This window comes from Neopelma chrysocephalum, unplaced genomic scaffold (assembly GCF_003984885.1).
Source record: "Neopelma chrysocephalum unplaced genomic scaffold, ASM398488v2 Primary Assembly neopelma1_97027, whole genome shotgun sequence".
In the NCBI taxonomy this organism is placed as follows: domain Eukaryota; kingdom Metazoa; phylum Chordata; class Aves; order Passeriformes; family Pipridae; genus Neopelma; species Neopelma chrysocephalum.
Window position 1 is genome coordinate 1,253,295 of NW_020925669.1, and position 72,089 is coordinate 1,325,383.

A 72,089-nucleotide genomic window follows, 5' to 3' on the forward strand; every position below is an offset into this window, starting at 1 on the left:
AGTATTTATTACAAGTCACAGAATGCTTGGGGCTAGAAGGAACCTCTACAGATCAATTTTTTCAACCCTAAAGCAGGTTGGCTGAAAGCAGGTTGCACAGGATCGTGTCCAGTTGGGTTTTGAATATCTCCATAGGAGGAGGCTCCACAACCTCTTTGGGCAGCCTGTTCCAATGGTCTGTTCTCCTCACAGTAAGTTCTTCATACTCAGATGGAACTTTCTCTGTTTCAGTTTGTTCCTGCTGCACCTGGTCCCGGACTCTTGCTCCAACCTTTAGATACCTCCCTTCAGATACTGACACACATTCATGAGGTCCCCACTCAGCTGTCTCTCCTTGAGGCTAAACAGGCCCAACTCCCTCTACCTTCCCTCATAAGAGAGATGCTGCAGATCCATCACCATCTTGTAGCTCTCTGTCAGACCCACTCCAGTAGTTCCTTGTCTTTCTCAAACTAGGGAGCCCACAATTGGACACAGCTTTCCAGATGGGTCTCACTGGTGCAGAATAAGAGGCAGGATCATCTCCCTCGACCTACTGGCAACACTCTTTCTAACGTACTTCAGGATACCATTGGCATTCTTGGCCACAACAGCACAGTGCAGGGTCATGTACAGCTTGTTGTCCACCAGGACCCCCCTGTTCCTTCTCCACAGAAGGACCTGCTTTCCAGAAGGTCAACCCCCAGTCTGTACTGGTTACTCCTCCCCATGTGCAGGACCTGCACTTGTCTTTGCTGAGCTTCATTAGGTCCCTCTCTGCCCAGCTCTCCATCTGGTCCAGATCTTGCTGTTCCAAGTCATATGAGATGCTTTAAAGAAATAAATCTGTATCATTTTTACCTTGTCAAATGATTTGTTCTGCTCCTAAGACGTTAAAAAAAAAATTAAAAACAATGAAAGCTTTAAAACTCATGTGTTTAAATTAATAAAATATCCAACTAGTGCACAGCTGATAGACTTAGAATTTACAAACCTGAGGCATTGCCACAGCAGTGCCTAATTCAATTAAAAATGTGTCAAAAATGCAGGACAAAAAATCCTATAATCCAAACAAGGATGTATTGTAAAACATTTCAGTGACTCTGGCCTCTGGAGTTTGAAATGGACACTAAGAAATAAATGAATAAACTAATGCACTCGTCTGAGAATTATCTAAAATATGCTCATACCTCATGTTATGTGTTACCTGTAGTGAAATCAAACACTTTACTGGGAGACAGTGTAGTTGCAGTGACAGCATACTGCTTGGTACTTGGAAAAAAGGGGATATATTTCCGAGTTCCAATTTGTGCCTTAGGTTTATAACCTGTAAAATATATTAGTTTTATTTAGCCATACATTTTAAAGGGCTTTGAGAACTATTGGTGTAAAAAAAAAAGGGCATTATTATTGATTACTGACCACAGAGTTTCTTACCCCCCTGAATAATCTGTGATCTTACATTTACTGATTTTTTTCACATTATATATGAAAATGCAAATGCAAGTTAAAGTAAAATCAAAGTTCAAAGTAAAAATCTCTTTTGTTTGTTCAAAACCCACATTGACCTGAGTCAATGAAACAACAGGGCTTTATACAACATATATATTACACACGTACATGGTAAAATAGACATAGTTTATTAGATTAGCAAGCAAGTTAGTCTCCTACTGTCCATCTCCATATTCTTACCTGACAGTACATATGAAGTAACAACCTCCACCTCCCAAGAACATAAAACTATTATGAGTTATAGCTGGTCCTAACGTGTGAATGCAAGCACTTATTGAAATGATTATCCTAACTAACATTTGTCATTTGGGCTAAGTCTTCTATCATCCAAAATCTAACTATATACTACTAAGTTTTGCTTCTTGTTTGTTTCTTCACTAGATTTCTTTGTGTGGGCTTCTTTATCCCACATTTTTGCTAGATAAATGGAAGTTGAGTATATTGTGGGATGTAGATATATTGTCATAGAACCTACTACTTATTACTTGTTATCACAGTTATGGGTTTTTTGCTCTCTTTTTACTCTACTATCTTAAAGCACGGTAATATGTGCCTTTAATTGCTGACTCACATGACATGCAGTGAAGAAAATGGCCACAACGTTAGTTGTCACCAAGTCTGAGCTTCAGACCTATACCTTAAATGTTGAACACCCACAATACTCAGTTTCTCTATGCATTATTGCTCAGATCTTCTGAAATTAGGGAAGAGACAGACACTGCTAAGCACAGTCAAAACAGGCATTTCCAAAATTAGAAATCACTTTGGAAAATTCAGGCACTGTTGTGCTGGCCACCCTGGATTATTAACTTGTCAAGGGGCAAGGAGGTGGAAAGAAATGGATCTTTTAACCTCATGGATTGTGCTCGTGACACTCGACCATTGAGAATGTCAGCTATGGACAACAGCAACGGTGATAAAAGAAACACTTGATTTTTACTTATGATAAAGATCCCTAGCCAAAAATAAATTAAAATTTTTAAGGTACTGGTGTTTCATGTTTTTTCTGTTTGCTTGGTTGGTTGGTTTTTTTGTTTGTTTGTTTGTTTCGGTTTTTTTGTGGAGTTTGTGGGGCTTTGTTTGTTTTCATTTTTTTGTTTTTGTAGGGTTTTTTTTGTGTGTTTTTGTTTTTTTTAAGAGTACGGAACCTACAAGTACCTACATGGCCTCTCTTAGGAAGCCTCTGAGTGTCTAGGCCTCTCAAAACTTTTAGAAGAGACTGATACAAAAACTTTAATAACATCAAGTCACAAAAAGTACCTGAGTACATGGCTCAAAGGCCATTGTTAGAGCTAAAGTTAGCTATTCTGCAGTGCTGCTATTCACTCTATGTCCTTGCTTCATAATGGTTGGTATAAAACGTTTCTTTCATTTGGAGTGAAGAGAATTTTTAACTCAGGAAAATACTGTTCCCTGATGGAAGAGACAGGGTTTGCCCTACATTATTATATGTTATGTTAAGGTGTGTTTCGTTATAACACATTACTTCGTGTTATTTTAATGTTTTTATGCTATGTTTTCTTTCTGAAACCTCGGTAGAATTTGGTGTTCTAGTCCAAAACAGATCTTGACAAGTACTTTAATGGAATTATGTTTCAATTAAATCAGATGTATTTATAGATAACTATAGCCTTTCATACTTTTCTGAATGTCATTCTGGATCTGTGACATTATTTCCTAACAAGGGGAATGATTCAGAAACAGAGCTGTATATCTCATTAATACTGAGAGGAGGAAACACTGCCTAAAAGTACTTCCTATTTTGATGAAAACTTTTGTCCACTTTGGAGATAAATTGGTTGTCTCATTCCAGAGCAAGACTTTTCACATTATTGTTACAGTTTGGGAAGAGTCTTATTCATCAGTTCATGGAAGACTCTGTTACAAGAGAATCTAGGATGCTGAAGACCCCTGGCAGAGGGGTAATATTTGGATGATGTTCTACCATAAAATACAAGATTGGGCTGTTCAGTGAAAATCTAAATGACTATGGATGGTGTGATTTTTCTTTTAAAAAAGTCAGTAGTCAAACAGATAATCAGGGAGGTCAAAAATACTCTTAGAAGAAAGGATCTTATTGCAAAAAACTGCTTTTGCTGATTTTCCACCCTACAATTTTCATTTTAAGTTGTCATTACCAGCATGTTTCTTCATTCACCACTAACAAATTTCCAAAAACTTACCAATCTTTTAAGCACAGTATTAGTCCAATTTTTTCAAAACGAAAAAGAAAAAAAGTACAACTGATTCTCAGCTGGCATAAACTGACATAGTCTCATTAGATGTAATTAATCTACTCCAATTATCGTTATCTGAAGTTCAAGACCTCAAATTGAATTAATGTTTTCATTGATCTATTAAATGAGAAAGAAAAAAGTCTGTCTGTGTGTCTAGCTGTGCATAACACCCTGCTTACACAGACATAGTATTTTCATAGACTATTTGGTCAAGGACTTGTATTTCTTACCAAATTTTTTATCCCCATGAATCCAGCCCATTTTTAGACAACACTGGAAGAAAATACATGTTTTCATTGGGGATGGGTGTGCAGGGAAGAAAAAAAAACAAAACAAAGTCACTGTTTTATATGCAAGTATTTATAGCAATAGAATTTAATTTCTTATCAGCCTGTTGCTAGTATAAGGTAAGAGTGACGGAAAACATCTGTCTTTAAAAGTATCTATATTCACTTAGCTTAATTAACAAAGGATAAAGTTTGTCATGCTAATTTGGAAACATTGCTGAAATTATTGTTATTAATTTTCTTCTGGAGAATAGGAAGGAGAAAGAGAAGGTAGGGAAACAGTGAACAGATCTATAATGCTTGAAACAGGCAGTGGCACATGCAAATATTGTCAATTGAATGAGTACAGCATTGTGCAAAAATCTGCACAAAGCTTCAATTTCTTCTAAATCCCATAAACATCCTTAAATTAGTTAAGAAGGTGCATCACCTAGAGCTTAGCCTCTCGCCCCCAGCATCCCTTACATACTGTGCTGATAAATGCTTTAATACATTAGCTAAGATTAAAGTAGAATGAGAGGCTATACTGGCTGCAGTTAAAGTTGCTTAGGAGCTTGGCTACATAAATTATGCATAATGGTAGGATTTTATACACATCACTGGAAATTTTCTTGTTTTTCACATTACAACAGTAACCCAGGGATATTCAACAAAAGTTTTATGTTACTGATAATTTTTTCACTGGAAGAAATTAGTCCACTGTAAAATAAAAGTCCATAGTGTCTGTCTAGACATGGTCCTGGCACATAGCTGGCTCTAGGTGTCAGGAGGGTTGGATCAGATGAATTCCAGAGATATCTGTCAATCTCAAACTTTCTGTGATCTGCGAAAACTCAACTCAAGATGTCTTTTCTGAACTCTTACAAGTTGTTATTTATTCCTTGTGCTGAAACTTGGAAGGATGGTGGCCCTTCCAGGAAGTCATAGCTGCTTTTACATATTTTACATATTTTATATATTTATTTATATTAATAAGTAAGCTGGCTTTCATTGTGTGCTATCAGCAGATGTGTCAGGACAGCGCTCTGTCTGTTTGTAGGCTGAGGAGAACAACCAGCCTTTAACAGTTTATTTTCAGTGGCAACATTTATGATATTAGATTTCCATTTTGTAATGCTCAGATTTAAGACAGGTAGTAAAATCATACAGCAATTTTAATGTAAGTGTTATTTAATGACACCAGAGTTACCAGGCATTGTGCTACTGTGGTATTCACAAAGCTGACATTGCATGTATCAGCCTTGCTAGAAAATGTATTGAAAACCAAGTTGTGAGATTTTCATCAGTGTGTTTTGTAAGACTCTGTTGCACACATATTTTCCCATGTGCTTATACACAGATGGGTAAGAGAGTCCTTTTAAAAACATGGAAGCTGTATCAATAGAATAAATCATTCTACCTGAAGTGGCAGCTGTAAACTTTCAGTTCAAGGTCGGCCAGGATATTTCTACCCAAATTAAGATATTGGGAAGTAAAGTCATTAGACATTAGACCCTTTTCTGAAAAGACAAATAAAGGTGAAAAAAACACTTGTTTGTCTTCCAACATGATGGATTCAGAAGGTTTTTTAGAAGTACCTTTTTATATGCATTTATTTCAACATGAGATTTAGATTAAAAACAAGCCTTAAAGCTGCACAAAATGCAGATTTCTATCAATTTCAATTGTGATTAGCTGCTCATATATGTACAACTCTCTTTAGAATATTCATCTGTTATGCACTAACTGCTTCTCTAGCACTAAGAGAGGCTTGTCTAGTCCAGCAATCAATGAAAAAATTCATTGGTGGTGCGCTCAAGACGTTCTGAATCCTTATCGTAGCATATGCTGGGAAATTCATGCAAATACTGCATTTCTATGCCCAGATCTGGTCACTGCATGTGTCAAATGGATAGTCAGTGAAGTACCTGCCTAGATCAGATCATATTATACACTCTCCAAGGCTTGGACTATATGTATTTTTCATCTTGCACAATACTGAACAGATGGACCTTGATTGTCAAAAGCCCTCAGCAGCCAATATGCTGAGTTCTTTATAAAGCCTTTCCTGTGGCTGAAAAGGGGAAAAAAATAGTAAAGAGAGTATTTTACTGCCTCAATTACAGTCCACTTTTAATGAGCTCTCCTCCAGACAATGCACTGCCCACTAGGATTCAGTCTTTGAAAGGAAAAAAACTCCATCACTTTTGTTTCTTTCTGGTTTACAAGATGTGTCAATAGCCCAGTTAGGCATCATTTCTTCTTATGGACAATAAATGCAGATATAAAACCAGACATAGATGTTTATATACACATGCACAAATGCATGTGTATTTGTGTGCTTGTGTGTGTACATATTCCATCTGTGTATATTTTTAAATATGCAAACAGAATCCTTTTTACTCTCTCAGTAGAAGTTGTTATAGTCTCCCATAGCAACAACTCACAGATAAAGATTCTCACATCAAACCAAATTGTACATGGAGGACATTGCTGACTGTTATGCCAACATTATAGGTCTGATTTAAATCCACGGAATTAAGGAGGTTCCCACTGCAAGTCTAACCTCAGCTCGCCAGGCTATGATATAGCCACACATATGGCAAATAACATCATGTCCTCTTTTTTTTGATATAGAAAAATGAGTTGCAGAGTGACTAGCAGTTTTTATGGCAAATTTCCTAACTTTTGTGGATTTAAATCTTCCTCCAAATGTTAATATTATGGAAGCTAATGTTTTGATGTTTGAGGGGACATCCAGTCTGCAGCAGTTATATTTTGTTTCTCTTGGTTTGGGGAAATTTCTTCTCCTGAGTGGTCAGTTCAATTGAAAAGCATAAAATAGAAAGACACTTCCTTCTGGCAGGACAGGTGGAAATTTTATGCTCCAGGACTGTTCAATAATGATCTCTGGCTGCATTCATAAACACAGACACAGCAGCCAGCTATTAATGTAAAGACATGCAACGAGGAAAATATAATTCGTGACTCTCCACACACACACTCTTCATTAGCAGGAACTCTTCAATATTGTGAACACTACACAGCACAGAGTTACTACCTCAACTTTCAGACCCTAAAAAGTAACACAGTTTTGAAACCATGCTTCATCCTAAAAGTCAAGCAGACACAGGCATCACAGTTTTCAAGACTAAAAGTTCATAACCAATAAAAGACACTCATAAACTCTCTTCAGTGATATTCTGGTTTTTGCTTTGCTCATTTCAATTTCAATCTCCCAGTTTACACTTTTTTTGATAGAGTTACATTACTGTATAGGATGCCATCTTTGTTGGTTGTTTCTTTTTTTTTTTTTTTTTTTTTGGTAATTGCAATGCTAATTTCCAATGTTTATTTTTTTGTTTTATCCTTTTGTTGTTATTGTTTGTGTTTGTTGTTGTTGTTGTTTCTAGAAACCAAATAAATAATTTAAACTTGTGAAGTGCATTGATGGGTTAATGCTTTGTTGGGACTGGGATATCAGGAAGGACATTTACAAGCAAAGTAACATAACCTTTGCTCCTTTCAAAATGTCTCAGAAATACATAAAATATTTTCTCAGGAACAGTAAAGAAATACATTGAAGAAAAAACAGAACCACAATATTTTTATTTTCCTTCATTAAAAAATTAACTAATTGACCCAGAACTATAGAATTTTCATTTCAAACAAAATTGAAAGTTATAATCATATGAGTCAGACACAAAAACAATATTAAAATGTCCCTCATCATGCCTTACAAGACAAGGATATCTGGTATAATGCAAAAGTCATGAAGTTCTTGGAAGAAGAAATTTTAGGGAGGTAATAGACTTCACATACAGATTCCAGTGGATGTACAAAAATTATTTCCTGCTACAACCTCTTCAGTGACTTTAGCACCTTCCAAACAACTACCTTCCAAAAATATCTTAAAAATTATTTTCTGAAATGAAAAAAAAACACCCCAAACAAAAAAAAACCCTGAAAAACCGTACAACAACTACTTATGGGACTTTAATAATCTGTTTATACTTGAGCATTTTATTTTGAGCTAAAACTCTTTTACAATTGTATGGCAATTATACAAATTAATTTCTTCATTTCTTGTTCAAATTCAGTATTTCATGCAAAAAAAATCAGTCACTGGAACTGAGGTTTTTGAAATTCAGAATGTAAGACTGATCTTAAGTTTGATAAGGTTTTCACTCAAATCCAAGAACTGGAGGCTACAAGCCTTACGGTGTTAATCCTATTGCTCCCCAGTATCGATTTCAAACTTGTGTGTTTTAATTTCTGAAGTCACTGTCTCAGTTTACTCCTGCATGAGATGTTGATGTATTTGGATTTTTAGGACTACTTCAAACCTGATTGTGGTGTCCAAGCCAAATGCTCCTTCTATGTTCCTATTTGTGTCACTGACTGAAACTGTTTGTTTGGTTTTTTTCTCCTACGCCTGAATTTCCTCTCTAAAAAAGTGAAATTTTGCTCCAGACAGAATCTTGAGAGCAAAGTCAGGTCGTGCAAACAGTTGGCCAAGGAATATAATGTGGACCAAATTGACTTGTCCATCTGACACAGATGATGCATTGCATGGCCTTAGGTGAATCATTTTCTATGTTTGGTCTTTCTCTCCTGTAAAAGAGGAATAATGATACTTCCACACTTCCATTGTAAAGACATAATATAAAAATAGGTAAACAGGTCACATACAGGTTCAGTTGTTTCAGTGTCTCGTCTCTCACAGTGGCAGTAGCAGGTCTGGATGGATGAGAAGAACAAGATGACCAGTAATAGCTTCCTTTGCTATCTCTCCTCAGGTTCTGGCAGGAGGGAAGACAAAACCCCCACAATTCCCACAGCCAAATTTTGCATCTATTCTACTTTGCTTAGCATTTTGTAATGGACTTTTCCTTGGTTCTGCAAATGAATTTACCTGAAAGCAATTTACCTAATTTGCAGGGTTGGCCTACACTGTATTTTGTGGCAATAAGTCACACGACTGAATTACCTGTTCTGATAAAGCATGACATAGTATAGTAAAACAAAACAATTTCCTTTTGCTTGCCTTAAACTGCATGCCTAATAGATAAAAGAAGTGAGAAATGTTGAATAAATGGTAAATATTAGAAAGCCTTATATTTAAACTAAGAAATCAGTATATACCTTTGCTAATGTGATTTTTTTAATAATAATAAGTGGCATATTAAAAATACATATGAAATACACGTGACTCGAAGGATACAATTACAACAGAATTTAGGAGGGGGAATTAATAGATCTTTCTATGTCTCTTCCCATAACATTAACAACATTGTATTGCAAAATTTCCTCTGAAACAATGCTAATTTTCAGAAGAAGAATAGTAAATCTTGCAAATAATTTAAAGAGTTTTCATTCACACCAATGAAACTACGTGATGAGAAATTAATTTTAAATTTGCAGAAGCATTTTTGCTTGCCCAGAACTCTGCAGTGGTCGAAGATCTCTTCTATGAATTCACTTTGGAGAGGAAAGGAAAACACCCTAGTATGACCCACATCTGCAATGTTCTGCAATGACAGGATTCTCCAGGCAGCTGATACTTGCTTTGCAGACAGTTTACAGCAGTGCACCTCTGTTTCAGTTGTATTTGTAATAATTGAAGACACAAGACAATAAAATTTACTAAATAAAAAAGTTCACAAATCTTCCTCTATATTTAAATAGGCTTAAGATGGGACCAGGACCAGGCTGACCGCTTTGGCCTGAGTCCTGCAGTGAACTGCAATGCACATTAAAGGTCTCTAGCACATCTGTAGTATGCCTGGGAAAACAGGGACAGCTCAGGGTGCAAGGTTCTATTCACAAGAGTTCTCTCTTACTCTTCTTGCAGAGGGTGTGAACTGGTTTTGGCAGTTCATTCTGACTGACCCTTGCATCTTCACAGCTTTGTTTTGTGTGGCTCTTTCTAGGGATTATCAAAACAAATGCTGAGGTCCCAGAAGCAACTTTCTGGATCCGTCCCACTGGTTCATTAGCACTCTCTATTTCCTCTTCTTTTTCCATGTCCTCCTTCGCCCTGTTTCAAGGGAAGATCTGCTCACAAAGAAAACGGATGATTAGCTATTTAATCTATGTGACATATTACCTTATTTTTCAAAAGACAATTTTTAAGATAAGTAACTGAAATAATTTCATACATTCAGCTTATGTGCATGACAATTCAGTTATGCCCATCTCTTTCCCATAAAGCCCTCCGGCAGATTTTCAAACCCTGGTGATTTCCAAAGCAAAACCACACCCTTCTCCCTCTACCTGTTCTGTCAGATTCTGCATTTCAGTCTCCAGAGGCATCTCCTTTGCTCAAGCTCTGCAAAAATATCTGCATTTCAGGATGAAACTCTAACAGAGATTCTACACTTGCAGAATCACCACTGCTTTCAGTAAAGGATTAGCTAAACTTTTATTTAAAGCTTGAACAATTCTTATAAACCTCAATGAAGTTTCATAGACAAAGTTATGCCCTCAGCTACACAGATATGAACCAACTCAATCAGGAAGCCACAAAGCTGAAGTTAACACAAATTTCGTTAGTGCATGGCCCAGGTATTGATGGGACTATTAAATATAAAGGTACAGTGCCTGATTTAGAAAGCCCTAAAGCTTTCATTCACATAGGTTGTTCAGTAAGGCTCATGATATTCTTACTCTGTTTTCGTACTTATTCTCAAGTCCAGCAGAAAAGACTATTGGATCACTTCAACATGTGTTCCAGTTCCTTATAGCTTTTCTTTTCTTTTTAGATTTTAATTTCAAGTGCAGGATAGCAAGACTGCTTAAAGATTTCTTTAGTCATTTAGGTTTAACTCAGTAATAACATGACTGCATTGCTTATGGAGCACAAGCAAAACTTTCCTGCATTGACCTCAACAAGACAAGGTAGAAATATCCTACCTTAGGAAGAGCTGTGTGGTTTTGTATGGATATTGTCTTTTGTTTGTTTGCTCTCAAGAACCCTAAGTAGCAACCGTTTAGCCTTCCTCTCCCTTACCAATAAAAGAAACAAGACAACTGGTGTTCCAACCACTGGAAATTGACATTTCAAAGGATTTTTAAGCATCCTGGCAGTCAACTGGTCTGACATCATGACACAAGTAGTGTGAGAACAAGTGCAGCCTATAATTTGATTTCAAATCCTGACCTTTCCAGCAGCCACCTTCTCCAATGGTATAGAAAAAAACCTTCAATTAACAACTGAGGAGGCAATTAAGTCCATTATTTCATGATTTTATTATTATTTTTGTTATTATTTCAACTTACTTCTGTTCCAAAAATCTAAGACAATCAAAATGGAGTTATAAGCTACGTTATTAAAGTAAAATTTGTCATGAAATGAAGAAGTTATAGATTTTGTTGTAGAATTATTACAATAAAGTATTTTCATCTTATTAAATTTTTTTACTTCATTTTAAGTAACTTTTTTCAGAATACTTTGATTTAGATTGGAAAAAAATAATGAAAATTATATCCAAATGATCTTTTTTCTGACCCGCTCCAGACCTAAAGTTTGTTTCTCTCATCTCTTTAACTTATCTCAGGTGGAATCTGTAAACATTGACACAGTTAAAAGAACAACTGTGAAGTTAAGTACTGCTTCAGGATTTTTAACCTCAATCAGCACAAAAAAGTATTGGGCTAAACTTTGGATAAGAACCACAACATACACATGAACAGAGCAAAAGCTCTGAATCTTTGAAATTTTCCCTTTGATATTTAATTCTGTCTAAAATAGAGGATATAGTATGCTCTGTGCTGAGGACAATGGGGACTTTTGTCAAAGGAAACAAGAAATAATCCACAGAATTTTTCACTAATGAATCTGATGCCTGCCCTAAAAAGTTAATGAAAAGTCTCTCTATTGAATTCCATGGGCTTTGGATCAAGCCCCAGATAAGCTGTTCAGTGAGAGCAAGTAAAATAAATTGGGAAAAGGTTCTCTGCTTTATGAAGTCATTTTAAGGGAGGTAATGGAACAGCTGTTGCATAGATAAAACACACAGGTCCCCTCGGAGATGCAGTTGGGCAGAGCCTTGCTGCACAGCACGACTCGCGGGCATCGCCCGGCAGCTTCTCTGGCTGAACAGACCAGTAGCCTGAGCAGTAACCTCACAACGACTCCCCAAATCCCTCTGGCCCCTTAAAGGGAAAAACAGCTTCATTAGTTCCTCACATAAACAGCCAGAACATAAACACAACATGCTCCATTAAAATGGTCAAATTAAGCAAGTGGAGAACCTCTTCTGTATCGTGGCAGCTTTAGTGGTTTCATTTTCGATTTTGTTTTCCTTTTTTCTTTTTTTTTCTTTTTTCCTGGTTTTCCTTTGCATACTTTCACTTCTAGGGCATACAGGTAGGTATTTAGGAAGAGCTAACTCCCTCTCAGGTGATTTCACAGCGTCAAACCTGGTGAAAGGTACAGTAGATGATTTAGCCTGTTTCTAGTACTTCAGAGTTTGACATTCAAGTGTTTGAATGTATTTCAGGTAAAACATAGCAGGATTCTTCACGGAACTAGTTCTGCTTTTAATCTTTGGCAATTTTCTCTTCTCCTGTTGGTTGCATAAGAAGTTACCATTTACATGTATTGGTTTTTTTCATCTTTCTTTAATATCCTAATTTTTTTTCATCTTCTTTATTAATTATACTGTGTCCTTACTGTAGCTTTTGTCCTTCCCACTTTGGACTAGGATTCCAAGAGATATGTACAAATAAACATCATTGTAGGACAATGTATACTGTTTAAGCTGTAAGTTCTACTTTGAGCTTATTAGTTTTACTCATACTTGCCAGAATTATTTTTCTAATCACCATCTTTTTGAATGAAAAAGTTATTTTTTTTTAATTTAACTCTCCTGTCCCACTCACTCCTACTCCACTGAAAAATATTGCTGCTTTTGTGTTGTTGTTGTTTTGCTTTTAATCTCTGATGTAAAAACTGTTTGGAAAGCTGGCTTTCCAACTTATTGCAAAAAGCCCATTCTGTTTTTAAAAAATTATGTTTTTTATTCTTAAGATCTAGCCTTAACAAGTAATTTAAGTTAGAGAAAGGATACACAAGCAAAACAAGCACATTGATTGATCTGAGTTGATTATCATTTTGATTCAGTTATCATATCCTTCTTGTCCTATTTGAAGTGGGGAAAAATCTAACTGTGGAATATTTGTAGGAAAAGAAAAATATTTCAGCCACTCATGATAATTGTAATAGTAAATTACAATAACAATAACAAAACTAACAACAATAACAGTATTAAATGCATTAAGAACTTTATTTAACAATTATTTATTGAAATTTTTTAAGAGGTTAAACACTTAACCTGCAAGTAAAACATATTATCTACCACAATGCAGTCATATTATGAGGATTTATCTTCATATAAAATCTAACTTAAAAAGTAATTATAGAGCACTTCCTATTTAAAAATTATATTCATTCTTATCCAAAGTTTATCAATAAATTAAGCTGAATATACATTATGGTCCATTAACTGAAAAGTAATGAGTTTTACTGTTTCTGTTCTTGTCACAAAAATACTTTTTTTCAATGCATGGAAAAGTCCTGTTTAGAACTAAAGTAATTCTTACGCTGAAACATGATGTGAGCAAAAGGTGTGAAAACAAAGTATGGCCCAAAGTATGGCAGGATTGTTGCCTGTTTGCAAAAGGACAGTGCTTTTTTTTTAAGAACTCATTTGAAACAAGACTGACTCAGTGGTCATTTATGGCAGGGTGACTATATCAGTTGGCAAGGGAAGGGCTACAGTTGTAATCCATACAGAATTTTGTAATGTCTCTGGGACATGACGCCCCACAATCTCTCTCTCTCTAAATTGGAGAGATGCAGATTGGATGGATGGATGGATGGATGAGAAACTGGTTAAAGAGTCACATCCAGAGGGACGTGGTCAGTGGTTCAATGTCCACATGAAGGTCAGTGAAAAGAGATGTTCCTTAGGAACCTCTGTTGGGATCAGACTGTTTAATGTCTTCATTGATGACACAGACAGCAGGGCTGAGTGCACCCTCAGCAAATTTGCAGGTGACACCAAGCTAAGTGGTGCTGTTGACACACCTGAAGGGATGGGATCACATCCAGAGGGACCTGGACAAACTGAAGGAATGAGTCCATGGGGTCTCATGAGGTTTAAAAGGACCAAGTAAAAGGTGCTCCACCTCGGTCAGGGCAACCCCCAGTGCCAACCCAGGCTGGGGGATGAACAGATCAAGAGTAGCCCTAACGAGAAGAACTTGGAGGTGTTAGTGGATGAGAGACTGTTGAGATCCCATATGGAATGCTGCATCCAGCTCTGGGATCCTCAGCAGGGGAAAGACATTGACCTCTTGGAGCAAGTCCAGAGGAGGTCACAGAAATGACTAGAGGAATAGAGCTCCACTCTTACAAGGAAAGGCTGAGGAAGTTGGAGTTGTTCAGCCTGGAGGAGAGCAGGCTTTGGGGAGACCTTACAACCGACCTTCAATACCAAAACGAGACTTATAGGAAAGATGGGGCCAAGCTTTTTAGTATGACCTGTTGCAACAGGGCAAGGGGCAATGATTTTAAAATAAAAGAAGGTAAAGTCAGATGAAACATAAGAATAAATTTTTTTTATGATGAGGATGGTGAGACGCTGGAGCAGGCTATAGACAGATATCTACCCCTGGAAAGATTCAAGGTTGCTCTGAGCACCTTGGTCTCATTGAAGATGGCCTGGGTCATTGCAGAGTGGGCTGGACTAGGTTACCTTTAATGATCCTTTCCAACCCAAATGATTCTAAGATTCTATGCTTCCATAACTGGGAGTCTGAGAAAACATAACCTTTCATGCAGAGATGAAGAGCGACATGTTGGCAAAGAGAAACATGGCACACCTATGGGCACAGTTTTCCTGGCTTCTATCAAGTTTTCCAATTATCCCTGTCTTTGTTACCTGTTGCTGTCATAGAAATATTAATTTCTTGTAATTTTAGATACCTCAGTGAACCACCTGAAAGAAGAGAATAGTTGCAGTAGGTACCTGTCTAGTTAAAGCTTTAAATTGTGTTTCTGTTGTTAGTGCTAGAGGGGATTCTATCTTTCTCCTGAGAAAAGACCTTAAGCACCTCATGCAAGTGTCAAAATTCAGCTAAAAAAATCAATCTGGGCCTTGGTCAAGCCATAACAATAAATAACAATTACAAACCTTTTAGGAAAGGTGATGCAAACATGCATGCTGCTCACTGAATCTGGTTTTGGCTTCCATAGTAATTTTCTGGGATATGACATCTCTGCATAGTTGTAATCCGTTATATAGAGGGCTGAGTGAGATTATCTAGAGTCATTTCTCTTTACTTCATTTTTGTCTTTGCAAATAAGGCATTCTTAATGTGTGTTGCAGAAGGTCTGCCATCCCTGTTGTGATTGATGTCTAGCAAACTGCTGGGGACAATTCCAGTTGGTGGGTAAGAAACACTATCTCGTTTATCTTTATATCATATCTGTTGCAAATTAAACTAAAAACATAGAGTTTGCACACTAAAATGGTTACACTGCGGAGCAATGTGCCTATAAAACAGCATGTTAACAAGCACGACATGATAAATGAAATGCAATAAACTTCTGTAATTTCAGATTCTCCCAGAGGCAGATGACGAGGCTATCACCTGTTGAGCTTTGCTTGGTGACAGCATAACAGTATCTCCAAGAAAGTACTGGCTGGGCTGGCTTTATAAGAAGTGAGTGGCTACTAGTGCACACTCGGTTAACTTCACATGTGCTGCATCTCAGATAAGATTCGTAATTCAAACAACCAAATGCTCAGGCAGCGGTAGTTTGCTTGCTGGATCACTGGTGTTTCTGAACTGGAATGTCCTGTTTTCTTCAGTAGATGGCAGCAGTACTGATGCATGATAAAAGCTGGATTCCAAAAGCATTTTTTAAAACAAAGCTGCTGCTTTCCGACACCCCCTCCAATACTATCACTATCATAAATGATTGCAACATCTGAACATCTACCTGTCAGATGTTAAACCTCATCCCCAGCTTCAGTAGTGATGTGATTCACAGGTGCGCAACTTTGTTTAAAAAAACCCAAACAAACAAATAATACAGAATAAAACAAAACAAAAACCAAACCAAATAAACAAAACCCAAGGAAAGGAAACCAAAAAAACCCCAACTCCCTTACTGATCAAAGTTACTTCATTTTTATGTGCCAGTAAACATTTATTAGCATTAACTATCTAGCCATACATGCAGATACATTTTTCCTCATAAGATGTCCCGCGGCACTACCTAAAAGGTTTTTTATCAACATTATTACTCTCTTCAGGAAGATATCAGTAGAACACAGGTTTTGGAAGGGGGAAGAAGCAAAGAATGTCTCAAGGATTAATTTGTCCTCCATAAAACGTGGCTGTTTCATATCACACAAATGAACACTAATTTGATTCAAATGTGCGTATTAAAGCTGACTATTTTTAAAGTAACAGAAATATTACTTTCAGGGACCCTTCAGGGTCCCCGAAATCCTGCACCTGAGTCTTTATTTTTAAAGAGGGGGAGACAAGATGTAAAGTGTCTTTCCAAGGGCACTCAGAAGGGAATAATAAAACTGAAGTCTTAGGTGTAAGAAACTTGGTTTTAAATTCTTGTGCAAGGTTCAGCATGGCAAAAGGTGTCTGCTTCCCCTTCTGTGCATGCTCTAGCCCCAGGGCTATGAAAATACAGTTGTGTATTCAATCTGGTCCAGTAAATATTTCATTACTTATACATAGAGGTTGAATGCAGGGAGTGCATCATGCACCACAGATACAGGTGAAAAGCAAAGGGAGGGTCCCCACATGATAAAACTGAAAATTAGAACCTTCAATGTATAACTTCTATATTCCCTAAAAAAAATATCCTGAGGCACTCAGAGTCTCACGGCTGTAAGTTTTCTGCCCTTTACACTCATCACAAGGAATAGGATGGTAGATCTCTAGACCAAAAATTGCATGTCTCTCAGGGGAAAGCAAGGACTAAAAGGAACAGGAGAAAACATTCACCAATTTGATGGATAGATTACAGTCTGCCTTTTTTTTTTTTTTTAAATTTAAAGTACTCTGTATTAGTATTTACTTTATGTGGCAGACTTGTGATTATGTGAGTTAGGGAATTTCCTAGGCGTGAAAAATCAACTATTACTCTACTATAACAAAGCTCAGGTGGGTATGATGAGAAAAGGTAAATAGTTCAAAAGTCTAAAAGCCATAAGAAACCTTGGATACTACTGAATATGTTCCTGAAATTTGTACTTGAGTTTTTACCTCTGCATTTATTTTACCAGGGCTTGTGTCCTGCAAGTGCTTTCGTCTTTCTTTGCTATATTTCACATGGTTAGTTTGTGTCTAAAGTAATCGTCCAAAGTCTACAGCAACAAAAACTTTAAACAAGATTTTGCTTTAGGATTGAATCATCATCATTTCTGGCCTAATTATAAAAAAATACAGTAGTCTGTGGTGACAGCTTATAAACATAAATGTTCCCTTCAAGCAACTATAGGTAAGGACAGAGGGAAAAAAAAGTAATCTTAACATCTTATATTGATTGCTGGGTCAATGCTGTTCTTGAAACTGTAAAATATGAATGAGCAGCCTTTGAACAGAGTAAGATACTAGATACCTTTGATCAAATCTGGGATGCATTTCTGCACTGCTACTCACTAAAAAGAACAAATAGAGGATAACCCTCAGATGATCAACCCTGTATCCACAAGGCCTTTCTCTGTGTAGCTGAGAAACTAAATATATATTGACCAAATGACAGCTTTCAGAAGATAGGGTTTGTTTGTGAGACATTCAAGTAAGTAAACAACAGAAAAGGACAAGCTTTATTTAGATCATTCCAAAGGGACTGATTCACAGTTAATGGGATTAAATTAAGCAGAGAAATTTGTAGACTGGACATCAGTTTTCATATTTAATTATGGAGAGATCTGTCCAGCTTGTGAGAGATTCTGCAAGAGGAAACAGTAGAAATCACATTGTTTCCACAAAACTGGATGTGGTAGGATGCCGATGAATACAATAGGCTTATAGGGTGGGGTGGATAGAGGAAATCCCTAGAGAAAATGGAATTTTCAGTATTAGATAATAATATTAAAAATAAATAGACAGAGAAAGCAAAACAGAAATTATAGCTGCAGTGCCTCAGAAAAATGTGTATATCTTGTGATTAAATTTTAGCTTTTTCACTATGTATATTTACCACAGTGGGGACCCCTGGTGGCCTAGTGGTTAGCATGCGGGACTCTCACCGCTGCGACCCAGGTTCGAATCCCAGTCCCTCCCGGGCAGATGGAGCCCGTTAGCCCTGTAAGGCCATCCATCTATGAGAAGGTCACTCTAAACAAACCTACGTCCTGAGGACCTCACTGCCATTGTCCAAGCTTGCTTGGCCCCAGCAGATGAACCTTAGGATTAAAGGGTGGGCTCAGTTCAACGCAGGCTGTGTCTCACCTAAAAAAATCCATTGCGCAGGCTGGAAAGGTAAAAGACCTTTCCCCAAATCTTCGTTCACGAAGACTGGCCATTATTATTATTATTATTTACCACAGTATGTGTTTAACCCTTCTCATTTTTTCGACACCATGAAGACAGTATGGAATACATCCAGCTGAGCTTTGACACAGAAGAAACAGAACTACTGATTTAACCAGTTCATGAAGGTGCATGGAGGCATAAAGTCTGTGAATTACAGCCTGTTCAGTACCAACCGTGTAGTACAAGACTCAGCAATTCAGTCCATCACACAACAACCGGTGAAATACGAATTGGATACTGCCCCCACTCTAGGAGAAACCCTCAAGGCCATACAGCAGGTGAAAATCGGCAAGGCAGCTGGGGTTGATGGAATCCCACCTGAAGTCTGAAAACATGGGGGCCTTGCACTCCATGCTAAATTTCATGAGCTTGTGGTGCGCTGTTGGGAACTAGGCGAACTACCTTCAGACCTTCGTGATGCAGTCATCATCACCTTGTATAAGAAGAAAGGTACTAAATCAGACTGTTCAAATTACCGTGGTATTACTCTGCTCTCCATTGCTGGCAAAATCTTGGCAAGAATACTCCTGAACAGACTAATACCCGCTATAGCAGAAGAAATTCTACCTGAAAGTCAGTGTGGCTTCAGAGCCAACAGGAGCACCACAGACATGATATTTGTTCTCAGACAACTGCAAGAGAAGTGTAGGGAACAGAACAAAGGTCTCTATGTAACCTTTGTCGACCTCACCAAGGCTTTCGATACTGTGAGCAGAAAAGGTCTTTGGCAGATTTTGGAACGTTTAGGTTGTCCCCCCAAGTTCCTTAAAATGATCATCTCACTTCATGAGGATCAGCACGGCCAAGTCAGATATGGCAACACACTTTCTGAGCCCTTTCTAATAAAGAATGGTGTGAAACAAGGCTGCGTTCTCGCTCCTACCCTATTCACAGTCTTTTTCAGTATGATGCTTCAAAGGGCCTCGGCAGACCTCGATGATCAGGACGGTATCTACATTCGATATCGTACTGATGGAAGCCTATTCAACCTAAGGCGACTGAAGGCCCATACTAAGACCCTAAACCATCTTGTCCGGGAGCTGCTCTATGCTGATGACGCCGCCCTTGTTGCCCACACAGAAGCAGCTCTGCAGCGTTTAACATCCTGCTTTGCAGAGGCTGCTGAGCTCTTTGGGCTGGAAGTCAGCTTAAAGAAGACAGAAGTTCTCCATCAGCCTGCACCTCAGGAAGTCCCCCACCGTCCCCATATCACCATCGGCCAATCAGAACTCAATTCAGTCCAACAGTTTAATTACCTAGGCAGCCTCATCTCCTCAGATGGTAAGATTGATGGGGAGATAGACAATAGGTTAGCGAAGGCATACAGTGCTTTTGGAAAACTCCATAAACGAGTTTGGCGTAATAAACACTTGAAGAAAAGCACCAAGATCAGTGTTTACAGAGCCATAGTGCTGTCTACTCTTTTATATGGTTCCGAATCATGGGTCATCTACCGCCACCACCTGCGTCTCCTAGAACGCTTCCATCAACGCTGCCTCCGTACAATCCTTAACATCCATTGGTCAGACTATGTGACCAATACATCTGTTCTCGAACAGGTAGCAATTACGAGTATTGAGGCCATGCTCCTGAGAACGCAACTGCGTTGGGCAGGGCACATCTCTAGGATGAAGGACCACCGCCTCCCTAAGATCCTGCTCTATGGTGAACTTGCCACTGGCTGCCGCAAGAGAGGAGCTCCAAAGAAAAGATACAAGGACTCCCTGAAGCAACAACTCAGCCTCGGGCATATTGATCACCATAACTGGTCCACTCTGGCCTCTAATCGGGAGGCCTGGAGACAGACCATTTATAACGCTGCTGATGCTTTTGAGAAGGCACGCAGGATCACTCTTGAGGAGAAAAGACAACGCAGAAAGAATCGAACCTTGCAGAATATACCATCTAAGGAGTCTTTCTGCTGTGTCTTTTGCAACCGGACTTGCCTTTCTCGTATTGGCCTTTTTAGCCACCAACGCGCTTGCATGAAAAATGGGTAGAGCCCTTCCCAAATCTTCGTTCGCGAAGCCTAGCCATGATGATGACAGCCTGTGCTCTGCACTTCTCAAATAACAATTTTTTTTCCAATGGATTTCCTCAAAAGTACTTGAAAGTGTTTGGGAGGTCTGTTGTGATTTTCTAGGGGTTTGTTTGTTTGTTTTTAATTAAAGTTTTAAACTGTCTTTTATCCAGCTCTTTTTTCCGGTCTTATGTTTAACTTTCTTATGTTCTTCTGGGTTCTACAGTCAATAACACTGGTTTTCTCTGAGGGGAAGGACTGAAAGACAGGAGAAAGCTGACAATGACTCCTTCATGTCCCAAATCTTCCACTGGGAGGAACATGCTGCTGATGGTCAGCCTTCCCTTGACTTTGGTCTTTGCGCTTGGCACAAACATTTTTGTTTATATTTTCTCACACGTGGTCTACTTTTTTTCATCTGTATCCAGTTAATACTTGAGTGTTGTACACTAATCTTCCCCAACCCATCAGCACAAAGGCATAGTATTTGTTTCTCAGTGACTGTAGAGATTTCTTAGACTCCTAAACCTATACTAAAACAGTCTGGGTAACAGCCTTTTTATTAAAACACAGAGATTATGAGTTAAAGCAAGATATGACCACCTCAGGTCAGCACAAGATTGGACTAGGCCTGAGATCCTGCACTTACAGAGTCTGTGTCCTTTTCCTGGGCTAAATATAGGATGCAGTATTTCCCCCAATAACTTCCCTTCAGCACAAAATCTGTGTATCTAAATCTGTTATCCACAAACAAATGGAGTATGAATTTCTCTAAGACATCAAAATTTATATGTATTTCACACAAATAGCAAAGACAGCAATCCAGAAAGGTTAGGAAAAGTGAAGAACATGAGATCATTAGGTTGGATACATTGCTGGTAGACTTCAAAAGGATTTAGGTCTACTAGTGTTTTCTGTCTGTTGTTTACATTACTAAATCTGTTTGGGGAAGTTCACACAAGCTCAGAAGGTTATTTTTAGTCAACTTCTTAGTTTCCTTTGAGACACCTGAAAGGTGTGGGCAGGGGTAGCTTCTCCCATTTCAGAACTGGAGATCAATTTAATCCCTTTAAAATGTGCATGAGTCACTCCAGTTTAACACATTTTACCATTTGAAGCTCCAGAAAATGTGACAGTCAGAATTAACATTCACTGTATTTTTCTCTTTTGATTGTAAAATTCAGAGCAAGAAAATGATAATGCAGTATTAGTTGGGTTTTTTAAGATCCCTTCCAAAACCAAATCTGTATAACCTCTTAAATTATGAGGTCAGGCAACAGTGTTTCTGTGAGTCAGTTTGAGTCTGTTTCAGTTTTTCCTCAGAGAAGGAAGTCTGGGATCCTAAATCTGGCACCAGGAATAAGTTTAAACAATATCTCACCTCTTGTGGTTACTTTTAAAGATCACTGATTTTAAAGGAAGATTTTAATGAAGGTTGGTTTGTTTGTTTGTTTTTTTTAATGCTACTGAATTAGGGAAGGAGTTTTAACTGCCTATCGTATTGAAGAGAAATATAACCTGCAGAAGAGCTCTGAACAACACTTCTTTTGAATCTCTACATACAAAATAATTTGCATTCTCCTCTTGGCAAGGCAGGAAACCTGACAGATTGATAGGAAAACAGATTTTCTGGCTGATTGTTAAATATGTTTCTTTGATTTTTGCAGAAGAACATGGAGATGTCCCAGGGTAAAGTAACACACCAACACAGAAGAAGGAAAGGGCAATTTCAAGATGCTCGAAAACCTGGTTTTTGAGCTCATGTAGGATCACTCCCAGTGGTTATTCAAGCTACCTTTTAGTTTCCTTAAAACATTTTTATTATTGAAAGGAAAAAGGAAGCTAGGAGAAAGCAACCAACAAAACAGACAGCTCTAAATTACAGAACAGTCCTCACATTTGTTTTTCAGACCTGGAGTATTTTTTCTTAGCTGAAAACAGTAGTGGTTTCCTGTGATCTGATAGCTATTTGTCTCACAGAATGCTACATTAACATCTCAGGTGTTTAGTCTGAGCTAGACAATCAGGCTACTTCTACAGCCAGCTGTGTGGGGTTGGTGCCTCTGGAGGGCAGTTAAGCTCATTTTATGATGGGCATTTAAGAGAGAGATCTACAGAAAGCAATTCATCTTAGCTACATCTATCCATTAACTATGGACAGTCTGAGGGAATAGTTTTAATTGGACACCTAACTTCGAGACAGCTAAAAGCAGAGGTGAGTCCCACCTCTTGTCAGCTGACAATATAAGCCCTCATCATTCCCAAAGATTATGCTCAGCTGCAGATAAGGATTTGTTGGGGACTATATTAGCCTTTGTGTAGCATCCTTCCACCCAAACTTAAGTACTTCGAGGACCTGGTCTGCTGAGCTTACTAGAACTTTTCAATTCGTTGCATTATTACAGAATTTGCAGCTCTACCAAGTTGTAGATAAGGGGTATTCTGGTCCGACCACAGTGCCAAAAATAAATTTTGCCTTGCAAGTTCCAGCCATTTTTCAGGTCTTCTTGGTATTCGTTTCTCACCTCTTAGTCAAAAGCCTTTGCTCACAGTACTCAGGAAGGAAACATTCAGTATGAGTGCAGAATTCAGGTTCCCTATTCAATGAAGAGAGACATAAGAAAATACCTGGAAAATAGTGCAGGTGAAAGAGTGCTGTGAACTGCTTAGACTGCAAAATTCTAAATTATTTTTCTTGGCATGTCCAACCAAAATCTTAGCCAACACAGAACATGCACCAATAAAGTCAATGACAAAGCTTGAAATGGAAGCAACTGAAAACACAGGAACAATTACTGCCCAACTGTCTTTGTTTAAGCTGCCATTTACTTATGAGCATTTGGATCTTATTATTTCTGCCAAATTTGTATTTTACTGTGGCCGGGAAAATAAGACAAAACAAACCTCTGTTCTTGAATTTGAGACATCTGGGCTCTAGTGAAGGTGACTCTGAGTTCCCAAGCAAGTAAGAATCAGTGTTCACATAGAAAATGCTTTCATTGTTAGACAGTTAGGAGTCATGCATTCATTTCCTGAAGGGAGAAGGGAAATAAGCTTTGTATAATTACTTGGGGATGTGGATCTATGATTGTGCTGCAATGCTGAATTGGAAATTAATTTCTTTCCATGCAAATCAATTTGTTCATTGGAATGATCTCCAAATTTTTGCTAGACTCAAAGCCATTTGAGACTTAGATTTCCTCAAGGAGTGCTTAAGCAAGCGTTCTGCTGACTGTATTGAGTGTGGTGCATTCATAAAATTGTGCAATAATTTAGGCTGAAAGCGACCTCTGGAGGTCATCTATTGTGACACTTGTTCAGAGGTGGTGGGGGGAGTCAACTTCAAAGTTACAGCTTAGGTAGACTTTGAATATAAATCCATATTTTTTCCCTAATTTTACTGCAAGGACACTGCAGAAAAACATACAAAAATACTTGGTAAAGATAAGTTAAACTATTTCTACTGCTCTCCACTATCTACTGGTCCAGTCATCTCACCGTAAAGGTGTTCTAGACTATTAGGCACAACTTTGCCATTGTAAATCCAGGCTGGTCAGTTCACACTCTTATCATTTCTATAGCTGGACAAGGCTCAAGGAAAATCTGCTTCATAGTTTCCCTAGTGTTGCACAAAAATCTTGTTATGGCCAAAACAGATAAAACCTATTACGTGCTGCTAAGAATTTATCATTAGTTTAAGTCAAGCCCGGTCTTATCAAAACATAGCAGTTGATTTTATTTCAATGAGATTAACTGAAATATTTCTGTTTCATAATGTAGTTACAACCGATAAACACAAACTTCTGTTAGAAACAAACAGTTTCTAACCCATTCCTTACTTTATCCTCAGATATTCTTGTAAAATCAATCAGTTTAATTTCACTGAATAATAGGAGTTTATGGGGTTGCCAATTAATAAAGTTCTTAATAAAACAGTAAACCAGAGGATGATAACTTTGATTTCATCTCTTTTCATTTTGGGTTTTCTTGTGGATGCTTTTATAGGTTTTCTAGTAGTTTCCTTCTTGCTTTTTCTTTACTGGTTTCTACCAAATTTAAATCACCTTATATTGACTGTTAGCTGAAGTTATGCATTAAGTTTTCTCAGCCCAACTAACATAAAGGATTAATGTTTGTTACTTACTGATTTCAGGGGTTGTCAGAACTTCACCTTATAAGAGCTAAGCTGAAACGATTTAGGCAATAGATGCTTACCAAAAGACCTTTGTAAACAGCCAAATCATGCTGAGATCATGTCAAGCCAATACAAGCCTGAAGTTCTAAGACCCTGCATGACCAGATCAGTACAAAGGCTGTTACCTCCTAACAGTCACAGCAGAAATTGTATATAATGGGCTATTCCAAGGAACACAACTAGGCTGGCAAGTTGCAGGTTTTGACTTTTTTAAAGATAAACATGTTAGTCTTCACATGTGCATAAGATAGTTTTAATTGTTTCCAGTAAAATTTTTGCCTTCTCTATCAACAGTAAAGGAACTTGACTAGCCCCTGTTCCCATCTTAGATCTTAGAGGTACCGAATAATCTTTTTCTACTTGCTTTATGTACTGCATGAACGTAATTTAAAGGAACAGGATTGGAAATAAGAGGTGGGGAGAGAAATATTGCTCTCTTTGTTTTGCCATCAGGGTCTTTAAATCCTAATTTCTAAGGGATTTTCTCTTTAATCTGACAGAGACAATAAATAAATTGAAGCTTCCTGATTGTCACCTCAGTAACTTAATTACATAACTATTTCTGTCTGAGTTTCTCAAAACTGATGAAAAAAACCCTAAAAATTTCAATTTTTGGAGGTCTGAGTCCATCACAAATTATTACCCCCAATTAATGCACATTTTCAGGATATTTTGGTCATTCTTAATTATTGCTATTTATTTAATTCTGCCAATATTTTTTTTTCTATTCCCTTTTGTTGTTGTTGTTCCACAGACATACAAGACTCCTTGTACCAGTTAGTTCCTTCATTCTAAGCTCCTCTTCTCTTGGGTTTTAGAACATTCCCTGCTTTCACTGTCAGAAAGTTGTTATGTGGTTAGAAGGACTATCTGAGTCTTCTTACATTATGCCATCAATGCAATGAATGCAAGCACCACCAACCAGCTTGTTGAAATCAAAAGCAGACTAAAGCCAAACTTACTGAGTGTGAAGGGTAGTTCAACAGAATGTAATACTAAAAAAAAATATGTTTTTGCCATTTCACAATGTTGGTTTGTTTTTTTTTGGAAACTGTCGTAGATATGTAAGGTCATTTTTGTTATCATTATCTAGTATCTAGACCCATCCTTATTAAAAACAACCAATTTTTCTGACTAATTCTAATGCAAACCTGAAACAGATAATTTATTCTAAGCTTGCTTTGGATAAACAAGCATGGGAAAAACTGTCTTACTCTTCCTTCATTTGTGTCATGCATAGTTTCAGAAACTTAACCAAAGTAAGTGGATATATGTCCAAACTTAAGATGCTCTTTGAATTTGATATACAACTTTTTACGTTACAATATTGTGCAGAAAACCTCATGAGCATATAATTTGTTATTATTATGACAGCTCATTAGGGCTGTCTCAAAAACAGTATTTCCATTTCATGGAAGAAAAAAAAAGGTTGTTCAAAAATTGGTTTTTGTTCTGACGCAGAATCAAAATTTGATCTGTTTGATTTCTTAGGGTCTAGGCAGAAAAAAATCCAACAACATTGAGGTCAATGACCTATAACTGCTTTTCTATCTCCCTTGCACTATCTTGACATCTCAGCTATTATCTAGGTCAGCGTGATTCTCTGAGACCTGAATTTAATCCTTGACTAAGGAAAACATCATAACTTCTGTCAAAATAATTATTTTCACACACAAAAGCCCAGTTCTGATAAATATGCATGGATACCTCTTACATTTCTGTCTATCTATTTAGCTCAATCTGCAGAGCTCTGTAATAGGCAAGGCTGTATATCTTAGTTTGATGAATCTTAGCAGGATGCATTTATTCCTACACTGAACATAGGGTCTCTGTCTGCATAGTTTCTTTGATGAAGACAGATCACAAAAGGCTAATTTGTGTCAGTCACAGCAGACTCTGAAGCCATGGTCAAAAAGGTTACACAGGGCTTATGGTCCTGGAAAGGTTTTTGCTCATATTTAATGGTGCATGAAAACTCTGGTGTTCATGCACAAGACAAGACAAAGGTAGGTTTAGATTAGATATTAGGAAGAAATTCTCCACTATAAGGGTGGTGAGGTCCTGGCACAGGTTGCCCAGAGAAGCTGTGGCTGCCCCATCCCTGGAAATGTTCAAGGCCAGGTTGGATGGGGTTTGGAGTGACCTGGTCTAGTGGAAGGTGTCCTTGCCTGTGGCAGGGGGTATAATAACTGGATGGTCTTTAAGGTCTCTTACAATCCAAACCATTCCATGATTCTATGAAACTATGAAGTTGTATCTTCAGATTTCTTTTAAAATCTGGTTGACAATTCTTACTTTCCTATCAAGAACAGAAGCAGAACAGAAGGAACTAATTTTGTTGTTTCCTATAATCCACCTGCCCGCTCCAAAAAAGAACAACAAATCATACTAATGATCACATGTATCAGAAATCATCCAAATACTTCTGAAGAGGTTTGATTTTGTTTCTTTTCATTAAAAGTACCAAGTGGGATCAGTTTTCCAGACTGGTTACCACATTCATAATGCTACTCAAGCTACAGAAAACTGCATCAGTTCTTCTTAAAAAAAAAAAAGAAATCAAATAACAGAATTTTTGTATTCCTCTAATGAGACCTGTTGTCTTCAGCAGCAGTTCTGTAAGGCATTATATTATACAAAAGAAACTGAACAAGCTTGTTATGTACAAACTAACTAATGTGGTGTACCATCAAGTATCTTGCTTTAAGTCTTTGTACTGTTCTCTACTTTCCCTATTACTTTTAGCTGACTTTACGCTGTGTGTATAGTTAAATGGCAATGTTGAATGCAACACTGTGGTATTTTGTCTGCACATCACACTAGAAATAAGTATATGCTAATACTAACCTAGGAATTCAAGTTTATCACACAGCTGATCTAGGGTCTTTTTTTGTTTTCAAGGAATTACTATGAATAAATCCCAGATCAAGATATCTTCTTCTGAATCCTTATTATTTGCAGACTGGCTTATTATCTGAGTCATTAAAAAAAACTATTAATTTATTGTTTCTCCTTAAAACAACAACAACCCAATTCATTGTACCTCCTCTGGAAAAGTGGAGAAAGCTGTATCTCCTAGAAGGCTGTATATTTTGAGCATTTTGCAAAACCAGTGTCTTCACAATGCAGTCATAAAGAATCATTAATGTAAATTCTATAAATTGCTCTTTTCAGCATTATTTTTATATCAGTTTTTCAGATGGAGAAACCAAGGCAGAGGTAGACAAGGTGAAATTAGGTGAAATATGGTGAGTCACAGCCAGAGCTATCCCACAGTTATAAGCCTTTTAACTTCAAGTAATTCTGACTCATGTTTTCTCCTTTCTTCCTGCAACTTTGATCTACAGATATAAAATCATGCAACAACTTAAGAAGGAATAACTGGCGCACAGAACCAGACAATGCATTTTTATTTATGGTTCTTTTACCATCTCTTTTGCCCCCTCTGAGGAAAACAATACTCACAAATTTTAAGATTACTGTGAAGGACAAAATGAAACAACAGAATTCAAACATTGGCAAATATCCATTTGGCACTTCAATAGATCTAATATTACTACCTGAGCAAAAAGAACCTCAGGGACTCCATTCTGCTTTCACTTATGTCAGTAAATCTAGAGTAACTTCACTACAAATGCTGTAGTCAATAGTTATTTCTGATTTACACTTATGAAGCTGAGAGAAAATGGGGCTTTAATTGATCAGCAAAACCTGTCTCAGTGTAGATTTTTCTCCAGCAGTCATCTTACTGTAGTAATTTCAGGAAAAATAAATAATAAGATTCAAACACCACAGTAAGCAGTTAAGGAAATTATATATCAAATAAGCTCCAAAAAGCCTGGAGAATTGCAAACAGAAGTTTTGCCTTACAGGTCTCATTCCTTATGTAGATTTAAATAATTCAATTGTTGAATAAATCTTCTATATTCTATTTATTCAAGCATTTTCAACTTTCATTTCCCAGCAGCCATGCCAAGAGTCATAAGAAAGAAAGGATCTTTTTTGATCATTGACAACAGTGATGTGAAAATAAGTTGCATACCCAAGTTTCTGCATATTGCATAGTAAAGGTATAGATAATAGTATGCTGCCTACAACTATCCTCAGCAAGAGTGGGACTGGGAAAAAAACAGTTTCTTCCCTAGGCTTAAATAATTCATTGGTTGAATCACTGAATACATCTCGGGTTTTGTCATGCATTCACAGATTTCCTGTGATACTTTTGCTGACAATAAAATTTAAAACAAAACAAAACAAAAACATACCTCGCCTTCTCTTAAAGAGGAAAGAGTCTGATAAGAAACCTTTTGTAGTTTCAGAAAACTTACATTATATTGAAGATGATTGCTGTGTTCATAGTAGTAACTTTTATGGTAGTTGAAATAGGTTTTCATTATGTATTTTAAACAATTTTTCAGTCTTTTATCAGGAGTTCTTCGATGAAGTATGAGCTACAGGGAATTCAGAAAAGCTTTTTTCACTTCCTGTGTTCTCCTTTGGAAATCAAAGTATGGGGTTATCATGTTGTCAAATGCTACTGTGTGACAAAAGAAGGCACAATACTAACGAGTGTTGAATTGACCCTTATTATCTTTAAAGTTTTGTTTACACTCAGATCTCTTTCTAGGTTTCATTGATTATGCATAGGTAAATGAAGACATGATATTCTGCAAATGCAACTTGCTCTGGGGCAGAAACTAGATAATAAAGAAAGGCAACACAAAGAATCTTCTAACAGTCCTCTCAGCAAACATTGCATTAGTTTCTAGGTTTGTTGAGAAATGACCAACAGCCTGGGAACACACACTTGCGTCTGGTAATTCCACAGTGGTGCAATTCTGTGTTTTCACTTCTCTCACAGCTGTTTGGTCTACCTTCTTCTCCCAGTTTTCAGCACAACTCATCAAGAAGGCTTTTTGAGCCACACTGCTTCACTGATATCACAGGATCACAGCATGTCTGAAGTCGGAAGGAACCACAGTGGTTATCTGGTCCAACTTCCCGGCTCAAGCAGGGTCATCCCAGAGCATGTTGTACAGGATTGCGTCCAGATGGTTCCAGAATATCTCCAGTGAGACATTGGTATTGTGTAAGGCCCACCTTTCACCTGAGTTTCTTAATCAGCTGAAGGATTCGAATGGAAAGATGGGCTTGAGTTCCTATGGAAAAGAGGAGCCTGTTGGGAGGTGAAGAAACAGCAGTAACTGTTTCCTGGAGACATCAGAGTTTTAGGTGACTTTGTGTCATGTTACCTGGTTCTGTGTTGTATGGGAAATGTTCTCTAAAATAACAAATGTTTTATACCTTACTGTCAGGCACACAACTTGTCATCCAAGGGAGATGTGGGCATTAATGGGAAAGAGGTGAAGCAAGGCAAGCAAGAATCCTGCATTCTGTTACACCATCAGGACACTGCTGAAAACATAAGGATAAAAGGTGTGATATCTCGAGTTGTGCATTGGCTTATACAGCACAGGCATATCTAAGAATGTCAAAGTACTAAAGTCTTTTGTCAATTATCTTTCTGCCAGCTCCTCAGCTGATTTAAAGTCAGACCAGAGTTAGGAATGGTCTGTTTGTTCATTCCTGCTCTCTGAACTGTCACAGATCTATCATATCATTGGGCATGGTGTGAGGGTTGTCCCTCTACAGTCTCTCAAAAGAGTATTAGACCTCATTTGTTCATGCGGTAGCTCTCCAAAGTTTTATTCTCATTTCAGTATTAGTGAAAGAGTTTTATGCTGTCAAAGGCACTGTTTTCCAACAAAAATAATAAAAAAGTGCATTTAAAAAAGACACTTGTGAAATACAGAAGAAAACACCAAAAAAAAAAAAGAAGTACACCAAAGTGACATTTCTGGTTTATCATGACTTAAGATTTTTCTTAACTAAAATATTTGCTTTCTTAAGTAAAATATTTGTTGTTTTTCCTCAGTAACTTTCTGAAGGACAGACTTTCTCATAAAGCACTGCTGTTAAAACTCACTTGGATCAAAAAATAAGCTTTGATAGTGTCTGAAAACATTTGATTTTTCTCATCACTCTATACTGTACTTCATCATCACAGTGAATATTGGATGGTATATTCCTGAGTAACTAAGATAAAAGTCTACAGATGAAAACAATATTTCTTAAAGTAAAAGCAGTTGGAAAAAATACCCAAACAGCCTGGTACTGAAGTGGAGCTGTAAGAACTCCATGTAACCTAAGAAGACTTCAGCGTTCATTGGGACGTTGTCTGAAAAAAATAAGTAATGAGGACTCTGGTATAACGAAAATTTGGTGACAAAAAAAGAGGTACAGAAGCAGAAGGGTGAGTAAAGTTTCTTTAATTTTTTCTTTCAGAAACTATGTCTTGAAATACCTTCAGAGATGAAAAAGAGGAGAGCTTGCACACATGCATGCATAGAAGGATATATTCAAGGAGACTTTCTCTGCCTATTAAAGCTTTATTTTTGACTTTACATGTTTGAAGTTTCCATTCAGGAATGTTCTGTCTCTGCTTTTTTTTTTTCTTTCCTCTCAAGAGTTTGCAAAAGAAAAGGGGGAAAAAAAAAGCTCTGCTGTGCTCATACATTTTTTCTATTTCTTGAGTTAGCTCAGGGTGGGAGGTGGAGCTTGCAATTCCTTTCATTAGCTGCTTTGAGATTCACATCTTTTGTTCTTGGAACTCTCTTATTTGAAATTCTTTTTTTTAAGTCAGCAGGGAGCAAGGGTTGATGAGCCCCAGCCTCAGCTACAGCCTTGGGGCAAAGAGTCTTCTTTTTGAATAATAGTCTTACGGTTTTGTTGTATTTTATTTTTCCCTGAAATGTATCTTGGATATGTTGATTTGTAAAAGGCTCTTCTGAGGCTTGCACTTGTCCTCTTTTCTTTATAGTTTTCTGACTTTTTTATTTTTCCCTTACCGTGTTATAAGTTTACAGAATGTTTATACTTCTTTATTCCAAAATCCCCATCATGTTTTTTTCTATTATGGCTTTGATAGATATATATTTCCATTCTGTGTTTTACTTTTCTTAAACTGATGTAAGATCAGAGTAAACATTTGCCACCTGTCTTCCTAGATATTTAGGGAGAACAAGTATTGAATATCACGGTGCATTCAGTTTTCATACATAAAGGATTTTTACTGGGACATTACATGCCACATTTCATTGTTTAAACCAGCACTTAGAAAGATGAATACCTTGTAGGTCTGGGAATTTTGTTAAGAGACAAGAGGTAAAATTTTCTGCAACATTTTTGATTTATTCCTAGTTTTCATGTTTCCATCTATATAACCTAGTGCTTAAAGCATTTACTTAAGAATCATCCTTTCTGAGCCTGAATGGGTTTAATTCTGCATCTTCTGTTACTCCAGGACAAGCCCTATACCCTAAAAATACGTAAAGTCGTGACTCCCGTTAAGGCATTCCTGGCTACACACTGGCTCATCAATATTCATAGGGAGAGAGCATGAAAAAGAAAACATAATTTAGAAGCCTAATGCCTGTGATACTCCACTGAGAGAAAGGAGGTCTGTGTTCTAATCCTTGTTTTCCTTATTTATCTCTTAAATTACCAGTCAAAAGGGAAATCTGGGGTTTTCTCATTTCACACTGGTACTGCCTTTTCACTGTAGTATAACATTTCAGACTTCACAGGCAGCATATTCATTCCTCAGAATCCCATGAAGCTCTTTGTGTCTGAGAGCAGTGCACTAAAAGGTGTCTGACATTCCTTTTTTGTGAGAAGCAGGGCCCTGATCTTAATTGGGGAAACCATCCCTTTCAAAAATGCTGTGTCCAATCCCAGTTAATCACACAGTTTGGTTTGCTTGCTTGAATTTGCTTCATTTTGCTTTGGTCAGTAGAATAGTTGGGAACTTGATATTAGCCATTCTGGGAAGCGTGTGTGACATTTTGCTATGAGAGGTTGTTGTTTACTACACATATCGATTCTTAAATATTCCCCAACCAGTGTTAAAGATGCTGAAAGCACCCATAGTCACCGTTTGATTAATTTGTACATGTTTCTCTTTTCATTTTAATGTATGTTCCCTGTCCCTTGGGAAATGTCTCTGGTATATTCCTCATGACCTCTTAGTCTTTAACACAGATCTTTGGAATAAATATATTCAAAACCTTTTACCTTAATGTAAATGGACACATCTTACTCCCTTTCTATTGTGGCCTGGGGGTAGAGGGACACAAGCTCTATATGCTTTTATCTCTTCAATTCATTCCATTACTAGTAGAAAGCAGTATCTTCATAACACTGGCTGTAATCATCATCTTCCCAGCTGTAGCAAAAGTGAATCTCCAGGTTTTTTTGTTAAAGATACAATTCAGGGTTCAAGAGAATTAAACTATTGCTGATGATTTTATACTTTATTTCTTACTATTACTATTATTTTGCTTCTCTTTTTCTGCTTCTTTGTAAAGCCTTGTCCCCTTAACCCCAGAAAGAAACTCACATTCACCACAAAAAATCTCATGCTTAGAATAAAGTATTGAAAGGGTTTTCAGGGTACAGTATGTCACCAAAAATGTTCATAACACTATTAAAAATCTTAGGAACATCAGCAGCACAGACAAAAAAAAGACATGATAATACTACATCAGAAAATGCTGAAACAGTCCAACTGAAATGTTGCAGGACTGTTCTAAAAAATTTTTGCCACAAAGAAAATGTCTTTTTGAATCATTCTGAATTTAGTTTGGCTTTATAATCTTAAACCAACCAAGCATTTAACTAAAATTGGAAAACTGCTTGCTAGAAGGAGTTATATGCTGGCAGTACCTGGAATAGGAAGCTTCATATATTGCTCACTCTTCCATAATTTGAGAATCTTTTCATGATAATAATTTGTGTATCTTTGTTGTCATGGGAATGACTGAGAAAGCTGGAATTAAGTGTCATTACCTCTTTGTGCAATCAGAAGGGATGAGGAGATAGTTGTGAAAGCAAAAATTCTTGTTTAGAAACAGGTCCTGACTTACTTTCTCCCTTCTTTTCCTTCCTTCCTTCCTTCCTCCCTTCTTCTCCTTCCTTCCTTCCTTCCTCCCTTCTTCTCCTTCCTTCCTTCCTTCTTCTCCTTCCTTCCTTCCTTCCTTCCTTCCTCCCTTCTTCTCTCTCTTCTTTCTTTCTTCTTTCTTCTTTCTTCTTTCTTCTTTCTTCTTTCTTCTTTCTTCTTTCTTCTTTCTTCTTTCTTCTCTCTTCTTTCCTCTTTCTTCTCTCTTCTATCGTCACTCTTCTCTCCTCTTTCTTCTTTCTTCTGCCTCCTGGGGCCGGTACGGGTGCCCGCGCTGCCTGTGCCGGAGCCTCTGACCGCCGCGGGGTCCTGCGCAGCGTGTGCAGGGGCTTCCGGCCGGCGCGGGGCCTACCCGGGAGGTCTTCTTTCTTCTTTCTTCTTTCTTCTCTCTTCTTTCTTCTTTCTACTTTCTTCTCTCTTCTCTCTTCTCACTTCTCTCTTCTCTCTTCGCACTTCTTTCTTCTGTCTTCTCTCTATTTTCTCTCCTCTCTCTTTTTCTTCTGTCTTCTCTCTTCTCTCTTCTTTCTTCTGCCTCCGGAGGCCAGCGCGGGTGCCCGCGCTGCCTTCGCCAGAGCCTCTGACCTCCGCGGGGTCCTGCGCAGCGTGCACAGGGGCTTCCGGCCGGCGCGGGGTCATGTCCGCGCTGCCTACACTGGAGCCTCTGACCGCCGCGGGGTCCTGCGCAGCGTGCGCAGGGGCTTCCGGCCGGCGCGGGGCCTACCCGGCCGGCACGGGTGGCCGCGCTGCCTGCGCCGGAGCCTTTGACCGCCGCGGGGTCCTGCGCAGTGTACACTGGGGCTTCTGGCCGGCGCGGGGTCCTCCCGGGCGGCGCGGGTGCCCGCGCTGCCTGCACCGGTGCCTCTGACCTCCGCGGGTTCCTGCGCAGCCTGCGCAGGGGCTTCCGGCCGGTGTGGGGCCCCACCAGGAGGTCTTCTGTCTTCTTTCTTCTTTCTTCTCTCTTCTGGCGTCTCTCTTCTTTCTTCTGGCATCTCTCTTCTCTCTTCTGGCGTCTCTCTTCTCTCTTCTGCCATCTCTCTTCTCTCTTCTGGCGTCTCTCTTCTCTCTTCTGGCATCTCTCTTCTCTCTTCTGGCATCTCTCTTCTCTCTTCTGGCATCTCTCTTCTCTCTTCTGGCGTCTCTCTTCTCTCTTCTTCTTCCTTCTGCCTCCCCCGGCCAGCGCGGGCTGCTTTTATACCGGATCCGGGCAGGTGCCCTTTGTGACGTCAGAGCTTTCTGAGCCACTGTCACCAGCGATGTCACAGTGGCCGCCCCTGACGCATCACAATGGGGGTCCCGCGGGTGCTCCCGCAGGAGTCTCTCCCACCGCCGGGCTGGATCCCTGACGCGGGCGTGGCTCTGCCAATAGAGCACAGCAAGCTCCCATCAGATGAGGGTGTCAGTGGTCCCTGCTGTCCCCGTGCGCCGGCAGCGACTTGTTCAGGGTTTGCCCAGGCCCGCGTCTGTGCTGGCCCGGGCTTTCCCTGGCTCGGGAGAGCCCCCTGGACCCCACTCGGGAGTGTCTTGCTGGGGATCGGGCCTCTCACAACCAGGGCCCTATGCCAGGAATGCATCCCTTGGGACCCAGACCGCTCCAAAGCTTTGTCCTTGCTTCCCCTGTGCCGAGAGTGACATGCGGGATGCGTTTCTTCCAGTTCAGCATGTGCAGAGCTGAACTTCCAGTGTCCTTTCTGTTCAAAGCCTTCTGGAGGCAAAAAGGGGGCTGGGGTGAGGGGGAATGTCAGTAAGTGGGAGCTTAAGTATTCCAGAAAAGGAAGGACCAGAAAAAGGCAGCTTCAAATATAAGTAACAACAACAATAACACAAGGCGTTACCAATTCTGGAACTTTTTCAATGAAAACATGAAACACTAACTTATATAATCTTATAGGAAATAACCTTAAGTTTTAAATAAACAAGCGACTGTTCAATACTAACATATATAATCTTAGAGGAACTAATCTTCCATTTTAAATAAATCTGCAGTCAAACCTGTCAATAGGCAACAAAAGGAGCACGTGCTCGAAGGCTCCCTTTGGGACATGGCTCACACTGCTGTGCTTTCCCAGATGAAGGACACACAGAAGTCTGAGGTTCTCAGCATTTAATTTGCCTCAGCCTTTACTGGCAGAGTTTGCTCTCAGACATCCTTGTCTAATGGCAGAGTTTGGAAAAGGGAGGTACTACTGATATGGTTTGGAGCTGGCTCCCTGCCAAGTCTCCAAACCTTACCACAAGAAGTCATAAAAGAGTATGGCGTAATAAACACTTGAAGAAAAGTACCAAGATCAGTGTTTACAGAGCCATAGTGCTGTCTACTCTCTTATACGGTTCCGAATCATGGGTCATCTACCGCCACCACCTGCGTCTCCTAGAACGCTTCCATCAACGGTGCCTCCGTACAATCCTAAACATCCACTGGTCAGATTATGTGACCAATACATCTGTTCTTGAAGAGGCAGCAGTCACAAGTATTGAGGTCATGCTACTGAGAACGCAGCTGCGATGGGCAGGGCACGTCTCCAGGATGAAGGACCACTGCCTCCCTAAGATCCTGCTTTATGGTGAACTTGCCACAGGCTGCCGCAAGAGAGGAGCCCTGAAGAAAAATTACAAGGACTCCCTGAAACAACAACTCAGCCTCGGGCATATTGATCACCATAACTGGTCTACTCTGGCCTCCAATCGGGAGGCCTGGAGACACACCATCTATAACGCTGCTGATGCTTTTGAGAAAGCACGCAGGATCACCCTTGAGGAGAAAAGATAACGCAGAAAGAATCGAGCCTTGTAGAATATACCATCCATACCATCTAAGGAGTCTTTCTGCTGTGCCTTTTGCACGTGCATTTCTCGTATTGGCCTTTTTAGCCACCAACGCGCTTGCAAGAATCGTGGGTAGAGCCCTTCCCAAATCTTCGTTCGCGAAGCCTAGCCATGATAATCTTAAACTGTCTCATTTTGAAAAAAGTAAAAATACTCTATTTTACATCACCTTTGGAAGTTCTTCTTTATGAGATTTAATATTTGTAATATTCTAAATTAATTCTTTTATACCCTTAGTCTAAAATTTTGTACCGATTTTTGATTATGCTTCTATGATGCTTCTAAATAAAATACATTACTCAACGTGAAACCTCAACATTTTGATCCTTTGTTTCTTAAAATGTGTTCAGAGACAAGATTTCTTTTCTTCTTTGTGTCTTGATTTGAAATCTAGATCCACATTAAAATGTCACAGCCTCCTGAAAAATAGGCATTATTTTCTGAACATCACAAAAGGTAGAGAAGTTCACAAGGAAAGGCAGAGGACACACACTATTGCTGGAAATGGATAGAACAAAATCTGATATCTGTATAAAAAATATACTTCATTGCAGCTTCTGGGAGGAATTTATGGGTTTTGTGCAATGGAAGAGAAAATTCTCAAGCTGGAGAACTATGAAAAGATTCTTTAGGGTGTTACGGGGGTGTTGTTTTGTATTGCCTTTTTTTTTTTTTTTTAAACATATGGGGGAGTGTGCATAAGAACGCCCATACAAACAATCGGACCCTTACTCTAGTTTCTGACTTAGGTTGCAGGTGCCTATGGAAAGATATGTTCAAAGTATGAAGTTACTTGTCCTCTACTGTATGTTCAATTTCCAGTCACCATTGATATTGCAACTTCCTAAATCACAGATTGAGTACACTATGTTGTTAACATCATCTTAGGTCAGATCCTACTCATTCACACAAGCAGGAATTTTTAAAAGGCAGCTTGCAACCTTTTTCAGCTAATTTGTCTTGGTAGGCACAGTTGTGCCTGGTCCTTATGAGGTTTCATAATTAATTTATGAACATCTACTTTATTCTATGTTAAATAGATTTTTTTTCCTCGTTACTTAGGTGTAGTTGGCGACTTCTAATCATACATTAAGATCATCTCATGTAAATACAGCCACCAGGAAGTTAAGCATCCAGTTCTTGCAATCAACAGAAAGAGACATGAAACAGTTTCCAAGGACAGTTTACCCTGTTGCAAAATAAATTACTAATTGCTGAAATGAATTTCTCACTAGATCTGACTCTTTTGGGTTGAATAGGGAGCCCAGATAAAATAACTCAGATACCCTGTTTTTACATGGCTGTCTCTAAGAAGGATATCACCCATGTTAACAAGAGCAGCCTCTATCATGCAGCTCTCTCCTCACTTCACTAATACGATGTTAGTGACCCAAATCAATAGGCATCCTGCCTTCCTTTTAACATATTAGCAAACAGAATCTACAGCTTTGCTAGCAAATGAAATCAGAAGTGAAACACTTTCTGGTCCAGTCCAACTGGGACTTAGAGACAATAGTTTATGTCTTAAAAAAAATCAGCTGCCTACACAGTACCCACTAGCCCCAAACTATATTAATGCCCAGAATGAGATCTGACAGAGCAGTAGACGAACTAGGCTCAATCTCACCCAATTATTTAATAGCATGGGTGATTGCAGAATGGGTTTTATGGCTTTTGCCATGGCCTGATTAGTCACAGAATCACAGAACTACAGAATCATTTAGTTTGGAAAAGACTTCCAAGATCATCGAGTCCTACCTCTGACTGAACAACACCTTGCCAACTAGACCATGGCACTAAGTGCCATGTCCAGCCATTTCTTAAACACCTCCACCACCTCCCTGGGCAGCCTGTTCCAATGCTTAACAAACCTTCCCGTGAAGAAATTCTTCCCGATGTCCAACATGAACCTCCCCTGGTGCAGCCTGAGGTCATTTCCTCTTGTCCTGTTGCTGATTGTCTGGGAGAAGAGCCCAACCCCACCTTGCTGCAACCTCCTTCCAGGCAGTTGTAGAGAGTGAGATGGTCCTCCCCGAGCCCCCTTTTCTCCAGGCTAAAAACACCCAGCTCCCTCAGTCTCTCCTACTATGATTTTACAGACCCTTCACCAGCTCTGCTGCCCTTCTCTGGACTCACTTCAGCACTTCAATGTCTTTCTTTTTGTTGGGGGGCCCAGAACTGCACACAGAACTCGAGGTGGGGCCTCACCAGTGCCCAGTGCAGAGGGACAGTCACAGCCTGGTCCTGCTGCCCACACCATTGCTGACACAGACCAGGTGCCATTGGCCTTCTCGCCCACCTGGGCACACCTGAGCTCATGTTCAGTTGCTGTCAGCCAGCGCCCAAAGGTCCTTTCCCTCTGGGCCACTTTCCAGCCACCAGCCTGGAGCACTGCATGGGGTTGTTGTGGCCAAAGTGTAGGAGGACCTGGCACTTGGCCTTGTTGACACTCATACCATTGTAACTTCGATCCAACCTGTCCAGGTCCCTCTGCAGAGCTTTCCCACCCTCCAGCACATCAACACTCCCACTCAAAGTCAATTGGTAGCACATGTGCACAATAGTATTGGTCTCTCTGACATGGGTTTGTTGAATAAATAACCTTTTATGCAAAATTTTACACAACGTTTTTCAAATTTTTTAATGAACTAGAGAAAAATTTGCTGCTTCTATCTGTTGTGATCTTCCACAGGAAAGTCAGCAATGCTAGGTAGCTTTCATCTCGGTACTACCTCTCACCATACCACTTCCAATCGTTGTACACTTGCCTTGTGCTCTCCCAGCTGTTTACCACATTTGCCTGCCTTAAACCTGCAGCTGTTTTGCAAGACTTAAAGAACAGGAACCCCCAACAAAATGTTGAAACGTTATTTGACCTTTTCTATCGACAAAAGGTTTTACCGTGAAGCCATTAAATAAATAACTAAATGGATAAATAAATAAGTAAATGAGTAAATAAAGTAAAAGAAACAAAAAGGAGTGATTTGCAGACAGGCTGGTTTGAAAATTATAGGATTCAGCTGGTTTTGGGTTTGGATTGGGTTTTTTTGTTGTTTCTTTTCCTTCTATTTAGACCATTTACTTGAGCTACCATATATAAACAAATTTTGTTATTAATACTTAGTTTTCAGGAGCTACCTGAAATTACAGGATTTAAACTAATTTATTTTTAGGATAGAAGCCTGTATCTAGTGAGAGGATGGGGTCTTTGCACTTGTTAAAATGCCTTCAAGATATCACTATAAATGTGTGGAGATCCTTTGTGAGAATATTGTCTCTACACATCTCCGTAAAAATTTTAATTTTTCTTTTACAGATGCTGTGATCCTACCCCTACATCCTTCCTCAGGGCAAACTTTTTTCATTCATAGCTTGTGGCTTTGTACTTTTTTTTTTTACTTTTTGTTATAACTCATCTTTTATGAAACAACAGACTATTCTCCCAAGAATATCTGAAAGAAAGAGGACTTGTGGGTCAAATGCACACCCTCGACTTTCTACAGCAGAGTTCGTCAGGAAACCAGAGTAATTTGGTTAGATGGCCCAGTAGAGGGAATATTCAAGCTTTAAATAAATACACAATAAAAATAGCACACTGTTACTATAGGGTTACTGGACTGTAGCAGTAAATGAACTGAATAAAATTTTATGGCTTCTTAACATGCTGAGGTTTTGCAGTGTCGTCCATCTTGTAGCCTAACAACATTTCCCAGCCTGCTATCAGTGAAACTAATAGTGCGAATGGAAATTTTATGAAAAATGGGAAATCTACGTTGGTTTTATATTATGTCAGTAGAATGAATAAAGACCATATTTTGGCATTAATAGCTAATGGTAGAAAGTGTGAAGGGAGGGGGAAAAGAAAGAATGGCTACATTTTCAGCTTTTGAATTGATGTTTTTTAAAGAGTTGGCTGTAATTATGATATTTGAATGTCATTATCATTAAGCTGATAAATTATTTAGTAAGAAGGTGAACAACGCGAAGAGATCATTGATGTATTCAAGCATCTTAGTTGTATTCCATAAGTCTCCTTGTGACTCACGGGTTGCTGTATTAATCACATGGATAACACAGATATGTTCTGTTATTATCTTTCACTGCAAGGTCAAAGTTTTGTACTAACATAACGTATGGGAAGGCGTAGGTGGGGGAGAAGAAACCTCAAAAATATTAATCATACCGGAGAGCAATGATAACAAAGGTTCTTTACTGACTTAAAATGGATTCCTTAATGCCTCTCAAGCCGAGATGTCATAATGACCTCCGTATCAGACCTCCTTAGACAGCACAGATAGTACATAAAGTGGATGCACAGGAAGCACAAGTACAACCAGCACTCAGCTGAGTTCAGAAGCACAAAAGCCCAAGTGTGGGAACGTGCCTGCATAAGAGAGTTCTAGATGGACTTCGCCTACATTTCAAAAAGAAAAAAAAAAAAAGGGAAAGGAAAGTCAACTTATTGAGTAATAAGGTGCAAACATGAGGGGTTTTTTTAAAGGGCAATCAGAGCTTGATTCCCTTTTCAGAAATAGTGACAACCTCCTGAGTGAACAGCACAAGCACACCCTGTGGTAAATATCAACATGTTACTAGTGACTAACACATCCATAGTTGCTAAAACACTAAATCTGCCAGATATAACCCCAAATCTCATATAAATCAGCTGCCTAAATACTCTTCTGAACTTATTTGTAATATGTTTTTCCTAAAGGTTTTTCTCCATGAATTAATTGTGACTGTTTCTTTAATACAATAATTTCCCAAATAGTTGGAATAAATAGTTTTCAGACTGATTTCTTTCAAAGGAAAATAAATACTACTAGATATTAATAAAATGACCAGGGTTTGAGTCTTGGGTAGATTTTTATATATATATGACATCAGCTTCAAATGTTGATGAATAAGAATATTTCCAACTTACATCATGGCAGAATTAAAGACTGGTATTTCCCCAATCTTATGATACTACTTAAGAGGAACCCAAAGGGCTTTTATCAGACCTTTATTAGTTTGTATGCTTTCATGGTTTGAGATTGGCCCCCCCCTCGAGAAGAGGGGGACTCAGAGGTGATTGGGTGCCAGGGCAGTGTTCCCTGAAGAGCCAATCACCACTCATGTTGTTCGCTTCTGCTCAAAAATCACATATTCACAGCACCGGAAGTGGTTGGCAAGTTCTGTGTTGGCACTTGGGCTGTTGGTGTCTGCTGTGCGTAGGTGTGGAAGGCCAGGGGGTGGCTGGGTTCCTTCTTCCCCCTCCGGGGGGGAGGGGAAGCCCTGCGGCCCCCCCAGCTCTGCCTAGCCCAGAGCAGAGTTAGAGGCAGCATTTTGAGTGTGTGCAGTGAGGGAAGAGACTCACAGCACCTCCTGAATCTGACCTGAGGTAAGAGGAGAGAGGCAGGCTTTGCAGCCAAGCCTTCTCCCCCCTCCTTTTCTACAGCTAAGCTGTGGAGGGGGGCTTTCCTTTCCCTCCGCTGGAAAGTGGAGGAGAGGTTCAGCATTGAAGCTGAGCCAAGTGGACGGGCCGTGGAGGTAGGCCCGGTGCTTGGGAGGAAGAGTCCCGAGCGAAATTGGAGACGGACCCCCAGAGAGAGAGGGAGAAGGGGCCCGGAGGATGTCTCTGCCACGCAGGACAACCAAAAACCTGAGGAGAAATCCACATGCCAGGACGTGGACACTTGATAAGCAGAACCACACTGCAGCAGCCTACGAACCAAGGTATGAGAGAGAGAGATCACACAGCAGCAGGAGAGCAAGGACTCAGAGCTATATTCCTGGACTTCACGAGGAGGAGAGACTACAACAAAACAACTGGAACTTGGTGAGGGGGGAGCGTTCAGGCCCAGAACACTCCCACAGAGGGACTGATTACTTTCCAGCCTTGAAAAGGCTCTTTCCTGGACTAAACTTAAAGGAGGGGCTTGAAAGGACTGGTTGATAGAAATGTAATATATATAGTTGTCTTTAGCTTGTATAGTATTTATTTGTGTAAATAAATGTATATACTTCCCCTTCCCCTATAGAAGCCTCTGGCCTGAAAGTTTCTCTTCAGTAGTGTTGGGATAATTGTGGGAGGGGGTGGATTTTAGATTTCTAACGTGGCTCAAACTGCCACATTTTTGGTGCATTGGCTGGGAAATTTGATTGGCTGTGGATAGAAAATATGAGACTTGTTGACATAACGAAGAGAAGCTTTCAGACATAACAAACTGTACCACTGTTGATAAGGTAGAGCTTTAGCTGTAATGTAAGTGCTTAATATAGAGTTAAGATTATATGTAATGTATTATAGTATTTATTTATTTGTACAGTCTTGTAATATAATTCCCTTCCCCCCATATTGAGTCTTGTGTTTTTGTCTGGAAAACCCATCTCACACTGGGTTGAGATGAGGCGGGGGGGGCTAGGAATCAGGAATTGGATTTTGAGGATGTTCAAACCATGACAGTATGCTAACCAATAATCTAAGTAGTCATGTTGATTTCCTTTGTAGTGAAAAAGGAGAGAAAGCAGAAGAAGATAAGAGAAGAAGAAGAGACAGAAGAAGAGACAGAAGAAGAGGATAAAAAGAGGATAAGAAGATCTTGGGAATGGAAGAGAAAAAGGAAGAGAGAGGGAAAGACAAAGGCAGAAAGAATAAGGAAGATAATTCTAGAGCATGGTTATTTTATTTCATGTATCAGTCACTGAGTTGTACTTTACAGGTGTTTCTCTACTCAATAGCTATAAGGGAAACATGAATAGTTACTTTAAAATAGCCAGATTATGAAATCAAGAGAAATAAATCCCATCCATAGTAACTTACTCTTGAACTCACCATTCATCAAATGGTCTCAGCCCTGACTGGTTGTGAGAATTTTATCCTGCTCCTAAAATATTGTAAAAGATAATATGAATTTTGGAAGAAACACCACTTTTATGGAAATAGATTTTTTTTAAATAAAATTTCCTTGAAAGCAATTTCATCTTCAAATATTTTCAATGAAGAATAGTATCTCTGAAATCTAGTGAACTATATTCATTATTATTGTTGGTTTTTATTATTATTTTACTAAATCTCTTTTTGAGAAGATTGGAAAATGTAGAGAAGCACAGTGAAATTATTTTCATATTTCTTTCCTTCTTTAAGGTTGGAAATGTCATTTATATAAAATCTTAGGATTCATTTTCTTTCTCAGTCCTCCCCTTGAAATCAGTTCAATATTCTCCCTTTTATTTCTCATGCTTTTATTTTGACTTTTATATATTGGCCATATATTATAAACAAAACCAATACAGAATTTAAGGTAAATTTCAAGGTTTTGATATTATTCTCAAGAATTTCATAGAGCATAACAGGCACACAGACCTTGGTTTTGGCCCATGGAAAAAATGACTCAGTTTTGAAGAACACAAAAACAATACCATTTTCCATATCAACAAACTTTATACATAAAAGGTTAAATATCATATGCAGCATATGTCAGGAAGTTGTTAGGAAAGCTAGCACTATAGTAAAACAATTTACTCAGTCAAATTTCAGTATTTGGGATGAGTTTCTTATTGCCATTCCTTTAAATACTTATGCAGCCGCATTCAAAGACTTTTTTATTTATCATTAGAAAAAAGATGCCAGCTTGAGGACCTTAATTAAATAGCTGCAGTTATTTACAAAATGCACAGTGTCTCTTTTTTTGTCTATATGAGCAGGATTATAACATAGTTTTGAAATTCTTGACCCTGCTTTAGTCAGGCAGACAGACTATATGATCTCTGTGGGCCCCTTCTAGGGTGATTCATGAAAATCTGTGAATCCTGTTCTTGGCTCTTTTTAGGATTAGTGGCCTACAAGATGCAACATAACACAAATCAGGTCCTCTGCCTTTCCCTGGCATTTCCCATTTTCATAGTGGTCTGTTAATAATACATCAGTTTTGTGAAGCTGCCTCAGTGAAACCCACATTTCAGAAATGGAAAGCATTTCTGGCACAGTAGTCAAGAGAATAGAAAAAAAATATAGTAAGGGGTTAAATTTGAAATGGGAAAACAGTCTTTGTGTCATGCCAGCAGCTGTGAACAAAATTAATTTGCCTCTCAAATATAGCCCCTAGGGAAGATATCAGGAGTGTTGTAAATGTCCCAGAGACCTTATGCAATTTTAGGGCTCGCTCAAAATCAGAAGTGAAAACTAAGTAGTGCTAAAAAGAGAATGAAACAATAAAATAAAAATGTTTTCACTCCCATTGTAGATTGTGTTTAGAAGGCAAAAATCAGACATAACCACGTATTCATCCTCCTGCTTCAATTCTGATCTTAACTCTCTTCTGCCTTTTCTTCCATTCTCTACTCTCCTGTTAAACTTGGTTTGGTTTTTCGCTGTGTTTTACCTCCTGTACTTCAGCTGCTATCTCCTCATTCCTCTTTCTTCACTCTGCTTAATTCACCAAAGCAGTTGTGCCTGCTTGATCTGATTGACTTTAACAGGCTTTCTCAGAAGCTGTAAGTAAAGTCTGTGGTCTCTGTCCCCTTGTTCCTCTTTCAGCCACGTACTTTCTTATTAACTTTTAAACACTCCAAATCTCCAGGGCAGTGAACCCCCTTAACTCTTTCTGACACAGATGGGAGCTGAAGACTACTGACATTTCATAGGAGCTGCTCAGCATTTCACAGTATTGATACATAAATGCCTGATGGGTCAGATCCAAAGTCTCCTGAAGTCAATGGAAAAATCTCTCATTGACTCAAGCAGGCTTTGGATCAAACCCTATTTGTTTATCTGCCCTTCTGTGTTAACCTTTTATGTTTCTCATCTTTCCCTATCAATACCCCTTGCTAGAGGCAATCTTGGCAGGACTAAAAACATGGTGAAAATTAATAAGGTAACCACATTATTCAACACATCAAAAAAAAAAAAAAGTTTGCTTGAATTTACTTCAAATGAGTAAAAGTTTGAGAGCAGAGCAGCATTTAAATTATTAGATTTGGTATACTCGATTTTTTGCTTTTTCAGCCTTTACTGAGAAATTAATTTTTGAAATTACATGTAACTGAAGAGATTCAAAGTGATCCAAAAGAGAATGGGAAAAGGTACAGATGGAAGGAAGAAGCTGGAAATGGGGGAAAAACCCAAGCAACACCTCTCCTTGGTTGCTTATATTATTTTAATTTTGGGTTCTTTCTTTCCTTTTATAAAACACATAACTCAGTGTGCAGATTCTCTGCAGTTTATAAAGAAAACATGAGATATGCTGATGCATAAAATATTGGGCCCAGCATCACAGTATGTGCAAAATTCCATACAAAATTCAGATGTGCAGTGAAATAAGAATTCCTTATTTCTCGTCTAGATTAAAATGGGTGCATAATTTATCTGGTGCAAAATATATGCAATGCTCTTTCTTAATAATTTATATAAAAAAAGATGTTTTGGCATTTGGCGTCAAGGACAACTCTTGCAAAAGGCTCACAGGAAAACGCATGCTAAAACCACCATCTCCTTTAAGCAGAGGACATCTTTTTTACTATCCCCCTTCCTCATTTTAATTAAACAGACACAACATAAACATGACCAACATAAGTGGCTAGGCTTATCTAATAATTCATAAATTTCAAGACACTTCCTTGGCATTACATAGAGATGCATAAGCCTTAATATTTGAGCTATGTTATATGTGGATCTGCAATGGGAACAGAATCTAAAAATCTAAGTTTTCTCATTATTTAGGCACATATTTAAACATATAAATAAAACAAATAGACAATGGGGAGAACAGCAATCTGTCCAAAGGTCACATAGGTCCTTAGATAACACAGTACCAAGCAAACATTTCATAGCATTGTAAAGGATGATAAGATTTTACTCAACTTGAGCATAGGTAAGACTAACAATGTGTTGAGGTATCTCAGGGAGTTTGTTTCTGAGCCCTAAACACACCTTGACTATTAAAACATCCTGCACACACCTCATGATCACCACAGGGTCCATAAATAGTGGGTGGAGGGGACACTTCAAAACGGGATCTGATGTTTACAGAATCTGCAGGCAGAGGAAGAAAAACAAATTATTTTTCTGTAAGCAGACCAGGGGATCATAGACAGAGCTGAGATTGTTTGAGAAATCAAACTGTTTGCAATTACTACAGAAATAGCAGTCAGGACTGGACACAGGCACAGTCTGATGGAAAGACAAAGCAGGCGTATGTCATCCCCCTTGTAGTATATCAGGGAATGTAAGCCTCTACAAGCTACTGATAATGGAGGAGCTGGAGTGTTCTTAGCACTCTGTTAAAAATACACCCTTATTAATTAGTAAATCTTGGCAAAGAGGTGGATTGACCCTGTCTGGATGTTAGGAGCCTGCCAAGCCTCTCTATCATTCCCACTTCCCAGCTGGACAGGGAAGAGAAAATAAGATGGAAAACAACTCATAGGTTGAGAAAAGGCAGTTTACTAAAGCAAAAGCAAAGAGAAAAAAAAACCAGGTTTATTCTCTACTTGCCACCAGCAGGTGATGTCTGGCACTTCCCAGGAAGTAGGGCTTCAGCACATAGAGCTGTTGCTCCAGAAGGGAAACACTGTAAATAGTATTTGCCTCCCCCTTCCTCCTCCTTCCTTTAGCTTTTATAGTGGAGCTGACGTCATATGGAATGGAATATCCCTTTGTTTAGTTTCGGTCAGATGGCCTACTTGTGTTCCGTTCCAGGATCTTGCCCTCAGCAGGGGAAGGAATGTTACAGTGCTGATGTTGTGCTCAGCAGTAGCCAAAACGCTGGCGTGTTATCAGCACCTTTCTACATACTAATGCAAAGCACAGCATTGTGAGGGCTGCTGTGGGGAAGATGAACCATCTCAGCTCCATCTCAGCCAGACCCAACACAACCATGAGGATGGAGACTGTGGGTGAATGGCCCGCACTATTCTGTACAACAATACAAGCCTTCTGTTTCGAGTAGGTAAACTGAAACAGCCACACAGAGAAAACATGCCAGTGACACAAAAAAATCAGTGTGCTTTATTCCTGTGTGCAAGAATGTATACGTGTACAGAAAACTTTAGTGTATTGCAAACAGATTGTCACCGCACGTCATGCACAACCTCTAAAGGTCTTCTGGTTTGGGTGAAATCCCACTAATAACAAGCTCCAGTCCTCTGTAACAGAACTTCTAATTAGATGGTGACAAAAGCAAGGAATTCACTGGCTTTGCAGTTGCCTTCCAGATCACTGTAGAGTTCACGGATGGTACAACTTTTCATGTTGCAAAACCTTTTTCTATGGATTCCTAGCAATTCGGGAGGAGGGGAGTCAGGGGGAATAGAAAAGTGTGACTAAAATCTCATTTCCTACTTTCTACCCGGTACAACACATTTCAGAGGGAGTATAATTTCACTGCCTATGTTTAAACTCTTTTCAGTTTTGTATATAGGCCTCAAACTTCTATCTACTCAGCTGTTTACCTAATAAATATAAATACATTTCCTTGTTGGAGGTTTCAGAGTTTCCACTCTTGTGCATAATCCTTGTGCATATCCTTCTTAAAATCAGTACATTTAGTACTGACTAGTGCATATCATACAGATGTATATGTGGCAGGACTGAAGGGAATAAATATAATTTGTACTTTGTGATACATTTTTTCCTTAACATTTTTATAGTTTATGACATTATTATAAGTCAATATTGTCCATCAAAGTTGACAACAATAAAAAAAGGAAATATATATGAAATATTTGCTTTATCCTAAAGAAGAGAGAAGGGGAAGGAAGGAAGGAAGGAAGGAAGGAAGGAAGGAAGGAAGGAAGGAAGGAAGGAAGGAAGGAAGGAAAAGAAACAATTCTTGAAACTGTGATTGAAATAGACATAAGGTAAAATTATTTGCTAGATAAAATATATACTCTATTCAGTCTGCTTATGTTAACTAAGAATGGAGAAATGCTTTTAGATACTAACTGGACTTAGATTTCAGTATTATAAGAGAGGACCTGTAATTTACATAGCCTCCCTTTGTCTTGGATCTATCTAGAGATTTGATTGCAAGGAATAAACTCTTACAGCTGGATTTCTTTAACACAGGTGATCCTTTTTCACCCATTGCTTAACAACTTTACTTATGGACTATTTTCAAATAGTTTTCACAAAAGTGAAAGTTTTTTCAAACTTCATGACAGTACTTTTCCAGATCAATGAGTTTTATAAATGAGAGGAGATTTTATCCTTCCTATAAAAATAATATCTCACGAGAATTTTTTTTAAAATTGTTTGTTCACCTTTTTGATATAAGGCTTAAAATTTCAGATGAAAAGTTATATCCCTGTATGACCTGAAAGATTTGCTCCACCGTCTCAAGTAATTGGTTGATTTGGGCAGCACACTGGCTTGTGGTATCTTATATTCACAGTAGAATAATTTCTTAACCTTGAAGTCCATCAGTATCGGGTACAGTTGTGCTGAAGTTCAGAATTCAGTACACCATTTCCAAACCATCACCCAGTATGCCTCCTGTTATGAACCATCTGAACAGTTAAAACTAAAATTGCCTTCCCTCTCCTACTCTTCAAATCAGAGTAATCAGTGATTATGGGCAGTTTCCTGCCGTAGAGACATTATCAACATCTCTGCACACTGAAAATGATAACTAGAGCCTTTTGCTCAATCTGTGCATAATTTTTCTCAGCTGGTACTTAAGATCCTGGTGCATAAATAGTGAGTTTGCTTCCATGCTAATGTATAGGAAAAGTAGTTGTTAGCAGTTCAAAGAGATACACGTACTGTGGCCTGAGGCTCTGCAGAGCTGGGAGGTTGTTATTAAACTTTGTTGAAGTGGGTGTGTTGGGTTTGCATGGACATGTTTTGGTAGAAGGGGGGCTTCTGTGAGAAGATGCCAGAAGATTCCCCGTGTCTGACAGAGCCAGTGCCAGCCAGCTCCAAGGCTGAGAACATTAGCAACAGTGGTAGCAACTCTGAGACAATGTATTTAAGAAGGAAAAAACAAGTTATTGCAGAAGAAAATTGTGCCCAGAGAAGATAGAATTGCTGGGTTAATGGTTGGACTCAATGATCTTACAGGTATTTTCCAAGCTTAACGATTCTACGGTTTCTCTTTTGCTGTTGTTCATTAGTTTCTTTTCAAATATTTTACTGATCTGTAGTGTGATAACCTTATGGGAAGAGGTGCTGCTTTTTAGTATAGGGTGGATGTCAGTAACAAGCTTACCTGACCCAGGACAGTGAGCACAGTCATTAGGTGCACTCACTGGTTGACTGTAGAACATTCCTGGAAACAGGCAGCAGAACACTGATGTCAGGACTTCTGTCCCAATGCTTTTAGGATGGCTGGCAGAACTAGCAGACACTACAAGACAGGCTTTAACATATATCTTTACACATTACCAGTGTTGATTTACTATTACTGACTTTCTTGAGTTTTCTTGATATCCCCTTGTAATACTAGATGTTCTTCTAGTCTTCATTTTCTTCAGAAAAAACCCTCTTTTTTTCTTTTTTTTGTTTGTTTGTTTGTTTGTTTGTTGTTTTAGGAGCAGAACATTGATTTTAAGGAACAAGCATTGCCTTCAGGAGATGTGAGGCAGCTTCCTGGGCATAACCTTCAAAATGAATATTCACACTCCAATTATTTCTTAAGCTGTCAAAGGGGACTCCAAAATACTTTTGTGTAGCTTTTTTATTTTTCCTCTTTGAAACATGTAAGAATAATGAAACAAGAATTTAGTAAAATATTTTCCAACTGAATTTAATGTGTAACAGACAAGTAAACTATTATTTTATTGTTATTAAAATGTTGTTCCTCTGCCTAACACATTCTACTGATGAATCCAAACTGCCTTGAATCCATACTGGTGCCTAGGAGACCTTCATAAACACATTTGTGTGTATGGCACAGGTTTTTTTGATCATTGGATTTTACTGGTAGGGAGTGGTAAAAATTTGACATTGCAAAAATGGGGGCAGTTATGATATGAATTGCAACAGTAGAACAAAATCAAAGTTATGTTTTTATAAATCTAGTCTCAGAGTGTAGGACTGGAGTTTAAGCAAGAAATCATTTAGTGGTTTGGGGAAATCAGTAAAGAACACAGATCATTATATCACAGGATCTTCAGAAGCTCTACTCTGTATATACGCCAAAAATATTTTAAATTTTCACACTTTCCTAAAACGTAATAGTTTAGTGTGGGAACATAGTGAATTGACAACAGCAAAACATTATACTAAAATTCTGTATATAATCTGAAACACTAGTCTTTACCTCACATGTTGTAACAGTTAACCTTAGATTTCAAATAAAACAAAGATGGAACTTTCAGTATTCCCACTTTAAAAACAAGAAAAATGAGGCACAGAAAAAATGCAAAAGTTCAGAAGCCCAGAAACAAGTTATAGGGAAAGATCAAAATAATTGGGGTCATTTTGTGAGAGTAGAGAAGGCTACCAAAGAAATTTATAACATCTTTCAAATGCATAAATGACTGCTAAAAAATGGGATGTTTATGTTCCAAGTCCATAATTCTTAGGACAAATTAATGGATTTAAACTGCATGAAGAAGGAGTCAGGTTGGATTCAAGGAAAATTTGCTCAGAATTTCTGCAGGTTAAAGCAATATGGAATAGTCTAGCTGGAGGATTTCTGGAGTAGCCACCACCAGAGGACCTCAACATCATATGTCTTAGGAATGACATTAGTAGAGTTGAACCCTCAGACACAAGATAGAATAGAGTAGCTGAGTTGCTTTTATTTATGAGCCTTGATTCTGTGCACATTTTAATTCTTTCTGTAAACTTTTCTGTGTAAAATTGATGCATTTCTGCATAATATCTCTTTTTTTGTTGTGGTTTTTTGGGTTTTTTTTGTGTAACAGTGCCATAGGGACCTATGTAGGTTTCATTTGCTGCTAGTTTGCAGGGTGTCCCTGAAACTCAGTCTCTGAAATCAATGAAGTCTTTTGCCTACAGATTTCACCTATAGATCTGTCTTTCATGATGAGATTTCTTCATCAACTTAGACAGAAATAATGGTATTCTTTGATTTTTGACAGAAGTTACTGTCTACTAGCTTTTTCATACTGCTGGGGTTTTGGCTGTTTTTACAATGGCATCTAGGACTGATGGTGGAGTTTTTTTGGTTTTTTCTCACAGTTTTGCAGATGGATCTCTTCACATTTCCATGGTGCTTGATTAATAACCACCTTCTAAGACAAAAACAAAGAAGCAAACACTTAAAACTCCCACTTTTTTCCTAACCAGCTTCTCTAGCATCTAGCTCTAGAAACTTGTCTAGATTTTTCACTCACTCCTAATAATTTTGCTCTTCCACAAAGAGCAAAATAGCCTTCTGCTATTTTTCCATACACAATAATTTCATGAATAAAAATTATAAACCTAAGTATTACACTGATTTCTGCCTTTTTAAGTTCACAGTAAAAACTCATCCTGTCCTGCTGTGGTTTGTGTTTCAGGAAATACAAATCTATCTCTGGCTTGAGCCACAGTTTCAAAACGCAATTTCTGATTTATTTTTACTTAAGGTTTTCATCCTCCTGCTTTCTTTGCTTGCTCATGACTATAAATTAATCAAAGTTGAAACTTTGTAATTACAACATAAACTATATGTTCCCTTTATTTCATATTTTTTCAGAACCAATTGCTTACTTACTTAACTAGATTAGCCTTAAAATGTCAAAAAAAAAGGTTATTAAAAAGGAAAAAGAAAAAGAAGGGAAAAGTCATTTCTATCAAACACACATAGAAATAAACACATAAATCATTAAATTTACATTTTCTTGGCATTTTTTCAGTCTTTCACTTCTTAATTTTCCACAAATGCAGAAAAAGAAACTGCATTTTTAAATGCTTTTATGAGTTTTTTTTGATGAATAATTTCAAAACTGAAAAATAAAATACATGAGGAAAGACCTTTTAGGATCCATTTTCAATTTAAATATTTTTCACTACAGTAGACAAATAAACATACAGATAAACAATATAAACAAATGACCTTCAAAGTTACCCTACAGAATCCACAATCTCATGGGTAAATATTTGTTTTCTTGGGGAACAAAAGGTTATTTAACCCAACTTTCATGCTCTGCCTCTCATCTGTAAAGATTTTCTGTCTTTACACCATACTGTTACACACATGTAATATTATGTATTACATAAAATGAAATTATGCAATATTGTATATGTGTGTACACATAATTACAATAATTATATAGTATAATATTACATATTTTTACATCAATAACACTTTTGTGGTTTTCAGTCTTCTAAAAGGAGTCTGTAGCCACAAACAATCGGTCAAAAGCAATGTTCTCCCTGAACTTTTCTGTTGCTCACTTCTACCTCTCCTAATGATTTTCATTTGACCTTTTATAACTTTGACTGTTAGGATACAAAGCTGAGTTTTTGAAGTTGGTGAGGTGATTAATTTAACTTAATTTTCAGTCTCTGCATTGAGCAGATACTTTTGACTTGACAACTTAGGCTCCACTTACAGTCAACAAAGAAGAATAGCTCTCCAAAGATACCATTCTCATAGATTTAGAAGCATTCCATATTCCCAAGTGCCACATCCACACACACCTTTTGAACACTGAGAATCACAGAATATGCTGAGTTGGAAGTGACCCATGAGGATCATCGAGTCCAACTTGTGGATGGATACAGGACACCCCGTGAGTCACACCACGTGCCTGAGAGCATTGTCCAAATGCTTCTTGACCTCTGTCAAGCTTGGTGCTCTGACCACTTCCCCAGGGAGCCTGTTCCAGTGCCCAACCACGCTCTGGGTGAAGCACCTTTTCCTGATATCAAATCTAAACCTCCCCTGGCTCAGCTTCATGCCCTTCCCTCAGGTCTTGTCACTGGCCATGAGAATGAAGAGATGGGTACTTGCCCCACAGCTTCCCCTTGTGAAGATGCTGAAGATGTGTAAGAAACTGAAGGAAATGACTGCTGGCTCAAACAAAATGGGGGGTGGTGGGCAGGGCAAGTTCTGCATGGGTGGGGCACTGCACTGCCCCAGGCCCTGCCCCTGGAGCCTCTAGGCCAGCCCCAGAATGGCTGTCAAGTCACTGTCACACTGGAAGTCCCACCTGGGGGGGAGGACCCCAGAAGACCAGAGCAGATAAGAGCAATTGCACAGGTATACACATGCTCACAACTGTTTTGAACTTTATAGCAGCTGAGATTGCACTGGACTCATCATTGCAGTGGCTATTGATCTTTCCCTGTCCCTTTCTTGTCTCTCTCTTTTCCTCTCACTCTCTTCTCCTAACTTTGTCTTCTCTAATTTGAAGTTGGGTGGGTTAGATTTTTTTTTTTTGTGAAAGTGCTTAATTTTGACTGAATGTTGCTTTAAAATATGCCAAGTACCTTATTCTACCTTGATGCTCTAAAGTTTGTAAGTAAAAGCTTCTTAAACAACCTCCTGAGAACTTTTTTGTGTTCTCCCTTACACTACCTCAGCATTTCAAAGTACTTAAGCCCCCTTTTAAAAAATTTGCCTGGTGAGTCCGTGTCTTTACAGACCACACTGAGGTCTCCCCTCTGTCTCCTCTTCTCCAGGATGAACAGATCAAGTGCCCTCAGCCGCTGCTCACACAGCTTTCCTTCTAGATCCTTCACCACCCTTGTGTCCCTCCTTTGGACACTCTCTAATGTCTTAATATCTTTTTTATATTGTGGTGCCCAAAACTGCCACAATATTCTGGGTGAGGCCACTCCAGTGCAGAGCAGAGTGCTGTGCAGGGATGTGATTCCAACACTTCCCAGGCAACCTGTTCCAATGCTTGACCATCTAATCAGTGAAGACATTTTTCCTAATATCCAATCTAAACCTCCCTGGCATAGTTTGAGGCCGTTTTCTCTTGTCGCCTCACTTGTTACCTGGGAGAAGGGACCAGCCCCCGCTTGGCCACGACCTCTGTTCAGTCGGTTGTAGACAGTAAGAAGGTCCCCTTGAGCCCCCTTTTCTCTGACACTTCAGGAAATTTCAGTGACACTTCAAGGAGAATGTTGCACCCAGTGAAATTGATATGAGAATTTTTCATTTGACTGTTGTTCAATTTAGAATGTGTATACTTTATAAAACAATCCAACCTAAGGTCCCACTACCAAATACTTCTTTGCTGAATGGGTAATAGTTTATATTCTACACTGTTTATATATCTTACTATACTGAATAACTGTTACCTGCTTATGATCTCTCTACCCAATTTTCTGTTAAAGTCCTTCAAAATTTGTCTCCAGGCTCTAAACTCTGTAGTTATAGCAGTGAATCCTCTAAATGTTTTCCTTAAAAAAGTGTCTCATGCAAGAGAAAAGGCAAAATAATACCAAATTGTACTTTAGCATGGTAACAGTGGATTCTTCTTTTATTGGCTTTTCTTTTTTCTTTTTTCCTTTGATGGTCTTCCAGAAGTTGGACTCATCTAACATTAACCACATTAACACTGTATATCCAATCTATGTTTGGGTTGTAGATTGCCATGGTAGTCTATGGAAAACAAAACACTTTCAAAGAGTGATTTATCTGCATATAGACAGACATCTAAGATGATTATTGAGATGAATTTCCCTTTCCTGTAGATGGCTAAAGTTTAGTAAAATTAGTATGACTCTCAGCCTTGTTATAACTTTGCATAACTTCAGGTTTCCACAGTGAAATTGGAAACAGCCTTTCATCCACCTGAATGAAATTCCTTAAACTTAACGAACTTGATTCTCCTCTGATTCTCATAATTTTCATTTGAGCAATTTCATGGATTTGACTGATATTTACTACAGATATACACTAATAAAACAAAAGGGAAAATACAATCCAAGGGAAAAAAGTATTTAAGAAGGGTAAGATTATCTGGGAGTGAAAACTAATGCTGCTCTATTGAAAGCGATGGATCTGTGTTGATTAGCATCACTTTAGCAGGTTTTTCTGCCTAAATGGAGGTAAAACAGCTCAGACTTGCAAGTTATCAGTGACGGATAGAGGAGGGAGGGTCATGTTGCTTTTGGTGTGGGAGAAGGCTGAAGCCAGCTTGACTCACGAATCCCAAGTTTAAACATTCTGAGGATGTGAAGAACAGAGTTTCCTGACAGAAACTGGCGCTGGTGAGGATGTGTCAGACAAAGTTTCTGATAAAGGAACCAACAAGTGATAGGACTGATAACTTATCTAAAGCTGCCGAGCTAAAGGCTGCTGAGCTGACACAGCTCACCCAGAAACATATGATTGACAGTCAATCACTTTATAGTATAGAAGCCCAGTCCCATTTTTTAACATCTAGTATTTCTTACACACTCTAGGACCGTTTATGAGGATTCCTCCCTTCAGTGGAAATGCTTCTCAAGGTTACTCCTTGAGACTGAGCAGAGAGATTTGACTACATTCATTACTATGTGTAAATAACACCAATCGCTACTTAATAATTCTTTTTCTCGCTTTAATATTGTTGCTTCAATATTGCTTCAAAAATTAGTGCACTGTACTAGTAGTTATAACTATTCACACTGTGGGATAAATAATTCTGATTAAGGTATTTTGTTCTAATTATTGTCATTGTTAATAAAAGTAATAATTTATTTTATTAATATAAATATATTTGTTTTGCCATCCTCCATGACAAAGTCGCACAAAGATTTAATTACACCTAAATAATTCCTTAAACATAAATTGTTGACTATGTCTGGGGTAAGATTAGATCCACCACACTTAGACCCCTCTTTATAAAGCAAGGGGGTCCTTTTTAGACCTCATGACTCAATAGGAGGATTTCCCTGATAAGTGTTTCCTGGAGCTTCCATTCTGCACGCAAATATCACCTGACATTCATCCAGTGCCTGTACATGGAATTGGATGGAAAGGATAACGACTAGTCTTTTCTTTTAGTATATTTTTTTCCAGAAAAGCAGGTTTGTTAAAAGAGATTTCTGTGGGATTTCATCAATCAATTTTTACAAGATTCCCATGAAATAGATAAGGCCTGAAACAATACGTTCAGGGCCTTGTCGAACAAGTCTAATGTGTCTGTAATTCAGACTAGGAGGAATGTTCAGGGTATTAAATTATCCACAGACTGTAGTTGAACAATTCAATACTCAATCTGCTAAGAGCCAAAAGAAACAAAAATCACATAAGGAATTCTTTTCTGAAAAAATATTTTCTTTCTAATTTCTGATGTGTGGTGACAGTTCATCTTACATCATGTCACATTTACACAGAGCAACAAACCTGTTTTACAAGTGGAGAAGGTAATGTAGAGGAAAAAGAAAAAATAAAAAGAAGATATGTTCAGAGGAATTCTTCCCCTCAAACAGATACTTACACTATCAGTTTGGACTGTGAGCAGTCAATCCAAATTTAGCAGGCAGATGGAGACAGAGCAGATGAGTAAGTGGATCCTCTTTATTTGAGGAACTGGCAGGCGCTGTGGTTCACCAGCCACCTGAGTTATGTTTTAAATAGGTTAGCATGTCTATAATTTACTGAGAAAATGTAGTTAGCAGAATGAACAAGCTAAGCATCTGGTTTACATTGCTAACTGGAGGTATGTTTCTTCAGGTAGTCTGAAAAGAGGAATCTGACAGGGGGGAAGAAAACAAACAACACCCTAGTTAAATAGAGAACTCCTTGAGAACATTTCACAGAACATCTCTGACAATGAGGAGTTTAAAGCACACAGCTCAGTCTGAAGTTCATGTCTACTCACATTTACAGTCCAACTCTTTTTTTGGGGGAACTGTAAGTCAACTTCAGAGAAACTCTTAATTAAAATTTCAGTGATCACTTACATTTAGCTCTGGAGATGTTAAAATCATGGAACATACCTTGGTGATAATAATTTTCTGCAAATGAAAGTAGAAATACTTGTAGCTGGATATCCAACATTCATGAAAAGTCCTGGCAAAGGGACTATACTTATTTCAAAAACACTACCCTGGGACTCTTGGTAAAATCAATACTATATGTTAACAGAAGTTGATGTAATACTCTTTTCTCTGTTGCAACTTGATCTTTTGGCCATACTGCTGTAAATAGAAGCCCACATGCAGTGAGTTTTCTCTGCAAGGACACACTACTGACCTGTTCAACTCATCCACCAGGATGCTGACTGTTTTTTTTGGTAAAGCTCTTTCCTACTGAGTTGGTACCCAGACTATACTATTACATACTTAATGCTGTATTGTTCCAGTGGACACGGAAATAATACTGTGATAAGGATAAATAATAATTTCTTCCCCAACTTGATCAATCCAAATTTGCCATATGATACATTTTTTTCATTTCTTAAGGTTTGCTTTCTGGGTTTTTGTGCTTGTTTGTTTTTTTTTTTTTTTTTCATTGTCACCATAAGTAGTACAAAAACATAATGATGATTTACCATCAGGAAAGATGAAGACATGTCTCTGGACAAAGAACTTGTATCACTTTAATCATGTTAAGTTAGGTGTTCAGTTTAAACTAATCACTAAATCAGTTTTTCTCATTGAAAATAGACATCTGAAAAGGAGTGAAATAAAGCCAATACATGGGAAGACACTGAATTGTTAGATTATCTGCTTTTCTTGAGGAACACATCCAATTAGAATAAAAGCAATTGAATAGAGGAGATAAATTCAACTGTGATTTAAATAAAATATTTAAGCAAAAGAGATGTAAAAAAAAAAAAGGACACAAACCAAACCAAAGGAAAACAAAATCCTTTAAAAAGCCAAAAGCTTTTGTGAGTTTTCCTAATCTCATTGAACAGAACAGTGAACATAAAATGAAAACATTGCAGAATAACCATATCGACTGCAAGATCTTCCTGTGCTTGCATTTTTTTTTCCATATGTGTGTGTGGTTAAGTAATTAAACTAACCTTTCATGGCTTTTGTATTCTGAGAAACCCAGGATGTGAAATTCTCCCCATCTGTGAATTCTGTGACCTCCACATTCTGAACAATGCCTGAAGTGAGTTTTGTGTGGTAACTGCTGCAGTTTTCCCTTCTCAATAGCCTCTTTGCAGCACCTATATCCCAGATGAATAGCCAGCTTGATCAGTTTTTTCCTACCTTCTCTTGATAAATGTTTCCCCTTTTCCACTTGGCTGGCAGAAAGACGACCATTAAACGTTCATTTGTTTAAGCTAACAGACTGTGGTCATCTGCTCCCTGGGGAGGGCAGGAATCCAAACAGGTCTAAAATGGCATCGTTTAAGAACACAATCAATTCATTATCTTTTTCATAAAGTTTGCATGTGCACACATTAATCATAATGGAGTGGCACCAGGCAGAAAGTTCTTACCTAAGCAAGTTCAGTGCTGCAGCATCTCTTTATCATTTAACTGCCTCTTGCATTTAGGCTTTTATTGTCTGCTCATTCAGCTGTTGTTTTATGAATGCTGCTATATCCTTTGTATGCACCAGTTGAACAATCTCCTGTGAACCTTCATGCAGTGGGCCCCACATGGGGGGTCTGTTTGCTCTGGATGCAGTGTATGGCTGTAGACATGAATGCTGTAACATGCTGTATTTGTGTCCTACTCCTATCTTTTATAAAAATAAAATAAAATTTGCTATGCAGTGCGGCATTACATGTCCTTTTGGACCTCAGGGGCAGGCACCAATCTCTTTTCTCTACTGACCAGTGATAGAACCTTAAGGAAGGATGTGAAACTGTGTCAGGGGAGGTTTAAGTCAGATATTAGGAAAATGTTTTTCACCCACAGGATGACTGGGCACTGGAGCAGGCTCCCCAGTGAAGTGAGCATAGCACCACATCTGCCAGAGTTTAAGAGGCATTTGAACAATGCTCTCAGGTACATGATGTGATTTTTGGGGTTGTCCTGTGTAGGGCCAGTAGCTGGATTTCAGTGATGAGTTGATGAGGGAAGAGCACTGTATGTTGTCTGCCTTGACTTCAGCAAGGCTTTTCACACCATCTCTTATAAAATCCTCATATGTAAGCTCAGGAAATATGGGCTAGATGAACGGACAGTGAGGTGGATCAAGAGCTGGCTGAATGGCAGAGCTCAGAGGGTTGTGATCAGTGGAGAAGAATCCAGCTGGAGGCTTGTAGTCAGCGGCATTCCTCAGGGGTCAATACTGAGTCCAGTCTTACAGAAATTGTTTATTAATGATCTGGACAAAGGAATAGAATGTGCCCTCAGCAAATTTGCTGATGGTGAGAAACTAGAGGAGCGGCTGATACACCCAAAGGTTGTGCTGCCATTCAGTGGGACCTTGGTAGGTTGGAGAGTTGGGCAGAGAGAAACTAATAAGGTTCAACAAGGGCAAGTGTAGGGTCCTGCACCTGGGATGGAATAACCCCAAATATCAGCACGGGTTGAGGGCTGACCTACTAGAGAGCAGCTCTGCAGAGAAGGACCTGGGAGTCTTGGTGGGTGACAAGATGACCATAAGCCAGCAGTGTGTCCTGAGGGCCAGGAGGGCCAATGGCATCCTGGGGTACATTGGAAAGGGTGTGGCCAGAAGGTCAGGAGAGGTGATCCTCCCCCTCTTCTTGGTCCTAGTGAGGCCACATCTGGAGTCTTGCATTCAGTTTTGGTCTCCACATTCAAGAAGGACAAGGAGCTACAGGAGTGGGTCCAAAAGAGACCACAAAGTTGATGAGGAGTCTGGAGCATCTGTCTGATGAGGAGATACTGGGGGAGCTGGGTCTGTTTAGTCTGGAGAAGAGAAGGCAGAGAGGGGGTCTCACCAGATCTATCTCAAAGATCTGTGCCCATGCGATGGTGCCAGACTCTTTTCAGTGGTGCCCAACAACAGGATGAGGAGCAATGACCATAAATTAAAACACAAGAACTTCTACCTCAACAGGAGGAACAACTTCTGCACATTAAGGGTGGCAGAGCACTGGAAAAGGCTGCCCAGAGAGGTCATGGAGTCTCCCTCTGTGGAGGCATTCCAAAATCACCTGAGTGCATTCCTGTGTCACCTGCTGTAGGTGACCCTGCCTTGGCAGGGAGTTGAACTGGATGATCTCCAAAGGTCCCTTCCAATACTTATAATTCTGTGATTCTATGTGATTCTGTGTTCCTTGTGGGTCCCTTCCAACTCAGGATATTCTATGATTCTATGATTATGAAAAGAAATAGAGACTTCATATTTGATACTTGTGTGGCCTTCACTATTGAGTCATCTGATTCTAAAGATCTTAATTGTGTTTTTACTGAACAAATAGGTTCCACCTCTGTCATTTAATCATGAAATGACAAAACAGGTGAAAAGGCAATTCTCATTTCATGCTTTAAAATAATACTATTATATCCACTGATCTTTGTTCTTTTTTGTGGTTCTGGTGAGGTTTTTTCCAAAAATTGGCTAATGAGTCTTTTGCAAATACCTGAGATTTTGTAGGTAAATCACTGAATCCCTCAAGTTTCTCCTGCAGCTTTAGCATTTTTAAACATATGAGGATATGAGGTTGTTTAGGTAAAGAACATAGAGGGAAAATTAATTTGTTGACGTCCCATCTATTTACTCCAAAGTTAATGGGTAAAGGTAGGATTCATATCACTTAAATATCTAAAGATGTGAGACATCTTACTTTAGGCTGGGATAAAATTCCCCAGGGAGAAACCCATTATGTCTCCACTGTATTATGTAGACATAATACAGATGACTTCCTTAGCAGACATAACTTTTACATGAAATTTCTTAAAAATAGGTCTTCAATAAAAAAGATTATCTTTTTACAGTAAGTAACTATCTCAGCATGGATGTCACACTGTGTGAAGTTTCGACGTTGTTATTCTAACCTTGACATAGGTATTCAAAGTCAACCCTAGGAAGGGAGTTTAACATTGACCTCACTTGGTCAAAGCAATGTGAGAAACATCTATATCTTGTTCCAATGTGATTTGACACAGCTATGTCAAAATGATACAAAATTCTTGGGAGGCAATAAAGACTTTATCTCACAATTTTTTTTTCTTTTGTAGAAGCTGCTTAAAAATAATTTCTTAGATATAATTATATTTGTCTGTATATCCTTGGTAAACTGAAAATGTGTCAATTTATATAATATACATAATTTTTAGTGTCACAACAGAGAAGATTTTTTTTTTTATAAAACGTATGCGTTTAATCAGTAATCACTACTTGGGAAATATAAACTGAGGATACATTTAGATTACAGTGTATCAGTGGATCAGATTATCTGAAGAAAAGTTAATCAACTATTAAATCTAATACTTTGGATGTAAGGCAGTAATTAACAGCCTGTGTCTTTTGCTTCCCTCCTTTCTTTTACTCCTTGACATTTTGTGACTCTTTTAATCATGTTTTTAAAGAAACCTGTTCTGTCAGTGCTCTTGAGGATAATACATTCTGGCAGATGGCTGAGATTAAAAAAAAAAAAAAAAACACCAAAAAAACCCCACCAAACCCAACAGAAACTGTTAAAGTGGCTTTTTCTCTCTGTGTTTTCAGTGTGTGTCATGGAACATCATGGAAAATGACATGAGTGATAGGAACCTGATGTGATTCAGATGATTTTCAAGGGGAAAATGGTATATATTCTCTGAAGATTTCTTCTACTCTCAAGCAACCCACATTGTCTTTGAAAATAGCACATATTGTCACAAAGTGACAGGAAAGATACCAGAAGTGGAGGGGTTAAAATCTGTAACTCCTATAGCTGTTCATAAAAAATATAACAAAAGAAAGCAAATCCCATTAAAAGTTCTCCATCAGAACGGTGTCATTTCAAGGGAAAGTTTCTAGAAAAACTTTTTTTTATTTGAAGTTTTATCTGTTGTGCTGGCTTTGGCTGGGATAGAGTTAATTTTCTTCACAGTAGATGGTGTGGGACTGTGTTTTGGATTTGTGCTGAACAAGGGTGACAATATGAAGATGTTTTTGCTGTTGCTGAGCAGGGCTTAGATGGAGCCAATGCCTTTTCTGCTTTTTGTACTGCCACACTAGTGAGGAATCTGGAGATGCATAGGAATTTGGGAGGAGACACAGGTGTGAGAGGTGGCTCCAACTGACCAAAGGGATATTCCAGATCATGTGACATCATGCTCAGTGTATAAAGTGGTTGGAAGGAGGAGGAAGTGGGGGTGTTTGGAGTGATGGTGTTTGTCATCCCAAGTAATGGGACGTGATGGGGCTCTGGTCTCCTGGGGGTGGCTGAACACCTACCGGCCCATGGGAAGCAGTGAATTAATTCCTTGTTTTGTTTTGCTTGTGTACCTGGCTTCTACTTTCCCTTTTAAACTGCCTTTATTTCAACCCATGAGTTTCCCCACTTTTACCCCGCTGATTCTCTCTCTGATCCCAGTGGTGGTGTGGGATGACTAAGTGGCTGGTAGAGCTTTGTGCCTGGCTCGGGTTAAACCACAATATCTGTTACAAATTTTTGTTTAGAACTGATTCTTACTTTTCAACATCGAAGACTAGAAAACTGAATTGTGTATTTCCAATACATTTTTTTGGGGGAGGGGGGGATATTTTTGAAATATAGTTTGGTTTATAGGTTTATGCTTTAATGAAGCACAACTTTTTGAACATTCTGAAGACAGTTTCCCAAAACTTTTACTTTTTTTGTATTGCGATTTTACTGTTTTTCAGATCAATTTTTTTTTTGGGGGGGGGGGGGAAATGGTAAAATCTATTTCTATATGTATTCTAGTATAGAAGGTGCAACATCTTTTTTTTCCATATAATGATTTTCTTGTAAGTCACTAAAGGTCCTCTAATAAAAATATATGCATTTATGTATACACCTATGTGCATTCACTCTGTTCTAGTACCTCATGCTCCTGGTTGACATACCAGCTACATTACTGAGCCAAAAAGCATCATTTTTAACAACTTTGAAGGTACTTCAACAGGAGAATATGGTGCTTATGCACTTATTGTATTTTTGTTCTACAGATGGCAAAACTGGAACCAGGCTATAACTGGATAAGAAGAACAAAATCTTAATTATAGACACAGAATTAGAAAACTCCCTGATTTCCCACCTACAATCTAAGTTCCTTAATCACTATGATTCATTCTTTAAAATGTGTTCTTTTAGTGTCACATTATAAACATTTCTGCCATATACTGTTTCATATTTTTTTTAAAAAAATATTTAACCTTATCTAATTTTTTGATTTAATTTTTCATTTGCTTTTTGTGGATATTAAATATACTGAATAATATTTCATTTTCTTTTACAATTCTGGGAGGGAAAGAGAACATTTCAATAACTTCTCCGAAAGTTACTGTCCAACTCCCCCACTAAAATAAGAGACCTACCTGAGCACGGTGTCATGTGGAAAACAGAGACAGAGGAACAGAAGGTGCCATGAATCAAGAATTTTGTGAAAGAAAAGTCACCCTGACACAAGTTAGAAAGTGCTGCTAAGAAAATCTATTGAAAGAAGAATTATAGTCAAGAAACTCTTCAAAACAATATATGAACATTGACACCAGTGTCATGTTCAGTGTGTGTTGCCTTCCAGCTTAACTTCCAGTTTTAACTTCCTTGTAGCAAAACTTGATCCTAAGTAATTCCAGGATTATATCTTGTGGGAAGCCTGAGAACATCAGCTCTGTTCCATCACAGGTGTAAATAGTCTTGGATAGTGTTAACAATTATCTAGGATAGACTTGTGATTAAATAGCCAGACACATCCCAACTATTATGTTTTTGCCATCAGCACGGGAATCAGTTTTGGCAAACCAAGCATCCCAGACCTCTCCCTTGAATTTAACCCTCCTCAAAGGCTCATATTTTGTGTTAATGGTATCCATTGCACCTGTGAAACAATAATGCTGTTGCTAAGCACAAACAAGATTTGTTTAATTCCACTATTTGCTTATCTAGTGCTGTAGATACTTAAAGTAATTTCTAAATGTTCATTTATCTTTTTTTAACCCTCACAGCTGAATTAATATTGTTTTCCTACAGAGAAGAGAAAAATTTTCTATGAAAGAAGAAAATAAAAAAAATGCTGTCAACCATTGAGAACTTCAAAGATACTATCATTACTTGTTTGTTTGTTTTTGTTATGGTTTCACTTATTTGTGTTGGGTCTAATCTACCAACAAACAATCCTTCTGAAATGAAGGGAATCTTTGGTTGGAAATCTCTGTAATTTATTTTGGATTAAGACCCATCACAGCACACACATATGCACACTCCTTCCCCCACACTTTTTTTGTTTTAAGTAACAGTATTGTATTTGTAAAATTCCAGTCTCCTTTCCAGTGACTGATAAATGTTGACAAGTAACTAGAATAGAGTTTTTTTGAATAATAAATTCCCATCTTTTTCCCAATGTGCAAAATAAAGGAAACAATGTTGCGAATCTTCTGCATTTAAACTTGGTTTGTTTTTTCACATTTGAACATAGCTTGTTGCTTCTCTTCCTTCCTTCCTTCCTCCCTTCCATTTCCTTCTCTACAACCTATATATTTTGTCTTCCAACATTACTCTCAACTCTTAATCAAGTCCCTTACTAGAAGTTTTACTTGAATGTCTACTTCTGACATACTTTTTTTTTCCTTGGTGCAAAGTAATAATCTGGAAATACTCTTTTGCTCACAGCCAGCTCCACAGTCAAACATCAAGATGTGTATGCCTGGTGAATGCTTGTCAGTGTATAAATTGGTGTTAAAATTTCACTATATTCAGTGGAGACTTCGGCAAGGATTCTGTGGTTATTGTTCACATGCACGTCTACTGTCCTTTTGGACTGTTGAGTGTGGTCTCCCCTTCAGTTACCTTTTCCAAAAGGATGTGGATCACCATTTAGCTTTGAGTCATGCCTAGGGATCTAGTTAAGATGATCTGACTGGTCCCTAAATCCAAAGTAAACTGAATAGCTGGCCAAATGTAGATTCCACTTCAGGATTTGAATTGCTTCACTCTAGTGGATGATTTGGCTATAGCTCATTTGAGTGCAATGGGAGCCTGAACACAGGTAAAGATCAACACAATCCATCCTACTTGTTATATTACTTAACAATTCTAACCTGCAATAATGGAGCAAATTATATCATCATATTGCTCATCATGTATGATGAACTGACCATAACCCCAATTCCTGTCTGCCTGCGCTGCAAGGGGGAAGGGGGGTAGAGCCCGGGAAGGAGGGATGGGCTGGGGGAAAAAGGTTTTTTTAATGTCTCCTTATCTACTCTGATTTTGATTGTTAATAAATTAATATCCCCAAGTTGAGTCTGGTTTGTCTGTGACAGTAATCAGTGAGTGATCTCTCCCAGTCCTTATCTCAACTCATAGACTTTTTGTTGAATTTTCTCTCCCCTGTCCAGCTGTGGAGGAAAGTCATAGAATGGCTTTGGTGGGTACCTGTCACCCAGTCAGGGTCAAGTCCCCACAGTTTGGATACCTACATTTTAGTTGGCTGATGGAAAGTGAGATGAATTCAGCTTTATGAGGACATCACAATGAAACTAAATGGTACATGATGGCACAAATCAAATCTAAATTCGAACGACTATTTTAGGTGCTAAAAGAATTATTTGAAGAGTGCTTCAATAAATACAGAGATAAGAAGAAACTGGTAACATCTTCTCTGTTTGTAAATGAACTGTATAGGTAAAAAAACTAATGAGGAGAAACAAAAATTATATGTAAATATCATTTTGCTGTAATTTTGACCATACAGTATTTCTCATACAATAAAATATTTTATGATTCATGTGTTTATCATGCTTCATGTTTGAGGTACGTCTTGTCTCTATAGACATATATTTTTCTCTAAAAAATGTACATTTGTTCAGAGATATGGTCTTGGAACTTACAAGTTTCACAATTGATCATTCTGGTCATTCTAACTCTACTTCTGGGCTAGCACAGAAGGAATGACACCACTATACTTAACAGAAGAAAGCTCTTTCTGGCAACAACCTTCAGGGCTCCTACATGTGTTAAACTGTCCTGCTTCTACACTCAAAGAAGAAAAAAATCAATACGTGTGCTAGACTAGTTGTTATGCAATCTGGTATCTGGACGCCATACACCGACCATGCTGAGAACTCATCGCTCAGCTGATGAGCTCTCTGGACTGTCAGTCCCATTCATCCAGCTGATGAGCTCATATCAACCACACATTTTCCTGACAAATGCAGTTTCCCAATAAAGCCTACTGAAGTCCTCAGCAAAATAGATGTACAAAGGGATTTTTTTTTTGTCAGAACAGATGAATGAAATACCATTCCTTCTGTCTTGTTTCTGTATTGTTTTTCTTTGCCTGAAAGAAAAAAAAAATCCCTGTAAGTTGAAGTGAGTATATTCATGAAAAATCTAATTCTTGCTTTTTTTTTTTTTTAGATTTTTTAAAAAATTTTTTAAATGAAAAGAAAGTGTATCACTTTGAAGGAAATATGTAAGAAGTGGATCATGAAAACTTCATGCACATGAAATCTCTCTGTGAAATGCATCACATCTCAAAAACTCAGAGTTAAATTCAATTATTATTTGTTTGTATTCAGGTGTTTCCTACAATGTGATCGATTCTATTAGTGATGTATCAGTAATAACGGAGGTGTATTTCCAAAGTGTCTCATTTTGTCTCTAAGAAAAATCTGTGAATAACTCTGCAGAAGAATAATAGAATTTCCGTAAAAGAAGGGAAAAAAAAGAGGAAAAAAAATATTAAAAGAGTGTTCACACAGCTTGAATAATGCCCCCTCCAGCAGAGACTGCACCGTAACATTTACCTACATGTAGTTTTTCAAGGCAAATTTAAGGCTTCTCACCTTGAATTCCTCTTTGCCTTTAAATCCCCAATTTAGAAAGATCTGAAGTTCAGGGGACTTGTTTATTTGTTTTGTTTGTTATTACTTTGTTGTTGTTGTTGTTGTTTCCTCCCTCCCCTTTGGTTTTTCTTTTTTTATTTGTTTGTTTGTTTTTATGTAATATCTGAGTATCTTGGTATTACTAAACAGGGTAGACAAGATGTGGTAGCAGTAGAAGGTGTCATTCATCACTGAACTTAATCATGTTTATAAATATATTTACATAATGAGTCATACTGATATAACTATACTGATAAAAACAGTCATATAGAATTTAACCAGGCTGTTTGTACAAAGTCCTGAAACTCCCCAAAGGGAAGCCCTGAAAGAACCTTTGAATTAGCTGTGTTAAAATAATGATTCTAAACACTTTATTTTTAATAAAAAGAAGATAAAAGCCATTCAACCCATTTCCACACATTCTAGGCTTTGATAAGTTCTGTAAGACCAGGAAGGAATGACTTTACTGTTAATGTTTTTTCTTTGCTAAGTACTGTTTGAGAAACTATATGTACCTGACCTTGTTTCTAAATTCTAGCTGGGAGAAAATAGTATTTTGGCTTCTTTATTGTTTGGCTCAAACACTTAAAGATCTGTATTTTAAAATTAAATACGTGCAAAGCTTCATTATTACTTCCAGTTTCCCCAAGAAATTAGAAATGAACTTTTAAAATAAATTTTCTTCTTTTACGCACAGTAATTCCTCATGTGTTAAGATCAGCTCTTCCCTACAGCTATAACCTAATCGGCATGCAGAGTTCTGATTATGAAATACAAGCAATTTGAGGGAAATCTTAATGTAATTCGCATTAGCAATTCTAGTAACTGGCTAAAGACTCTAAGATGGTCCTTTAAAAAAAAAATACCATTTTCTCTGTTGTGCAGTTGAGTTGTACTTTTATTCTGCTTGTGGAGCGTGTAACACTGCAAATTTCAGAGGTTATTAAAACCCAATGGAAGAGAGTAAAAGAGAAAACTATGGATGGGTGAAGATCTCGTGTTTAAAAATGTACTGATTCAGCCAGAGTCAGCATCAGGTAAACACATACTTGAGATATAATTAGGGGTAGTTTAACTGTACCAGTAATAAAAGCCTTGGTAAATTGCAAGCTTCAAATGATATCACACTAGATGATGATTCCAAGATCTCTTCTAATATTTCAAACTCTTACGTTAGTTGTGGTAACCAGTCAATGTATAACAAAAAGAAAAAAAAAAAGGAAACAACCATACAACTTTATATCCCTTGATGAGTTCCCTCTTCCAAGTTTCAGTTTCTATGAATTTCTTGCTGCAGTGGCATCTCTACTTCAAATAAGACTGATTAAAATGAAATTACTCAGTCTCCTGACCCATGGCAAGTTTCACGAGCTGCAATTTGTCTAGCACTTCAGCTGTGAGCACAGTCTGATTGGCTGTAATTTAGCTTTATAGTGCTTTCCTCCCTCCCCAACACCCAACCCCCCCAAAAAATAGTAAATTCCAGTGATCCTAAAATTAAAAAAAAAAAAAATAGAAGATAGAAAGGAAGGGAAAGGGGAAGGGGAAAAGGGAAAGGGAAAGGGAAAGGGAAAGGGAAAGGGAAAGGGAAAGGGAAAGGGAAAGGGAAAGGGAAAGGGAAAGGGAAAGGGAAAGGGAAAGGGAAAGGAAAAGGGAAAGGGAGGTTTGCAAAGGGAAAGGGAAGGGCAAGGGCAAGGGGAAGGGAAGGTTTGGGAAGGTTTGGGAAGGGGAAGGGGAAGGAGAAGGGGAAGGGGTTCCTTACTACCTACATGTTCTCCTGTAAAGTGTATTTAGAGGCTTCTAAGAAGGTACACAGGTGACTGATCAAAAGATGTTCTAACCCCACATCAGCTTCGTAGAACCAGAGCAGCTCCTTTTTTAAATTCTGAAAAACAGCTCTTTGGTTCCTGGTAGTGTGGCAGTGGTATTTGTTGTTAAAATCCTGAACTTTGTTCTTACTCTCACTTGATAGTTAAATTCTGAAAAACAGGTCTTCAGTCCCTGGTAGTGTAGCAGTGGTATTTGTTGTTAAAACCCTGAACCTTTGTTCTTGCTCTCACTTGTAGTTAGGTTTTCAAACCTGCCTCTATAAATAAGTCATATTTTGTTTTTTAAAAGACTATGCACTTGTGGAAACATTGTGTGATGGTTCTCCTACTCCGTTCCTACAGTTATCTAGTTTTGAAATATGAATGATGAAAAGTCCCTAGAAATGGCGAAGTGCAAATAGTGAAAAAAGTTAAATACATTTTTTTATGCACATATTTATGAGGTAGAGCTCTTGGATATTTTAATTTGCAGTAATTGTTCTGTTTTATTATTTGGCACAGATGTCTAAAATTAGACATATTGTTTCCAGTGTCTCACCATATTCCAAATAAGAGTGCGAAAAGATTATCAGATTCATAGGACATGCACTATCAGGAGGCTGATAATGTGAAGGACACAAAAAGCTGGCCTCTGACCAGTGGTGTGGAGTAGTACTAAGACAATTTTGTGCAGGACAGGTAACACTTGGATTTCTCCCGAGTCCAGAAGCTGTCTGCAAAGGGATTTGTTAATTAAACTTTAGAGGCAGGAGAATCTCTTGTGGTTAGGGGAGAAAAAGAGTGATTAGATCAGATCTAGCACATGGTGTTAATGCAACTGCTTTGATAGATATTGTGGCAAACAAATCACCCAAAGGCACGAAGTACTATGTCATGTCTTTATTTTTTTTCTTAAATTAGAGCCTCTGGGGACAGAAATGAGTTGTTCAAGTATTTGTCTGCCTTTATTTTCCCTGCAAAACAATGGATTGTAGGTCTAAATTGTGCTGGAAGAATTAATCACTTATAATTTTTATTGTCTATAAGAACTAAGTGAGTGGAGGTACAAAGTCAGAAGGCTCTGTAGGCAAGGGTTCAAGAAACCAATCAGTAGGAGCACTAAGAAGAGTTTTTTCCCAGGAAAAAAACAAAACAAAACAAAACAAAACACTAAGTCAGTGTAGAACAGACCTGCCTTAAACAGTGCTCTGAATGGGCTTATATCCTGTGGGTGAGGCCCTAACCCCATTATATCGCTTGCTTTAAGCAGGAAATTTTGTTACCTATTTCTCTGTACCTTTCAGAATTAGAAAGTTCTCATTAAGGACATTTGGGAAATAAGAACAAGACAACAACCACAACAATGAAACCAAGTTGGTATGATTTCATTTTGTTATTAAAGCAGGCACAACTTAGAGATGAAAAATATAAATTGAAATTACCAGATTTATAGGGGCATTTTATTTCCTTGAAGGCATAATCTTGAGTTAAACTTTGTAAGGTTGCTGAATATCCTGCTTAAGAATTATGGTTTACAGTTCCTTTTACTCAAAATACTGTTGTTCTCCTTCTTTCTTTCTTTCTTTCTTTCTTTCTTTCTTTCTTTCTTTCTTTCTTCCTTTCTTTCTTTATCTCTTTCTCTCTTTCTTTTTTTCCTTTTATTTCTTTCTTTTTTTTCTTTCTTTCCCTGAAGTCCTGCTGTATTCAAAATATATATTAACAAAACTAATATACAAAGATAAGTTGTTGTTTTTTGTTTGTTGTTGTTTTTTTTTTTTTTTCCTGGTAGAGAGATTGGACGAAGAAAAATAATTTTTAAATGTTTTCATGTTGAATACTGTTTAGGATAAAAACAGTGGGAAATAAAATAAATCACTGCTATGAAGCTAAGACAGACATGCTTCAAGGTAAAAAAAAATCACTTATATAGAAATAGTGCTGTTCATTCAGGTTTCTTGATTATTATTTTTAATACATATGTAAATCTGGAATGGGAGTTTCAGTAATTTAAACTGAATTTGCCTCTGCCATATGCTGAGATGATAATGTACATTGAAACATAAGTAAAAATACATGAAAGAAGTGTAAATGCCTGTCCCTGACTTGTGAAACCTACTTATGTTTTGACCCCTAAAGAGCTAATTTTCATAAATGCTCCTGCTGCAACTCAGCCTGAGCATAAAAGGAATATGAATGATTTGGCTTTTTTTTTTTTTTTGAGAGTGCTAATGTTAAAATTGCTTTTGCTACATGTATTGCAAGGACACCACCTAAGTACTAAGGTATTATCCCTACTGAAGAGGTTTTCAGGCTTCAATGTGGAAATCCCAGCAATCTGTAAACTAGGTCTATGGACACTGTGGAAGCTGCTAACTAAGGAAGTTTCCCATTGTAAATTCTCTTCAGGCTTTGAGAATGTCATAACTTCCAATGTAAAATGCTGTCAAGAATAGGGCAAGAACCTGAAATTCATTTCCCTATTTTGAAGGAGTTACAGGTGTCCACTTTCCAAATATTCTGGTATGGAAGATCAAGGTACCATAACTTGCTTATCTTTAATGCTTGCACTGCAGAGATAATCAAATGCCCAGTTAAAATCTGGTCTTTCTGACATCAGACCTTATGAGGATAATATCTCAACTTTAACCAATTTTTTTCCAATTCTTATAATTTATTACAGTGGTATTAGAAATGTAATACATGGCAAAGTGAAACAATAAGCCATACCATCTGTTTGCTATATTCTCTAATGTATTCATAAACATCTACTGGATTTGATGTTGAGGGTAGGTACATAAGCAGCATAAAGCGTCCAGCCTCCGAGAGACCAAGAGTAACACCCGCCAGAACACGAGGTTACATGGGCTGTTCACGCTCAGTTCTTCTCAGGAAGAATTT

General features: G+C 38.2%; 1 long non-coding RNA gene across 1 annotated transcript; it reads left to right on the plus strand.

Moving 5' to 3' along the window:
• The first annotated feature begins 47,291 nt into the window (after positions 1-47,291).
• On the plus strand, positions 47,292-50,350 carry LOC113961058. Its single transcript, XR_003532184.1, has 2 exons — positions 47,292-47,555; positions 50,141-50,350. It is a non-coding gene; the product is annotated as an uncharacterized LOC113961058 (long non-coding RNA).
• Positions 50,351-72,089: the final 21,739 nt, after the last annotated feature.